This window comes from Scylla paramamosain, chromosome 18 (genome assembly GCF_035594125.1).
Source record: "Scylla paramamosain isolate STU-SP2022 chromosome 18, ASM3559412v1, whole genome shotgun sequence".
Classification (NCBI taxonomy): Eukaryota; Metazoa; Arthropoda; class Malacostraca; order Decapoda; family Portunidae; genus Scylla; species Scylla paramamosain.
Genome location: NC_087168.1, coordinates 21,556,788 through 21,628,876, shown reverse-complemented (window position 1 = coordinate 21,628,876; position 72,089 = coordinate 21,556,788). Strand labels below are relative to the sequence as shown.

At 43.3% G+C, this 72,089-nt stretch overlaps 1 protein-coding gene and 1 long non-coding RNA gene across 3 annotated transcripts in view; both read left to right on the top strand.

Annotated features, from left to right (window-relative positions):
- Positions 1-29,772, top strand: part of LOC135109274 (nephrin-like) — a 123,206-nt gene extending 93,434 nt beyond the window's left edge. Inside the window, exons 7-16 of one of the 2 annotated variants that reach the window (XM_064020558.1) lie at positions 287-438; positions 4,294-4,435; positions 13,837-13,967; positions 15,875-16,034; positions 25,496-25,789; positions 26,851-27,029; positions 27,394-27,526; positions 27,758-28,182; positions 28,371-28,514; positions 28,765-29,772. In XM_064020558.1, the coding sequence (XP_063876628.1) occupies positions 287-438; positions 4,294-4,435; positions 13,837-13,967; positions 15,875-16,034; positions 25,496-25,789; positions 26,851-27,029; positions 27,394-27,526; positions 27,758-28,182; positions 28,371-28,514; positions 28,765-29,097 (2,093 nt within the window). In that variant the 3' untranslated portion in view covers positions 29,098-29,772. Of the gene's footprint in view, positions 1-286; positions 439-4,293; positions 4,436-13,836; positions 13,968-15,874; positions 16,035-25,495; positions 25,790-26,850; positions 27,030-27,393; positions 27,527-27,757; positions 28,183-28,370; positions 28,515-28,747 lie in introns of both variants that reach the window. The other variant, XM_064020559.1, reaches the window with a different exon arrangement.
- Positions 29,773-50,205: 20,433 nt separating this feature from the next.
- On the top strand, positions 50,206-52,066 carry LOC135109412 (uncharacterized). The gene is made up of 4 exons (XR_010272699.1): positions 50,206-50,391; positions 50,531-50,797; positions 50,890-51,037; positions 51,865-52,066. It is a non-coding gene; the product is annotated as an uncharacterized LOC135109412 (long non-coding RNA).
- Positions 52,067-72,089: the final 20,023 nt, after the last annotated feature.

Here is a 72,089-nt window from a genome sequence, read left to right as displayed (position 1 = left end):
AGACACAGACACACACACATGCACAAACGTCACCACATCCCCGTGACAGCTAGACAAACACACACGTCCACATTCCACACATACCTGACCCCTAACCATCCACATCTTACTATCCCCTCACATCTGACCCCAACCATGCCTAACACCCACACACCTGACTCCAAACCACTTCTCACTCTACACACAGACCCCCACCATGTCTCCCACCCCAAACACCTGACACTCAAAACACCTCCCCTCTGAACACACCTGATCCCCACCATGTCTCACTCCTGTCCCCCTCCAGTCCCAGCATTGTCCGTGGAGGTGACGGGCCCGGAGCAGCCGCTGATGGCCGGCAGGGAGTACCGCGTGGTGTGTGAGGTGAGGGGGTCCCGCCCACCGCCCACTATCATCTGGTACCTCAACAACACAAGACTGCTCACTGCTACTGATGCGGTAAGTGATCCTGGGAAGATAGAGATGCCAGAAGATGACAGACACAGGGGATGGGAACGTGTACAAGGTAGGACATGAAGTTTAGGGCATTATCCAGTAAGGGACACAGGATGGGAACATGGGCAGGGTAGGGCATGAAGTTTAGGGCATTATCCACTAAAGGACACAGGATGGGAACACGGGCAGGGTAGGACATGAAGTTTAGGGCATTATCCACTAAGGGACACAGGATGGGAACATGGGCAGGGTAGGACATGAAGTTTAGGGCACTAGAAACAATAAGGGACACAGAGGATGGGAACATGGGTAGGGTAGGACACGAAGCTCAGGGCATTAAACACTAAGGTAATGAGACACTAAGAGAATGGTGACAGATTGCAAGGGCCTAGAGATTACAAGGGACTGAGGGCAAGGATTACAAAGGATTAAGGGCAGAGTAACTGGGACTAGTGACACTGAGTACTGGGAACAAGGGACAAGAAGTACAAGGGGCTAGAGACAAGAAATGCAAGTGACTAAGAACACTGTACGGCTAAAGACAAGAAGTAAAAGGGACTAGGAACAAGAAGTACAAGGGGATGGAGACAAGGAATACAAGGATCTGGAGACACAAAGCACAAAGGAACAAGGAGCTGGAAACAAGAAATACAAGACCTAGAAACACAAAGTACACGGGAGAAGGAACACAGATTACGAGACAAAAAAAGAAAAAAAAAGAAGAGAAAAAAGTGGCGGTACAAGATTAAAAAAAAAAAACAGCAGACTACAAGAGACAGAAAGGTAAAAAAAAAGAAAAAAGAAGCGGTAAAAGATAGAAAAAAAACACAGACTACAAGACAAAAAAAATAAATAAAAAAGAACAGAAAAAAACAGCGGTACATGACAAGAAAAAAATACAGAACACTGAAGACACTCACTGCCTACAAGGGACACAAACAGTACAAAGGGAACAAGGACACACGAGAGTACAAGTGACAGCAGAGGGGGGGAAGGAGAAGGGACACTTTTACAGCAATGACACAACTTTGCATTCCCGAGGGCCAAGTTTCATCCGGGCGGAGACTTACTTCCGTCCTCGAGAGTCGCCAAGTTTAATCCCCGACACAAAATTCGCACGTAAAAAAGCGCAGAAGCTGAGCGGAAACGTGCCGGAGATTAGCCCGTAAACTCCGTACGTTAGCTTGTGGAAGAGAAGAAGCAGGGACGGTGGCGGTGGTGGTGAAGGCTGACGCGGTGGCGGTGGCGGTGGCGGCGGTGGTGGTGGTAGTGGTCGAGGCTATAAGGTCCAAAAAGCAAGTGGTACAAGTAGAATCACACCAGTCCAGTCCAGTAATGTTGGTGGGATCAGCCTCTGCAACGGGTCCCACTGTTCTGTCTTTGCTGTTGCCTGTGGTCTTGTTGCTCTACCGTGTTTCCGCTACACTTGTTAGGGAAAATATACAGCGCGTTTCCTTAGGTTAGTGTGTAGAGAAGACGTGGTGACGGCGGTGGTAGAAGAAACAGTAGTATTTTAGTTCGAGAGCAAGCAGTGCAAGTAGAATCGGACACTTTAATCTTAATGTACAGCGTGTTTCCTTAAGTTAGTGTGTAGACAAAGTGACATGGAGATGCAGAAATAACAGCAGCATTTATATTCGAGAGCTAAAATCGTAACAAACAGCGTGGTTACTTAAGTTCTAGACGAAACGAAGTGGAGCCAGTGGTGACAGCAATAGTAGCGTCTAGATACATGATACACAGTACTAACACCCACACTTCATCAGGAGTATCACAGGATTGAGATTCACCACTCAGTACTGGATAGACAGAGGCTCACACACACGAGTCAAGATCCACTCCAGACAAGCGTGCAGCTCCAGCCTCCCCTCAGTAATACCTGCCTAGCTCTGGATTCACGCTGTATTATCTTCACACATAGGGATCTCAGTAACGTGTTTTCTCTTTATCTCTCTGACCTCTATGGTTTCTCAAGGTTACTAAAAGGATCTGCTGCAAATTAACACTAGTTTCGAGATGCCACCTAGACCAAAGGGAGTGACTGACTAGTTGTTACCTTTCAGTCGTAAAATAAGAGCCATTAAAAGTCTTTAGTAGCTGATGAGGTAGTATGCACATGCTCACGAGAAACTTAATTGAAAAAAAAAACGTCTTAACATCCATATTAGAAAGTCATTGCTTTATATTGAATGAAAGATGTGTCTGTCGTATAACCCAACGACAGTTATTAGTGGCAGTAGAGTTAACCTTATAAATACTCACAAGAAACTTCAAAAAAAAAAAAAAAAAAGAGCGCCTTAACATCCAGGAAAGAACAGTTCCCCATATCTAAAAAAAAAAAAAAATCTTTACACCATTTTCTATGTGGAGACGAGACTGGTTTAGGGCAACAAAAAGCTGTAAAAAGACTTATCGAAGGTGCCAGTCCCCAGAAAGTGTAGTCAAAACAGTTATCCAAAATCTGAAAATGTCTTGAAACCTTTACACCAGAATTTATACCAGAAAAAGGTTACAATGCTCCATATGCATTTCAGAACACTGCAAAAGAACAGGTACTATCTCTATACCAGAATCTATACCAGGGAAGGTTACAATGCTCCATACGGCTATACCACGAAAGGTTACAATACTCTACACATATTTCACAACACTTCCCAGGAACACATGTTTTAGCCACTGAAACCCGCGTCCACCACACACTGCAAGCCCATCACGACCATTGCCGTCCCATCTCGGTATTCGGTAATAGATGAATCAATACTGCCCACACATTTAGTCTATTGATGGAAGGACACGCCGGGGAGGTGGGATACTGTATGCAACAAGGGTCAGAATGTAGACAGACCACAAAGCATCAGAAGACCGAGAGAAATAGACAGGGTAACATATAGATCTTAAGATGGACAGCTCTATACACCCCTACCCAACACTGACAAGTAAACAGACAGGATCAAACAGCACCAAGAGAGAGAGAGAGAGAGAGAAAGGAAGGTCCCTACACTGACATACACAGCAAAGAGACAGACACAGCACAAACAGCCGTACATAACACCACATACTCAGACAAACAGCCCCACTCAACAATGACAAGTAAATAAAGAACATCAAACAACACCAAAAGAACAAAATGTACACCACAAAGCACAAAGACGGACACAGCAAAGCCAACCCTGCATGACACCACACTCGAGTCACGAAACACACAAAGTTAGCACCGGGTCGTGAATGCGTGGTGCTGGAGACCCGGAAACTCCCTCGAGAGAACCAGCAACACACTTCATGGCGCAAGGAGGTTCTGAATGAGCGCTAAATACATGAGTCTGATTGCTTGACGGTCGTGAGGGGCGCCTAAACGACTAGTTGGGGCCGTCACGCGCAACGATGCAGCGAGGAGGAAGGCGAGGCAACAAGATCACATTCACACCTTCACGGTCGATTACGTTGAGAGAGAGAGAGAGAGAGAGAGAGAGAGAGAGAGAGAGAGAGAGAGAGAGAGAGAGAGAGAGAGAACCATTTAATATCTTCCCCCTTACTTCCTTCCTCTAGCAGCCTCTCCCTATATATATTTGTCCTGTACATGAACCTTCTCTTCCCCTCTCTCTCTCTCTTTCTCTCTGTCACTGGACATCTCCCTTTCTCCTCCCTTCCCTTCCCTTCTCTTCTTCTCACCCCCACTCTCTTCCCTTCCTCTTCTCATCCCTTGCCTTTCTCACTCCTTTCCATTCCCGTCTCTTCTTTTCCTCTTTCCCCATATCCCTTCTCTTCCTCATTCCCTTTCTTTCATATCCCCCTTCCCTTCCTTTTCCCTTTACACATATTCTACTTTTCCTCACACGCTTCTTCTTCCCGCTATTGCAGACCTCAGGAGACGGGAATGTCACCACCAGCAGCTTAGTCTTCACGCCACAGCCGGAGCACGATGACGCAATGCTGAGGTGCCTGGCAGAGACTCACGCCGATCTCTCAGCGTTGGAGGACAGTGTTAACCTCACCGTGCATTGTAAGTACCGTGGGTTAGGTTAAGGTTAGGTTAGGTTACGTTAGGGAGTAGCAAATGTTGTGGGTCTTGTAGTGGTAGACATTGACACGCTCCAGTAATGCTCAGTCGTCAATTAACTGATGATTGCTGGTGTAAACTCGTGCTCCTGACAACTGTGCGACAAGGAATCACCCGGCCAGACATGCCATGGTCCCGCGGATAACAAGCTCCCAGTGAAATGCGAGAAGGGGACAGTTTAGTATCTTCTATATGTGAGGGAAGCTGACTAAGGGTATAAAAACGAGAGAGAGGGAAAGAGAGAGACAGAAAAATAATAAAGCCTGCTAATTTGTCGTTTCCCTCAAAAGTTACATTTCAAAAACGGATAAATTTTGTTTCCGGGATGTCCTGATTGCACTCTTTTGCAGTAGTTGAAGTCACAAGAAAGGGAAAATATCAGAAACAGGCAGGCAGACTTTAACCAGTGAAAGGGATGAAAGAGTGAAGGTTACAGGTTACCTTGCATTAGTGAGAAGGACAGCACAGGAGTGGGGGGGGGGTTGAGGAGATACAGACTCGTATTCAGAAACGCCTTCCTCTCTCTGATCACGGCTATTTTCAAAGGCCGCAGAGATAATTAGCAGGGTTTCCAAGAGCGTTTCTCCTGTTAATAACGAAGAAATCTTGTTCATCTCTCGCTAAAACCTTAAAAATTACAGTCTATTGAAAGTAGTCGAGGTACGGGAGGATGAGTCTTAGAACGTGATTCTTACTACTTACTCTTCATCTGCACACACACACACACACACACACACACACACACACACACACACACACACACACACACACACACGCTCACACACACGTGCAAAACAAGATCACACTGACATATACATCCAATTTAACATTCACATCCGGTTCCGCGGCAAGAAATCTACGTATTTTATGAAACCGCAAAACCAATACAATTCACATAACCTTGAAGCGAGACAAAAAATACAACACTTTTCAGCCACGGGCGGCGACAGGGTTTCCGTAGCGACAAGCCTTGAATAATTACAGTCATATATGGCCTCCAGATACGTTTTTATAAGTGAATCAAGTAAAAAGGGAGAAATATGTGTGTGGTAATTCCGGGGAAACCTTTGTGGGGCTTATTGAAGGGAAAAGAAAAAAAAACAAAAAAAACAGAAGTCAATTTCCGAGCAGTCGTGATGCGAGAAAGCGACAGGTGTCATTCGGAGCCTCGTGAAGGTTGTCTCCAGCCGCTGATAGTAAACAGGTGCGCTGCTGGAAACATTATTCGCTGTCACACACACACACACACACACACACAGATGGGTGTATAGATGGATAGTTAGATAAGAAGATAGATAGATAGACAGATAGATAGATAGACAGAGAAAATGATAGATGAATAGATAGATACACAGGCAGACACAGATTTTACTGACCAAAAAATTACAAAAGACTAATAAGTCATAACGACCACAACTTAAATACACACACACACACACACACACACACACACACACACACACACACACACGTATATGCTAGTTCACCCCAAACGCTTTGAAATCAAGGACACAAAAACATATACCAAAAAAAAAAAAAAGAAGAAGGAAGTAAAGAATGACAAAGCGTAAATCAACCCTTTCCTTCCTTCCCTGCCTCATGACAAAATGACTCGAGTAAGTTTCAGTCTCAAAATTCTCCGTGATCCGATTTGAGCGAGCTCCGCCGTAAAATGTATATCCGACACGCAATAAAAGGCGAAGAGGACAGCTGGAGATTTCAATATTAAAAATTCACTATTGAAAAGTTGGCGAATGACTAAAATCTGGTGAACAATATGATGGTTGCTCTGTCATCGTTACATCATTTATCCTTTATTTCTCTTCTTCTTTAATCCTTTCACTTCGATACTAAAAATAACAACACCAGAAATATTGCATGAAATCTTTATAAGCATCTAAAAAGAAAATAGGATAAAAAAGAATAGATTTTTATTTTTTACGCCGTTCAAAGACTGGAGGGGGTATAGAACAATTAAAGACGTCTCAGAGTGATTAGTAGTTAGGAAAAGATGTACCAAATAACAATCAGAAAGTTAAGTATAGTGTAGTTCATTAGTTTCGGAAGGGATAATAGACATGCTGGTGTTTGTCCCTTCTTGATGAGTATAACAGCATATGAGGAACAATACTGTGGTTCCTCTTTGTTATAATTCTTTGCCATTTATCCTTTGCTCTATCACGTCTCTTTACTTTAATGTACTGCAGCTCATCAGCGTCTCATAATGACCCATAAATATGCTGGTGCTTGTTCTTTCTTTGCGTTCCTTCGGGTTCCTTCATATCCTGTACTGTCAACGGAGGCGCTTATGAAACCTTGAATCGTATTTCTTAAAAGCTCTATTTCCTCTAAAGGACTATTTTTCAGACGCAATAGAGATAATTATTTGAGTCTTCCGTAACGTTTTTCCCTTTGAAGATGCAGCTTCCTCGTTAAACTGATACCGGAACCCTGAAAACACTCTTCAAAACACCCGTAAAAACTTCCACCGGAGGCTGTTAAGAGTGGAGATAAGACGTGGTGAGGTCTGGGAATTTAGATCCTGGCTCGTGGCGCGGAAAAGTCAAGGAAAATGAAAACTCTGCTCGTAAATAAAGGAAGAAAGCCCAGTAATGCCTCACACCACGAAAAAATATCGACAGAAGCCCACGTACAGCAAGTCCATTAAAGTTCTGAGCGTGGCTTGATCGTCTTACTTAAAAGTGTTCAAGTCATTTGCTGCTGCAGGAGTAATTAGGAAGCAGTCCCTTTTTTTTTATATAATACCCAAGGAAAGATGAATGGTGAGATATACGCACACCTCAATTCTAGCTTTTAAATGAAGCGTAATTAGAATGATATAAGAATGCTGTCTCCTCGTTAACATGTTAGTAAAAGACTGATGGAAGAATGAATGTAATGTACTTCTGAATTGTTACTTGTTTAGAGGAAGCACAATTGGAATGATGTTAGAATGTGATCCCCGTGATTAATGTACTTTACTTCTAAATTATCAGTTTATGAAAAAAAAAAAAAAAGACAATTATAATCATGTCAGAATGAAGTCAATTATGTACAGTCTTTTTCATAACATACGAGTAAAATGAGTAGGATGAAATACAGATACTCTCCAATATCATTATTTCTGGAGAAGACAAAATTAAAATAATATAACAATGCGGTCTTTCCAATAACAAGCCATTGAAATAAAACACGCGAATGAGCACATTTCTCAACACTCACTTTAAAGATGCAGGAACAGAAGGCACAACACACAGCAGAAGTAGCAAGCTTTATATACCGAGGCCGCGTGAACGAGGGGAACGAAGCAGTGAAGGCAACAGCAGCAGCAGCAGGAGTAGATGGGGGCACATTGAGCAAGTTTAGTGGAATAATATGCGCGGTGATAACGATTGATGGGAGCAAGGGACGCAGCATCACGGCGGATGGTAAAAGATTAGAGAGAGACAATGAAAGGGAGAGAGATGTGATGAACAGCCTGCAACTTTGGAGAGAGCGGAACACACCCATTCATGGAAAATGCGCGTCATAAAGGTGTGAACGAGGCAGCAACACACGGTCACAGCGAGGGAGGGAAGAGGTGACGTGCAGCACTGCCAAACACGCTTAGCTTCAACACAAGCGATTTACTAGACGAGTGGAACTGAAAGGTTTTTTTTTTGTAAAGAAGAGTCCAACGATGCTCAGAGAGAGAGGGACTGTAGTTAAGTGTCATTTGTTATCTAGGAGCAAGTAATGGCTATGTGTAAGAGAGAGAGCGTATGTGTGTGTGTGTGTGTGTGTGTGTGTGTGTGTGTGTGTAAAGGAGAGGAAAGGAATGTTTAGAGTGAGAGGGAAAATAAAAGTATGCCGTTTATTATCAAGGGAAAGGCGGTGATTGCGTGAGGGACTGTCCGAGGATGCTCAGGGTACGAGGGAAGGTATCTGAGTCACTTGTTACCTAGGAAAGTGTGCTTATGTGAGAGACTTACGTGTATGTAAAGGGTGTTTAGAATGAAAGGGGAGAGGTGTTTATTATCAAGGACCAAAAAAAAAAGCCTTATTAATGAAAACTTCCCTTGTTGAAGAGACAATGTGCTTAAATCTAACCCCATTGCAAACATGTGCTTGATGAAAACGTCGACTCTGTTTAAAATGAAAGGCAGAGATAAGTAAATGGAATATTTTTTTTCTGGCCAATACGAGAGAAATTTACAAAGAATGAGTTTATTTCAGGGTCAAGGAAAATAACGTAGTTTTTTTTTTCTTTTTAGGATAACACGAAGATTCCATGAAGGTCAACAGGTTTTTCCTTTTTTTTTTTTTGTGGGGGAGTGAAGAAGAAAATAAAGTCTTTTTCAATAACATCAATAATCAGATTGAGGAAGATGAGGAAAAACTGCAGCTTCGTCTCCTACTGAAGTTTAAGCAAGCATCTGATGGAAAAAAAATGCCTTCGGTAAACAACGTCTGGAAGGAAGGACGGGAAGACAAAGGAAAACAAAAGATAAGATGCTTCAAAAGATGAAGGATTTCTGAGGTCATGAGATATATCCTGCTTCAAGGAATTTAAACGTTTATTAATGCTGGGACCTTTGCGGTGAAAATAAGACTGCGGCTCTGCTTCGTACATCAATATAAATAAATGTTTAGCCATCTTCAGGATCCAATGCTTTAAAATTATAAAAAATCCAGGTCATTCTTGGTCTCGCTTGCTGAGTGCATACCATCTAATATTCACCACAACAGCCAGTATGCTTAAACATTTCGCTGTATTCTCTGAACTTATTTTAACGGGCTCCACTGGAAATTATTGGGGTTTTAAAGTTTGCCGTGGTGCAGTGATACCACGCGCGCTTTGGGGGCTGAAGCTTAGACCCAAGGGTTCGAATCCTGACCACGGTCCGAGGGTAGGAAGGGCATCCACTCGGGGTTACGGTTCCTAAATGCCAAAACCAAAGGCCTTCGTTGCCAAACATCGTCCCAGCCCTGATACACTAAAGAAAACGGACGTAAACCTGAAAAGAAAAAAAAAATCGTATAATCAAACTTTTCGCTGTATTCTCCGAACTTGAAAATACCCTTGAGAATACCGTAGAGAGATCATATAGCTTTCACCAGAGCGTGTTAGAAGCAGATGAGATAAGGCATTGCAATATCAAAGAATGTGAAAGAGGATGTGCGCAAAACTGACACCATGCACGCTGCTTCAACAAAATGACACTCGTTATTTGAGTGACTTTAATATTTGCCGAACAAAACTAAATGTACAGGTGCCGAAAGATCTTAACCCTTTGACTACCACTTGGCACACCTTTCCCTTAATTACCAATCACTATGAGACATCTTTACTTGTTCTCCAGACACATCCAATCTTTGAACACGGAAGAAATAGCAAAATGCATTCTTTTTCATCTCTAACTTGCTTGTGAATGCTTATAAAGACTTCACGCATTGCTTCTGAAGCTGCTAATTGTTTCCTGTCGCAGTGAAAGGGTTAAGTGTCCCATCATACCCTTTGCTCTCATTTGTGTATTTCAGATCCTCACTAAACTTACCCCAGACAATTTTACTAAGGCCCAGGAAAAACCACAGCAGCCTAAGGGTTCGCGCCTAGCAACGTCACTCGAGCCAACAACACCACCCTTAAAATTATTACGCCAGTGTCACATGACGGCTCCCTGAAATATGGCGGGGATGATTTCGCAGAAGCCTGGCTCCCTCCAACTGGCAGGACAGAAAAGAGAGGCGAGTCAGGGGAAATAAGACTGCGGCTGAAAAGAGAAGCTGAGTATAATAAGTGACAGGCTGCAGGACAGAAATGGAGAATGTTGGGTCGGCGCGCCACCAGCTGCCATGACGCGCCCCAAACAGAAAGTGAAGATTGCTCGCAAATTAAATACGGGGAAATTATGATATGACCAAAGCGGACGAGAGAACACCGGAATTACCTTGTGCGAGGATCTAAGGCGGAAGGAATGGGGAGGGAGCCATACTATGAACTAGGACAGGAACCTTAAAGTGCATATAATTTAAATCTTTTTCACTGCAATGTGCAACAATTCACAGCAGTAAAGAGACGGCAGAAAATCTTCACAAGCACGTACAAGCAAGGAAAAAGGGATTAGAGAATAGATTTTCCAGTTTCTAGCCAGTATATAGGATAAAAATAAATGTCACCAGAATGTTCACCTCCACTACTTTCAAGAGGCTCTAGTTAAGGTCAGAATATGCAACGAAGATAATTTTGAGACACGAGCTGTTAAAGATTCGTGTGCCAGTACTCCCACTTACCATCAGTTAATGACCTGCACTGTGACCATAAGGATATAATTTCCCACAATTTTTATTAAGTTTGATTGCACTTTTTTTTTCTGACTACTTTTAAAGGCTCTGTAGTTGAAGTTACACGGTTTTTAAGTGTTTTTACAGTGATGATGACAGATTAACAAGGTTTCTACATTATCAGCGGGAGAAACACTTTCGAGAACACGACCAATCACCTCCGTGGCCTTTGAAAACCGTTGTGAGAGGGCAAAGCGTTTCTGAATACGGAAAATGAAGTCCACGGGGAGGAACGTCATACCATTCTTTGTGTTGGTGAATAGAACATCGAAAAAAATAAGAGAAACAATGCAAATATGTAAATAACAAAGCATCACCTTCCTTTACCATTCATTTATTTACTGAGGTGGACGGATCTATACTAAAGTTAATTCCACGTAAATCTATCCATCATGAACTGTACCGTGACTCATGCAAGGAGAGTGTATGGCGTATATACGAGCACATAGAAAATAGAAGCTTCGTCTTGGAGGGGTGCGGTGAAATACGGTACGATTGTGGCAGCGCAAGGACACCAGCGAAGGAAGGACGGATCGTTACACAAGCTGCCGGTGGAAGAATGAATGGATGCAGGTGTTTCAGCTGTCCCTGGCCCCAGACCGCCACTCCTCGCAGTATTTTTCACCCGTTCCCTAGACATCTGTTACCTCCTCTTTCTTCTCTTCTTCCGTCTATTGCTTCTCTTCTTCTTTATCTCCTATTCTCTCCTACTTCTCCTGTTCTTACACATCCTATTCCTTCTTGCAGTCCTCCTCCTACTCCTCTTCTCTCACATCCTATTTCCCTTCTTTCACCTCCTATTCCTTTTCGCATTCCTCATCCTCCTTATCTTCTATCTCTTTTTTTTTCTTTTTTCTTCCTCCTATTCCTTCTTGCATTCCTTCTCCTCCTCCTTCTCTTATACCTCCTACTCCATCTCTTCTTCCTATTTCTTCTTACACTCCTCTTCCTCTTCTTCCACTTCCTATTTCTTCCTGCACTCCTCTTCCTCCTCCAAGTCCTATTACTTTTCACACTCCTCCGCTTCTTCCACCTCTCGCGCTCCTCTTGTTCTTCCTCCAACTACCTATTCCTTCCAGAATTTTTCCCCATTATTGTAAACGCGGCACGTCTTACAGGAATTAACATCCATCAAGGTCCGTGTCGCCGAAGCCATCAGTGTCAATGTGTCGCCTTGCCCTGCCCTGCTCTGCCCTGCCTTGACTAATATGCTCACATTTGCAAAAGAGAAAAAGTTACGGAGACAAAGTTGCAGGGACGAGTATTGCTTCCTACATTAAGTCAGCGAGGTCTCCTGATTCTACAACCTTTGGAAAGCATCGCCGTCCATCAGCCTAAGAGAATTCCAAAGACATAACCCTGTTGCTCATTCAAGGTCGCGTCTGGCTTTGGAGGGACAGACAGAAAGATGGATGCTCGTATTCAGAAACGCTTTGCTCTCTCACCACGTCTGTGTTCAAGGGCAACAGAGATGATAATCCGGGTTCTCACGAGTGTTTCTCCTTTTGATAACGTAGAAATCTTGTTAATCTGCCATTGGAATCATAGGGACACTCTTAAAACGTAAGTTCAAGAAGAGTCTTTTGAAAGTCATGAGGATGCTGCGCAGAACTGTTTGAGGATACGGACTTGAGACAGACAGACAGATCGAGAGCGAGAGAGAGAGGGAGAGGGATCGTTCAGGACTGACTGTCGTTTATATTCATGGAAACGAAGTCAACGATTCGATTGATATTTTACTCACTTCCGCGCACTCGATGGAAAATGTTATCGGTAGAATATTTATTGGTCATTATTCCGCCTCGGGGCTGCCGGTACTTAATCCTTCCCTATTACCGCGTGTCATGTTATTACGAGTCACTCCGGGGCTGTTTGCTTCAAGCGGCCTCTCCTTGGTACGAGTCTTCAGTGTTAGGGAGTGTTAGCTTCAATCCACACAAGTCTTAGCTTCAGTCTACTCCAGTTTCATACCAACATCCCATAAAGAGGCAAGAATCCACCGGTACACAGGTAAGGTGGACTGGACCGGGAGGCATTTGAGGTACGAAAGCAAAAATTCACCGGTACAGAGCGTGAGATGGAGGTTGGAGCGGACCAAGACGGTGTGGTTGGAAGGTGTGGGAGCGGCAGGCAATCCACGGACCCAGTTTCTTCTCAGCGGTCACTGGCTGTCGATAACGCCGCGGGGGCAGTTTAGGCAATAGTATTTTATGTGGCTCTTTATCAAACGCTTTCTCTAAACAATAAATAGCCGGGAATGAATTTTGTCCCCAATTTGGCTTCTTTCTCCCCGTGACAGGATAAGAATCAGCGGGCGAGCTTTGGTGTTTGATATACAGACGTCCCCGAGTTTTGTTATCACTTGTTGCTTTACGTGTTCTTATTTATATTCCTCCTCCTCCTCCTCCTCCTCCTCCTCCTCCTCTCCCTCGGTGGTGACTGAAGTTTAAGTAAAATTTATGCTAATGTAGTCTTCAAAATTCATTTCCCTATTAAATATTTTATCTCCTCGCGCACTTCCATTTCTTCCCTCCCTCCACACTTGCACTGCCATCTCCTGCCTTTCCGCCAATCCGCCTTGTCATCATGTTCCCTTTCTCCTCCTTTCTCTTCCATTTCTGTCATTCCCTTCCATCCCACGGTGTCATCCTTTCCTTCACCTCCCTTCCTTTCCATCCCACGCTGCCCCTCCATTCCAACATTGCCATCCTTGTCCTCCTGCTGCATTCCTTATATTCCTTCCCCTCACCTGAATCCACTTCCCTCTCTTCCTTTTCCTCCTTATCCCACATCTCCATCGCTTTCCTTTCCTTGCGTCCTTTTCCCTCCCCTACTCCTCCTTTTTCTTCCACCCACACATCCACATTCTCCCGTCCCAGCTATCGCCCCCACAACCTTTCAACCACCAATGCAATACTCTCTTTTTCTCCCAGTTTCTTTTCCCATCCTCCATTTTCAGTCCCCATCTTTCACAGTTTTTATCTCGTCCGCCCTGAGTCCTTCGTTCCTATTCTCCGCAGACCTGCCCACCGCCACGGCCAGGTTCGGTTCCTCACTGGACGCCACAAATATCAAGGAAGGAGATGACGTGTACTTCGAGTGTTCCGTCCACGCCAACCCACCTGTTTTGCACGTCACCTGGCGCCACAATGTGAGTACTGGGGGAAAATTGATTGACTGACTGGCTGAGTGGGTGACTTGATTCAGGGAGGCACAAGGATCAGATTAATTAACTGATTGATTGACTAAGTGACTAATTTGACCCTTTAACTTCCACCTGGTACATCTTCCCTTAATTACCAATTACTCTGAGGTATCTTTACTTGTTCTACACCAGCACTTAATCTTTAAACTACGTAAAAATTGCGAAACCTATTCTTTTCATCCATAACTTTCTTGTAGATGCCTAAAAGATTTTATAATTGTTTCATAACAAAGTGAAAGGGTTAAGAAGCCACAGGGAGGGGATTAGCTGACTGACTGGCTGGGTGAGTGACGGAGCCACGACAACAGGGTCATATATCGCCAGGGTCATATATCGCCATGAGAGGCGCCACAATGTGTGTACTGGGAGAGATACTGATTAACTGATTGATTGACTGAGTGACTGATTCAAGGAGCCACAACAGTCATATATCACTAGGGAGAAGAAGGGGTGTTTCAGAAGGGCCTGTGGGAGTCCAAAGATGCATGATAGGCAAGGAAATGTAAAGAGATCAATGTGAACAGGAAGAAGAGAAATATAAGAGTGTTTTGAAGACTATCAGGGAATAGGACGAGTTTTTTTTTTTTTTTTTTTTTTTTTTCGTGAGATTGATAAGTGAATGATTGAGAATATGAAAGAAGTAAATGCAATGAGGGTACGACTGATTGAACGCGATGCCAGTAATGTGAACCGAGAGGAAAACATGAAGGTGATGTGAAGAAAGACAAGGACCAGGGCGAGATTGACGAAGAAAGGTAATGAAAGTATGACTGAAGTGAATGTAATGGAAACAATATGAACCGGGAGAAGAAGAAGCAAAAAAAAAAAAAAACACGAGAACTCTGAACAAAGACGAGGACCAGAACGAAACTTTGTCTCGTCTTAATGAACAAGTCTGAATCTGCCCGTGTCCTCGTCAACTCTCCCATCATAACATGCAACGTCACCAACTGTATGATGTCTACCACTCCACATACCTCCACGCCCCCACACTGCACGCACTCCCTCCATCCTGAAATACTCCTACATACACGCTGCCAGTGAATGCATGAGTCCCTTCGTCTGCTGCATTACTAGGGCGAGGATAAAGCATTTTTTTTTTTTTTATGTTATTTATCCTCACTGAGCTAATCGGCTTAGGGACGGTTCGTATTAATTTAGTTTTGCATAAATTCCTCCACTCTTTTGGTTCCCTTATCACGCACGTAAGGGAAAGGAATAATAGTAATGAATAAGCATTGGTGTTTTCTATATTTTCTACGTGCATTTCTTTAATCGGCTTAAGCATGCTTTCTGTTAATTTACCTTTTATTTTCTTTTTCTTATTTTTTATTTTTTTTGGGGGGGCATAAATTCTCATGGGCTTTGCTTATCGTATCACGCATGTAGGTAGTATTAGTACTGGTATTGGTGGTGGTGGTGGTAGTAGTAGTAGTAGTAGTAGTAGTAGTAGTAGTAGTAGTAGTAGTAGTAGTAGTAGTAGTAGTAATAGTAGTAGTAGTTTCATCTCTACCATTTCCCCTCCTTCCACCCTTTCCCTCCCTTTCCTATTTCCATCCTTCTCTTTCTCTACCTTTACCCCTTTCCTTGTCTTCCCTTTTCTTTATACTACCTGTCCCTTTCTCCTCCCTCCCTTTCCTTTCTCTTCCTTTCCCTTTCCTTCCTTTCCTTTTCCTAAATCCCTCCCACAACCTTCACGTCCCTCAACAAGTCCTCCCCGCTCAATCTAACACTTCCCTAACCCTCCTTTCCCTTCTCTTCCCTTCCCCTCCATTCCCACCAGTAAACCCTTGAAATCCCTCCCAAAGCAGCAGTAACCACAAGCACTTCTCTCTCTCTCTCTCTCCCGGCAGAACGTGGCGCTGCATCACGAGGTAGAGGTGGGCGTTATCGTAAGCAACATGAGCCTCGTGCTGCAGGGCGTGAGGCGGGAGCAGGCGGGGCGCTACTCCTGCCACGCCCATAATGAGGTGGGGGACGCTGGCTCGCCCCCACTTAGACTCGACGTGAAGTGTGAGTACGTGGCTATTGGGGTATTAAGGGGCAGATCGGAGGGTGAGTAAGGGACGTACTGTTGGGGGAAACTGTAACCTGGTACAAGAAATGCATGAAAAAGGAAAAAAAAAGGGGCAAATTGGTGGACTTTTTTTTTTTTTTTTTGACAACACAGGAGCATAAAAGCATCGAAATGTGTTAATGCTCAGGTAAAAACTACATACACACACACACACACACACACACACACACACACACACACACACAACACACACACACACACACACACACATATACCAAGTTAGCCTTTTCTCAATAGTATCTCGTAGGTAGGTGACGAAGGAAAGGTGTGTGTGTGTGTGTGTGTGTGTGTGTGTGTGTGTGTGTGTGTGTGGATAAGAGTGTTGTGGAGGGGGAAAGTGGATGATGGGAAAGAGAGAGAGAGAGAGAGAGAGAGAGAGAGAGAGAGAGAGAGAGAGAGAGAGAGAGAGAGAGAGAGAGAGAGAGAGAGAGAGAGAGAGAGAGAGAGAGAGAGAGAGAGAATATGTGGGGAGATGGAAGGAGAAACTGAAAGTGCATAAACTGAAAGCAAAGTGAAAGGGAAAAAAAAAGAAAATTAGATATGAAAATGAGAAAAAAAAAACAAAGTTGGTAATAAAAATAAAGAAACGTCCAGTAACAATTAATACGAGAACAACAACAACAACACACACACACACACACACACACACACACACACATACACACACACACACACACACACACACACACACACACACACACACACACACACACAACCTCTCCATTTCACACCTTCATACATCTACAGGTTAACCCTTTTATTGGAAAATGCCAAAGTTAATATGCAAGTTAATTCCTTCCTGAATTCTGAAGAGATTACTGCTATCGCGAGCCTCTTACGCCATCTTGAGAAGAGAAGGGAAGGGAAGGGAAGGGAAGGTGACTGGAAGACTGGGAGAGAAAAGGAAACGAAAAGAAAGGGAAGGAAAAGGAAGCAAGGAAGGAGAAGGGGACTGGAAAACGAAAGGGAAAGAAGGAAAGGAAAGGAAGAAAAGAGAGGAGATTGGAAGAGGGAAGAAGGGAAGAAAAGGGAACTTGGAGGAGGACTGGAAGGAGGAAAAGAAAAGAAGGAAACAAAAGGGAAGACAAGCGAAGGAGAGAGGTAAGAAAGAAATGGGAGAAAATGGGATGAAAAGAATGTGAAGGGAAAGGAAGAGAAGACAACAAAAGGGAAGAGTAGACTGAAAAAGAGAAAAAGGGAAAGAAGGGAAGGGAAAGAGGAGAAAGGAGATGAAATGGAGGGTAAATACTAGTGAGTTGATAGAAAACAGGAAAACATGAAGGGGGGAATGAATGAAATGGATGATGGAAGGGGGAATAGGGGAAGCAGGGGAAGGGGATCCACTAAATACCACTTAATATAAACACTGAGATGGAAGGGAAGAGGGGAAAGACAAAGAAAAAGAGGAGTAAAGATGGAGGGAAAGGGAGAGAATGAAAAGAGGGAAAAGAGAGAGAGAGAGAGAGGAAGGGGAGAGTAAACGAGAAATAGAATGGGGAGAGGTAGAGGAGAATAAGGAAGAAATGAAAACAAGAGGCAGAACACCATTCCATCTATTTCTCCCTTCACTCTCCCCTTCTGCCTGTCTCTGATAACACCTCCCTCTCCCTCTCCCTCTCCCTCCCTCCCTCTCTCTCTCTCTCTCTCTCTCTCTCTCTCTCTCTCTCTCTCTGGCGCATGCACAAATCTACATAGAAATATTCGTATGAGAAGCTTTGCATAATATAATAGAGACAAAATTAACCATCACCTCTCTCTCTCTCTCTCTCCCTCTCCCTCTCCCTCTCTCTCTCTCTCTCTGGACCCGTAGAAATGTATATATAGCGGGAAAATTTTAGAACATACAAGTGATAATTGTCAGTAGCGAGTTTAGCGGGGAGAGCGAGAGTGAGAGGGAGAGGGAGGGAGTGGGAGAGAGGGAGAGGTAGAAAACTGAATGCTACTGTACAATGAAACTTTTTTGTATTTTTATTGTTATATCAGATTTTATTTTATAACTAACTGACTGTTGTACTCTCTCTCTCTCTCTCTCTCTCTCTCTCTCTCTCTCTCTCTCTCTCTCTCTCTCTCTCTCTCTCTCTCTCTCTCTCTCTCTCTCTCTCTACGTCGGTCTACACTTTACTCATCACTGTTATCTATTTGTACACACACACACACACACACACACACACACACACACACACACACACACACACACACACACACACACACACACACACACACACACACAAACAAACAAACAAACACACACACACACACACACGAGGGGTGGAAAAGGATGAGGGGATGAAACATGTGCTGAGTAACGATGGAATGGAAGTGAAGAGAAGGGGAAATGATGGAAAAAGAACGGGAAAGGAAGGGAAGAGATGGGAAGGAAAGGAAAGGAAAGGAAAGGGAAGGAGGAGAGGGAAAGAAAAGGAGATGGAAAAAAAACAGGAGGAGGAGGAGGAGGAGGAGAAGAAAAAAAAATAAAGGAAAAGTTAGTGAGAGAGGAAAAATGAAAGAAACAAATTGAAATAAAGGAAATAAGAGAAAAGAAAAAAAAGAAACCTTAAAATAACGAAAGCGAGGAGAGAGAAACTAGGAATAGGAATAAGAGGAAGAAGAGGAGGAGGAGGAGGAAGAAGAGGAGGGAAAACATGCAAAAAATAAGGAGCGAAACTCGTGGAAACTGAATGAATAAATCTGAGAGAGGAAACAAAGAAGGAAAGACGAAGAGAAGTAAAAGAGAGACGGAGAAAAGGAAGAGGAAAAAGGAGAAGGACAACAACAACAACAAGAAAAGGAGGAAGATAGCAACAAGGAAAGAAAATGGAGGAGAGGAAGAGAGAAGAGGAATGAGGAGTGAGAATAACACGAGGAAGGAACGAGAGGGAAAAATAGAAGAAGAGAAAAGAAGAAGAGGCAGAAGTGGGAAACGAGAAGTGAAGAGAAGAAAAAGAGAAGTGGGGAAGGAGGAATGAAGTAAGGAAGTAAGAAAAATAAGGAGGATGGAGGAGGGAAGGAAGAGGAAGTTTTGGATGAGGAGGAGGAAGGAAGGAAGGAAGGAAGGAAGGAAGGAAAGGAGAACAAGGAGGGAAGGAGGAAAGGAAGATAAGAAGGTAGGAGAAAGGAGAGAAGGGGGAAAACACCTTTAGAAGAAGTAGAGTAGAGGAAGGAAGGAAGCAAGGAAGGAAGGAGAAAAGTTAAGGAAGGGAAAAAGAAAGAAAAGCGAAAAAGGATGAGAACCACTTCGGAGTAAAAAGAAGAACTGAAGAGACAGGAAGAGGAGGAAGAGAAAACTGGAGTAAGGAGCGAACGAAGGAAAAAGGGCGGAGGCACAGGAGGAGGAGGAGGAGGAGGAAAACTGTTTTGGACACCTGACGTCTCACGCAAGCCGAAACGAATGGGAGAAAAAAACAAAGAAAGGATGGATAAGTAAATAGAGAGAGAGAGAGAGAGAGAGAGAGAGAGAGAGAGAGAGAGAGAGAGAGAGAGAGAGAGAGAGAGAGAGAGAGAGAGAGAGAGAGAGAGAGAGAAAGAGAGAGAGATACATAGACAGACAGACAGACAGACAAAATAAATATAAATAAACAAGTAGACATACAGACACACAGACGAACATAGACAAAATTATGAAACAGACACATCAATTCGTGACCAGCTAAACAGACAGGCAGACAGACAGATGAACAATACAGACAGATGGCAATATTATCAAACACGGTGCAAATTAAAAGCAGAAAAAAGGGCTACCATAGCACGGCACAGCGACATGAAAGGACGCAACAATACGGAGGCATCAATAACATTCAGTAAAATAATGTATAACAGTCGGACCTCCAAAACGAGCAGCACTTCCATATGTGTGGGTGGGTGGGTGGGTGGGTGGGTGGGTGTGGGTAGGGTGGGTGAGGTGGGCGAGTGAAAGCAAGACCATACAAGTTAATACGAAGCAATAATTACCGTAGTGTTAAATGAAATAGTGAACCATGAACTAATGAATCTTTTGCATGTTGCTCCACCTCTGAAATTACTGTGAGGGTGTACAAACAAACGTAAAGGATAATAATAATAATAATAATCATAAAAGCAAACTGCAAGAGATGACAAAACAATAATTACGGAAGTGTTAGATGAAATAGTGAACCATGAACTGACTGACTATCTTTGCATGCCCCGCCGCTTGTAAAATCATAGAGCTAGTGTCCAAAACCAGAAAAAAAAAAAAACAAAGCAATTATTATAGCAGCGTTAAGCCAAATAATGCACCATGAACTCACTCTATTAAACACGCAACTCCACTTGTGAAATCACGCCGCGAGTGTCTAGACGCTTAAAAAATTTAGCAATGATAGTAATAATAATGGCAATGTGTTAATTATGTGCAGTTCCCCAGAGTAATAATTTCTTGTGCCCTCATCAGACAGGTAGTGTTGCCTCCGCGCTGCATAAGTCTTTTCAAGTGTTTCTTTTTTCTTTTTCCTTAATAAGACAGCTTAAATACATTTCCAGTAATTCTCTAGCCAGTTCCTCTCCTCCTCCACGTGCAGCTGCTACAAGTTATGATTTCACAAAGTCTAGTGAATGTCGTGTCTATAAATTGAGTGAAAATTGATATATAGACTAATGAATGCTTTATACTAGGTCTTTTGAAAAATAAACCGAGAACTGGGAATATAATGGATGGGAATAGTTGCTAAATTTGCCGTCTGAAACATGTAGAACGTAATAAATAACTGAAAAAAAGTAAATAAATAAATAAAAACAAGAGAATAAGAAATTAAAGCAAGAACTGGAGATGGAAGAGGTGGGAATAATTACAGAACAATACTTACTCGTCTGGAAGAGGTGGGAATAATTACAAAACAATACTTACTCGTCTGAGACAATTCATAACCTCAAAAAATAACGTAAAAAAAAAAATACGAGAACCTAAAAACAAGAAGCTGAAAGGGCCTACATGTGGCAGCCTCTCTACATCACCACCACTTTCAGCCAACATACAAGAGGAATCCAAGCTGCACTTCCTGTTCCTGAGATAGAAACCAAACAAAATTTATTCATAGCTAAGGGAACGTTGCCAGAGTTACCGACGCACACGAGCGGAGGCCACTGAATTAAAAATATGCAAAAGTAAACGTGATCTCGATGGGAACAAGATAGGTCGTCCTCATTATAGAAAAGTCTTCGTGAAACTGAAAAGCGAACTCTTAACCTGTTATCAAAATACGGGAAGTCTCATTATAAACTACATGGATAAGAAAATGGTCGTGTTCTGGTATTTTGGGACCGAATTCAGGGATTTTAAACATGGGAAAGATATCATAGTTGTGTTTACCTTTTCTTTTGTTCATTATTTTTTTTACTTGTTAGTCTGTTTTGCAAGGAAAGATTTATTATATATGACATGGATGAGGAAATGAACGCATGACGGCATTTCAGGACAGAATTTCGAGATTTTAAACATGGGAAAAGAAGTCATAGTTGTGCGTTTGTCTTTTTTATTTATTTATTATTTATTTATTTATTTATTTATTTACTTATTTATTTGTTTTTTGTTTTTTTGCTTCCCAGTCTATTTCTCTCGGTCTATCTACATGTGGCGTCTCTCTCTCTCTCTCTCTCTCTCTCTCTCTCTCTCTCTCTCTCTCTCTCTCTCTCTCTCTCGTATCTGGCTTTTTTTTTTATGACAGGAAACTAAAAACTCAGCCTTATTTCTCATTCAGCACGCAGATGCTTCATATTCCGTGATGTATGCATGAAAACATTGATCTGCACTGTGTTTAGGAGAATACTAAGACAAAATAACCGTGAATTTTTAGTGTGTGTGTGTGTGTGTGTGTGTGTGTGTGTGTGTGTGTGTGTGTGTGTGTGTGTGTGTGTGTATGTATGTGAGGAGGGCAACCACAACTATCTCCACTTCTTTTCTTCCTCTCTCCCACATCACACAGCTCTTTTTTTTTTCTCTCTCTCTCTCTCTTCTTTTTCCTTCTTTTGTTCTTTGTTTTATTGTAACGTTACATGACACAGATTGATTACCCGTTATACGTATTCTGACTATTGCCTCTCTCTCTCTCTCTCTCTCTCTCTCTCTCTCTCTCTCTCTCTCTCTCTCTCTCTCTCTCTCTCTCTCTCTCTCTCTCTCTCTCTCTCTGCACATTGAATCGTTTCTTTGTTGCTTTCTTTAACTTAAATACTTTAGGATAGATCTTGAACAAATCATTTTCTGAACATTCTCTCCTCACATTACACATTTTTTTCTTCAGCTAATGTCCAGTATTTTTTCTAAACATTATCTTTTCACCTTCCTCACATCACATAACTTTTTCTTTTTCCTCTTTCCTTTTAAAATCCAGATTCTGAGCTCACTTTTAACAAGTTTCTCTCTTCTTCCACACCACAAAATATTATGCTATTTTCCTTTCCTTTCCCTTTTTTTTTTTAACTGTGACGGCACCACATGATATTTGTCTCTGTTTTCTTTCTTTTCCCTTTTTAAAAACGGTCTATCAACTCATCTCCAGGCATTTCTAAGTATTCAGACACATCTTCCACCTGCCACGAAGACTGTCCTAATGGGATGCACAGACGAGCAGACCTATCTTAAATTTGCTCAGTTTCCCCGGGCCAGCGGCGCGGCACAACTCGTTTTCTATTCCTTCTTTGGAGCGGAACTGATCAGGTATGCCGGCATCAGTGACACCGTCCGTGGAATGATCCTCTCGCCGTCAACAATTACATTACTAGCACATTCTCCCTTGTGACCCAAAGTTCTCATGTACAGCTTTTCTTTGCCCCTGAATCTCGTTCCCACTTGCTCTTCTTTCCTAACCTCCAAAGTTTACATGTTATCTGTAACGTTCTTTTCCCAATGTTATCAAATTCTTCGGGAGCTGTTGTTTCTAAGCCTCCAGTTTCCATGTCACTTGTAACGTTCCCTACCCAATGTTTCTGCAGTCTTCAGGAGGCGTAGGTATTTTGTAACTTCACAGAACTTCTACCTTGTTACCCTTTCTTAGCCTTCAAAGTTTCCATCTCATTTGTTACGTTCTCTACCCGATGTTACCAAATTCTTCAGAAGCTCCAAGTGTTCTGTAACTTCACTATCCTTTCTTATGCTTGCCCGCCCTTCATCCTCGTCTCCCAGCAATGAGTGTTCTGCCCCTCTATCGATGCCAGTGTTTCAAAAGCTGTGTTCTTATGTATTTCTCAAGCTAAAGCAACTGCCACGTGCCGGGATCGAACTCACAACCTTTCGCCAACGAGTTTCCTTTAAATCTTGCACACGCCAACAATCCCAGGAGTCCGAGCGCCGCAGATGTCGTTGTGTTGCCTCGTGTGAGAGACGAATCACTCAGAGTGAGGTATATATTGATGTAGCAATTTCTCCAGCCGTCCTTGTCAGTGGTGTGCTTCACGGAAGTTCACGAAAAAAAATAATCTTGCGGATAAAGCGGAAACACTATTGAAGTTTCCATTAAAATGCAAACGTATTTCGGTGCCAAAGCGGAGTACAGTTATTTCAAAGGAGAATGAGTGAAATGATCTTGTCTGATAGTGTACTGCTCGTGAAGGTTAATTTTTCTTATCTTTCCCCGATCAGTGTTGCACAATGACTCAAAGCCTTCAGACAAAAAAAAAAAAAAGACCAATATCATTCAAACGTTTCTGACACAAAACAGCAGTATTTAACACACCCAAAAATCCACGAACATCTACCACATCATCTTCTCATGAGCATCGCGTGAAAAATTAATCATCTTATTGATCAATACACAAATTTCTGTCCGACTTAAAGACACGAAATTCACTGGACTTCTAAACAGGACTATCACTACTTAGGCAACTGCGCCACTCATTCAGCTCACAATCACGCCCTGAACCACAATATTCCCACAGTGACTTGCCTTATTCATGTTCCTGTTTATTCATACATCTACCTTCCTTCCTGCCTACATAGCAACTCCCATCCCTCCCCTCTCTCTCTCTCTCTCTCTCTCTCTCTCTCTCTCTCTCTCTCTCTCTCTCTCTCTCTCTCTCTCTCTCTCTCGTATTACTAAACATATCAACGTTTCATCCTTTTTAGCTGGTTTTAGTGGAAGTTACTCGGGTTTTGAATGTGTTTTAATGATTCCAGTGATAAGTTAATAGGAATTCTGCATTTTTATTGGGGGAAAATATCCATTCGAGCCAAAATAACTACCTTATAATTTATGTGGTATTTCAAAACATTCCTGATGAAATGATGAGAAAAGTGTTTAAGAATACTCTCTCTCTCTCTCTCTCTCTCTCTCTCTCTCTCTCTCTCTCTCTCTGTGTGTGTGTGTGTGTGTACTCACTCTCTCTGTACTCCCTTGAATATCTAATAAATCAATCAAGGAAACACTGCAGGACAGCACTTCCATAACCAACAAAAAGGCAACACACGGGGAAACCTCACAAGCTACACAACTCTGAGAGAATGTGAAGTCAGCTGAATAATTTATAACCTTTGCCTCGCTATCAAAAAAAAAAAAAAGAATATATCACACTAAAGGTCAAATGGAGCAACGCGTTTTTTTTCATCTTTGTTTTCACATCTATAGAAAAAAAAAATCTGTGTTCGTTTGGAGAGTGTATGGCGATAACTTTGAAAAATAGGAAATCGCTAGTATTCACGTAAATCTTCCCGTTTTTTAGCGTGTCTATTAATTCTGTGCTGGTTAAAGGGCGGAACTCAAGGTGACTTTCTCTCAGTCACAGCACGAGCAGTATACCACTGAAGCTACGCAGCGGAACGTACCTAACAAAATTATTATTCTTACTCTCAGGATTGCTTTTGATCCCCACTGCCAGGGTAGAATTCTTGCTGAACTACCATTAAGATCATGAAAATACCATTGAAAAACTCCAGTAACGGATAATATTGAAGTAACATTAGTTTATTTTCCATTCAAGGGCTGTGTCTAGGTTAGGCTTATATTCATTCAGTTTATTTATTTCACTCCTGGTTTTCTCATCATGTAGATCACGATTTTAAGAAAAAAAAAAATCATCAAATTTTGCTGGGAAATGAATAGCCAGTGTTTCGAAGTTGGTAAGCTAAGGTTACTTTCATAATCCCTCCAGCAAGTCCCTGTCTAAAGTTGAGACAAGACGCTGAAAAGTTTAAAAGTACTGACGCTTATTTCTTCATCCATCTCTCCGTGCCTGTTCTGCTTCCTCTTAACGTCTTGAGTACCGACGCTATCTCTCTGCCTACCCTACTTTCTCTTACCACCTCGAGTACTGATATATTTCTCCATCTAACTCTCTATCTGTTGTACTCTACCGCCAAGAGTACGAATGTTTATTTCTTCATCTATCTCTGTGTCTGCTTTCCTTTCCCTTACCGCTTCTAATTCACTAACTTTAGGTCTCATTCCCCGCGCAGACGCCCCAGTGTGCGCCCCGGGGCAGGTGACTCGATACGCCGTGAGCCGCAACGAGGATGCCGAGGTGACGTGCTCGGTACAGGCAAACCCTCTGCAGGCCACCTTCCACTGGACCTTCAACAACACGGCGGACATGATTGACGTGCCTCAGGGCAGCTTCACCTCCTCCAGCAGCCACAGCGTCATCACCTACACGCCCATTGCCACCCTGGACTACGGCACGCTGCTCTGCTGGGCCTCCAACAACATCGGCAGCCAGCAGAAGCCTTGCATCTTCCACATCGTGCCTGCCGGTGAGGGAAGAACGACCGGCATACACCAGAACACACCAGCACACACCAAACAAATGACCACACTTCCGTCGCCACTAAAACAGCAGCGATAAGAACTACGACTTAGCTACACACACACACACACACACACACACACACACACACACACACACCAAGACAAGGTATCTGCGAATCTCTGCACACCAAACTAAGACAAATAATTCAACAATACAAAGCCTTGAGGGAGCATCTAGTGTTTCCTTGCATTCTCTCTCTCTCTCTCTCTCTCTCTCTCTCTCTCTCTCTCTCTCTCTCTCTCTCTCTCTCTCTCTCTCTCTCTCTCTCTCTCTCTTGCGGTAAACACAATGATGACAACAGACAAACGCGGGTTCCCTTGTCGCTGGCCGGCTCGCGTGGGTCAGATACGTGTCTTTATGAGTACAATATAAAGTGGCTCCCTGACAGCATTATTTCCTGCCCCGTCGACCTCACATCCGTCAGTCGAGGAATAATCGTAATGCAGAAGCCGCCGCCGCCGCCCCTCCAGGAGATGAAATCCCGCAATGGAACCACCCAGCTCCCACTTAGTTCCCCACAGACTAATGCCAGAATTTGTCCCCGCATTCACAGAGACGTTAGCCATAAGTCATATAGGCGACAATCATTTTTTTAAGGCCTCTTTGCACTTCTGTCACTTATGAATGCCTTGTGAAAGCAATATATAGAAGGTAATGCGTCATGAGCCATTACATACGGTACTAAGATCAATAGTCAAGTAATGTGTAACACTATCATGCTGAGCGACGTTTTCAGTATTGTAGAGACTGTAAACACATCAGACGACTCAAGATTTAACAGTGCTGGGTCTTGATCAATAGTCAAGAAACGAGCCACACTCACGTCCACTGTGTTTAGCGTCATTGTTACGTATTATAGAGACCGTAAAGACTGTAAACAAGTCAGAGGACCCAAGATTGCGGAAACACGCTAAACGCAGTGGAAGAGAGCGCGACAAGACTATTGACCATAACTGTGTCTTCGCCCGACCTCCCTCACCACTCCTCTCTCGCTCCCTCCTCCAGGCAAACCCGAGCCGCCCCAAAACTGCACGGCGGGACAGCGGACTCGTACCTCCGTCAGAGTGCGCTGTGCAGCCGGGGACAGCGGTGGTCTGCCGCAACATTTTCTCCTTCAGGCCTCGCTGGAAGACGGAGGCACCCCCCACTCCTTCAACCTCACCTCCTCCAGCCCCACCTTCTTCGTGAGTCATCGCCATGCCCACCCTCCCTCTCCTCTATTTACCATCAATCTCATATTAAATTTCCTGGAGTAGAATAAGTGTTGCCAAAAAAAAAAAAACCTGCTCCAAGTTCAGCCAAAAGTTAAAAGTTTTCGATACTCTATCACCTGATTTATAAACTTCCCCGTACTTTCTGCCGTGAGTTATGCATCGGAGGGATCACATCTTTATTTCTTAATTTACCTTGACATACGAGTTTGTTATTGTGACTCCCTCTCTCCCCGTGACCTACACTCTCCCCGCTGCTCATTATTCTTGACTGCCTTCACAAAGCAGCAATAATTCACACCTGTCATATATATCTGTGCCCGCGTCACGCCTGCAGGTGGAGGGGTTGCGCTCTGGGGGTCGCTATCGCCTCACGGTCTCCGCTCACAACCAGAAAGGCTCCAGCAGACCTGTCCGCCTCACCCTGACAGGAGCACCGCGCTCCTCCGGCTCCTCCTTCCAGGCCCGAGGTCAGTGTGTGTGTGTGTGTGTGTGTGTGTGTGTGTGTGTGTGTGTGTGTGTGTGTGTGTCAGAGAGGACATGAATTACGTGGGGATGCAGTATATTAGTAGCGTAATAAACGCTGCACGACTTGAATAAACGCTATGCATACATGAATTTCAACCTGAACATACTGCACACGCAAATCTCTCCAGTGACACATGCCTCCTGAGACCCGCGCTTCTCTTCCCTCCCCACAGACGGCCCATCGGAGGCAGAGGTCCGCGATGGCAAGAACGGAGCGGGCGGCAACGGCAGCGGTATTGGTGAGGGGGTCATCAGCGGCAATGGCAGTAACAGCAACGGTCGTAAGAAGTACCTCGGGGTGCTGTCCATGCCCTCCCTCATCCCCGCTGCTTTGGGCATAGGCGCCGGTCTTGTCTTCATTATCATCGTCCTCATCCTGCTCATCACTTTCCGCACTCGCCGTCCCGCGCAGCGCCGCCACTCCCGCCACGAGGACTCCCCAGGCAAGGACTCCGACGCCGGGGACACTGCCACCACCACGCCTTCCACCGCCCCCGCGCATCACCACCACCACCACCACCAACTCCTCGCCGCTGCCGGGCACCACTCACCCACTGCCATCACCCATCACACCACATGCCTCGAAAGGGAGACCCAGGTGAGAGGTAAAGCTGTGAAACGTATCAGTACCACTCTTAGTTCCAAAGGTATACCCACCAGTACAATACACTTGCATCCCCACACTCACAACACACCTATCCTCCCACACTAATATAGCAACAACCCTCCCCCCACCCCCCCAACACTCAATCCCCTTCTACGTTTTCTTTCTTCTCCGCCTCTCAGGTTGAGTCTGAAAGTGACGCCGAGCCAGACGTGATCCCACTACAGGAGGGATGCCGCCCCCCCGACCTGGAGCCGCCTCCCGCCACCCTCCTGCCGCCCAACCGCTACCAGTACGGACCCGTGCCCGCCCACACCCCGCCCACAGTAAGGACCATAGATCAATTGAGATAGATTATGCAAACACCAGTATAGTCAGGTGTCCAGACTGTCTGTGTCTGTGTCTGTGTCTGTGTCTGTGTGTGTGTGTGTGTGTGTGTGTGTGTGTGTGTGTGTGTGTGTGTGTGTGTGTGTGTGTGTGTGTGTGTGTGTGTTTCATCATTCCTGACTAGGATGAAATTGTTAGTTCTACTATTAGAAAGTTTTAACCTTCCCCCAAGACTCCTTCCCCCCCCAGGCAAGCCCCAGCAGCAATCAGAGCGCCGCACCCACCTTGAGGGACCCTGCGTGCGCTCTTCACGTGGCCTACGACATCCCACCACTGCCCTGCCCCCAACCGTCCCAGCGCCCCACCACCCTGCCCCGACACCCACCCAGGCCCCCCGCCAAGGCAAGGCCTCCTGCAGTCCCAGCCGGCCCCGCCTTGCCCCTCTGCTCTGAGTTGGAGGATGGTCTTCCCCCGCCGCCTCTAGAATACCAGAGCTCCAGAGAGAAGGAGGAGGTCTTAGCAGGACAGAGCCAAGAAGCGCCCGCGTCACCGCAACACACGAAACGAGAGAGTTCAGTATGATAAAGTGCCGCGGCTGTGTGTGTGTGTGTGTGTGTGTGTGTGCGGAGGGGTGAACACACGAGACACGGAGGCTGTCAGATACAAGCACCTCTGTATGAAATATTCAGTACAAACTTTACGAGAGGAGACAATTCTTTTTTTTTTTTTTTTTCCTGATAGACTCCTATACAAATATCTACTCGCAAGTGAATGTGCGTGCTGTACAAGCCACAGGTACGTAACCGGGAAACACATACGTACGTTCACATACAGAGACTGATCAAGCACGGCAGGAACATGAAGAGACTTGTTTCAGAGTAAGAAAAGAAAGACATGACAGCAAGCAACACTCACCAGTGATGTGTTCGTGAGTTACTGACGGGACAGGAAGGGGCAAGATGAGACAGGCACGAAACTGGGCTGGAAACAGAAAAAAAAAAAAAAAAAAACAGCGGTATAGTCAGACTAAAGTCCCTGTGTCTGTGTGTGTGTGTGTGTGTGTGTGTGTGTGTGTGTGTGTGTGTGTGTGTGTGTGTGTGTGTGTGTGTGTGTGTGTGTGTGTGTGTGTGTGTGTGTGTAAGCGCCCACACATGCCGTTCAGGTGTAAGCAAGACAAGACGTGTGTGCGTGATGGACATGACCAAAATTTTACCTGTGATATAACACAAAATAAAGTAATTAAATGTGTAAAACCTACTGCATTATTATTTCCCCACGACTCTGGACTCCTGAGAAACGATCCACCACCACCACCACCATCACTACTACTACTACTACTACTACTACCACCACCACTCCTGCTGCGTGAATACAGTACGAATTTAAACAGAAAGGCTGTCTGGGAGTTGAGAAGGAAGCTCTTGGCAGTAAACACAACTCGTAATTAAAACATTCTTCGCATTGTAAACACACACACAGACACACACACACACACACACACACACACACACGAGGAATGACCTAGTATATACCTTTTCCAAGACGTTGTGAAATGTTTCTGAAAGCGAGTAAAATCACCAAGGTTTCCGCCTCCGTATAATGAGAAACAAACACGTGTCCTGAGAAAACAAGAGAGACGTGCTAATCTTCCGGGCAAAGTTAGAATATTTTCACTCATTGCACCAACACACGAGCGGCGAGCAAATGAAGGCACCGCGTAGTCTGCCCGTCATGGTATTACCTGAATATTTAAACATGATGTACGTGCCCAGAAGGAGAGGAAGTGGCTAGCCGGCAGGACAACGCCCAACATGCAATACTGGGATAAATGTAATAAATGTACTGTTTCTTTGGCTTCACTGGACTGTAATGCTTTGAAACTGACAGGCAGATGGAGGTGTATGTATGAGATGGCTGGTATGCCTCCTAGACCCCTTCATATTATATAAAACCATGATATTTGTTGTAAACTTCGCTCCGCCACACTCTGTCATCCCCCCCTCCAACACACTCACGTCATACATATCCACATGAATCATAAAATAAATCCAGGATTCGCAAACTCTGTGCCTCGGGCTTATGCTTACAAGCCAGTTACTTTTCAACTTTTGTTTCAGTTCAGTTTTTTTTTTTTTTTTTTTTTGTTTCCGCGGATGTGTTTATCGCTTTGCTTTTTGCCGATATTTCCACCCGCCCATGCTGCAAGTGGCTTCTTGTTTCCCTGTGTTAACGTGAAGTAGTTCCCACGTGTGCTGTGTTCGGCTGGGTTTGGCTTAGTTTGAGTTGGGTTAGGTTGCGTTGTGAGGTGTCGTTTTGTGTTGTTTTGTGATGCTTCAGTTTAGTTTCGTTGTGCTGTGTTATGCTAACTTTTGTTTTACTGTGCTGTGTGTGTGTTTATGCAAAGGAGCTCTAGCCAAGGACAACAAAACTGCAAAGAAAAGAAAGAAAACCTAAAAATAAAGTCTTACTGATGATACCCGTCCCTTGAGAAGACAACCCAAAAATCAAGTCCAAGATTACATTGCGAGGTTTCTTGAGGCAGTGTTGTGTTGCATTGCGATGAGTTGTGTTGCGCTATGCTTTGTCAGCTTTACTTGTGTTAGACTGCGTTGTGTTGTTTTGTATTTATGGCGTTGTGTTCGTGTGTTAAACTGGCTGACGTTTGTTGTATTGTGTTGTTTGTTGCGTTGAGTTGCGATTGTTGTGTTGCGCTGTATTCCGTTTGGTGCATTTCCGCTGCGTTGCACTGCGTTGTTGTGTTGCGTTCTGTCGTATTCCGTCTGTATTGCGTTGCGTTGACTTGCTTTCAGTTGCGATGTGGGAGTCTTGTCTTTATAGCAGCACTTTCTGATGCCTGTTTTAGTTCCTCTATTTCTGCACACAATGGTACTATGAAGGGCTTCCATTTTGCCTCCCAGATTTACTTCCTCTTCATTTCAGTCTCCTGTTGTGGAAAATTTTTGAGTGATTCGAATTCTCTCAGCGGTGGTATCGACCCTAATGGGATTTCCTTCCTGCGAAAAATGACACCTCTCGGATTTTTAAAGTTCGCTGCAATTTGTAACTCCTTCACTCCTTTTTTTTTTTTTTTTTCCATGATCACCAGTAATATTTTTAGACGCATATTTCGGTACGGCAGTCTTTTCAATAGATTTCCAGCCTAAAAACAAAAAAATCCTAGGCTCCAACACACCAGCAACTTTCAATTTCGTTTTACAATCAGAACATAAAAAAAAAAAAAAAGACGAGAAGCTACAAAAAGTCATCAGACACACACGTATAAATGCACAGTTACCTGTTTCACCTGCCATTTTAAATACTAACGAAAGGACGACCATGGCTGTACAAAAGTTACAATACAACACACTTTTCTGCAAATCGGGACTGTCAATGCAAAACCTTCCCTGCAGCGATAAGTGTCCAGTTTTGCTACGCGATTCATTCCTAACACCTCCCAATCCCCCTTCACAGTCTCTCTCATTCCCTAGCCCTCTTATTCTTCAGGTCCCGCCTCCCTGTAAGTCTCTCAAGTGAATCAGTGTCAGGATTTTCGTAAGAGAACTCAAAAGAGGTGTTCAATTTTTGCCTGCCGTTGATGGTTTTCGGGAAGTGTTTCTCGAGAGAGGCGTATCAAGGCACGTTCGGAATTAAACTGGCTAACTTTTGAAGGGATCTTGTATTTAATTTTCTTGGGAGTGGCATATTGAGCGAGCCGTGTGTGTGTGTGTGTGTGTGTGTGTGTGTGTGTGTGTCCTTGGCCAGACTCCATGACAAGGAAAGACCATAACCATATTTCTCCCGCGGTAAGAAGAGTGAATGTTGCTTTCCTCGTTCTCCAGTACGACTAACTAAAAAACAACCCAAAGCGCTTTGAGTCTGTTGGAGTCACGGATTCCTGACTTTCGCTCCGCCATGCATTTGTTTTTTCCTCTCCGTCCGTGATAAAGCAGCGATGAATCCGTGAATCCTTGACGAGCTGCTGCATTCTGGTGATGAAGTGAACGCCTCTGTCTGTCTTTAATGGCAATGCTGGCGATGCATCATGGAGCGTCCAGCAATGATCCAAATCATTCATTATGATTTACATGTTCATCGCGACTCACTCCCCGCCTGGTGACATGATGCTTTTATAGTGATTTGAAAGTTGGGTGACGAGAAACAGATGGAGGGTTTTCAGCACCATACATATATACCAAGTAAAGGCTCACTTTTGTCATGTTTAGATAAGTTAGTTGAGCAGGGGCGCCGCTCTCTTAATTATACAGTGCAGTAGTTTCTCTCACCGTTGTATTAGTAATCTGGTCTCAGTTGATTTTTGACAGTTCCTGAGTGTTTGAGGAGGGAAACCTCGTCAATCTATCACTAGACCCGTAAAAACACCCTTCAAAACCCGTGTCACTTCATTTATAGCCCATTGAAAGCAATCCAGGTGCTGCCAGAAATGTTTTAGTCAGAAGGAGGAGCTGACGGTGAGCGGCGCCTGTCTGTGGCTCTCCCGCTCTCTTTCCCCAGGCCATCTCGCGCCGTCACGTGGAAACAAGCGTGAACCTAATGAGATAGGTCAGTTGTGTTGCCCTGGGAAATATCAAGGGAAAATAATAATCCTCTTTTCCCTATCGCCTTTATCTCCTTGCTCTGGTTTTCCCTTGCTCTGGTTTTCCCTTCCCCTGCGAGCTCTCTCTCTCTCTCTCTCTCTCTCTCTCTCTCTCTCTCTCTCTCTCTCTCTCTCTCTCTCTCTCTCTCTCTCTCTCTCTCTCTCTCATATATATATATATATATATATATAGATTAAGTAAAGATAAAGGCTCATTATTTTCTTGTTTGTGTTCATGAACGTCACTACCTACATATATTTATTCTTTTTCCAAGTAAAAGTTCAAATATAACCTGACGTTACCTGGATTCTCTGCCCACACACACACACACACACACATACACACACACACACACACACACACACACCCACGCATTCTAAGTCCATCCCACTCACTTGATGCGCCATTCAGATTAAATAACAAACCTGATTTTTTTTCTTTTTACCATCAATTATTTTACTGTTAAGGACGAGACAGATAACGGTCTTTTTTTTCTTTTTATTATGAATTCGTTCTTAGTGCAACGCGGATCTGGCTACACTGTAATAAGGTAGGTGAGGAAGAAGTAGAGGAGGAGGTGATCAATATTCTCCTGTGCTTATCATGATGCAGAATAGACGTTTTAACAGCATCACTGAATAGCTTTATTGATTTAACTTGCCTAAATGCCTTGAAATGGGTACCGATCAGCTAGACTCCGATAGCACAGGCGGAGAAAAAGAGACTGGCCACCTTACTCCATATACTGAGGCTTAGAACGAGTAGCACTGTGAGAGCTGCGGCACAATCCCTCTCATACATGCATTGGATGAACACTGATCAGGTGATGCGTCTCTACAGAACATGGGGAATCTTATGAATTTCAACGGTAGACTGAATCAAAGAGAGAGAGAGGAGAGATTTTGTACACGAATATAATACCTCCCACATGCTTCCCTGTTGATGCGAATAGATAAACAAATCATGGAAAATTCATCGCACTCATATGAATCCTTATGCTAAAAACACCGTATAGAATTGTAAAGCCAAATAAATAGCATAATAAATAGTACAGATATTCATTATACAACCTTAACAAATTACTACTACGCTTCTCTGAAACATTCTCTTCGGGACAGGTCTGGAACTCTCATCAATACTACACCCGAACATTTGAAATTCATACCAGGAAAACTAAAATAACACGTTGTTTATTCTGTACATCCTTATTCGACCTTTCAAACAATACAGGCTTCCATTCAGACATAGGAGGGAGAAAATCCTGATCCCTCTTAGCACTAAACCTTACGAATGCTTGACTGTCCCAGATAAACGCTGCATCAGACTGCGTATTTTGTTACTGGCGAAGCATTACGGAGGTCTAAAAGGATATTAAATAGAGTTCCGGATGAGGATGATAGTGGCAATGGTTAGATGAAAGAAAAGGAAAAGCAAGAGAATTATGAACCTATGAACGCAAAAATAACAAAGAAAGAAGAAAAGCGAGGTAAATTGAACAGTCAGACGAGGAAAGAGATGAGAGGAAAGGGAGAGTAAGAGTGTAGAGGTTTGCTTCATTTAAGAACTGCCACTTGTAGACCTGATGGCTTCCTGCAGCTTCCCTTATATTCTTATGTTCTTACAGAGACCGACGGAATAAAGATACAAAGCTCACAAACAAAATGGCTGGTCAATTAGTACCGGACTGTAATCGAACCATCGGCACTCTAGCTTGGGATCATTTAATTGGCACGTATTAGTATTACCGGCTTAGCTACTGTGGCTCAATTGTTGATACGGGCACATGGATCAGCAGGATGGAGGCAATGCTATCACAGTTTGGATCCCGTGTGTTTGTCACTTTTCTTGTTCTGTTCACACCAGCAAACCTGGACTTTTCTTCGTGTCAGCAAACATATACTGTGTTTATTTTTGTCCTTTTTCTTCAGTCAGCAAACATGTACTGCGTCTCTTTTACAGCTTTTCTTCACGTCAGCAAACCAGTCCTGTACTATGTTTCTTTTCCTTTCCCTCTTTTTCTTCACCTCAGCAAACCTATGTGTCTTTTCCTGCAGCTCCCACGGATGTATAAAATCAATATCGCTTTGGAAATCTCAGTAATCTTCAACTGCAGCCCTTCCAGTTGTCAAAGTAAGGCGCTGAAAGACTTGAGAATGGTATCCTAAGACGCATGAAGAGTTGGAGAAGCAGTGTGTCTGTGTCGCTTGAAAATCCCAATACCTTGAACAATAGCCTGTTAAAAGTTGTCAAGATGAGGCACTGAATGGCTTGGGAATGCAGCCCTAGGAGATACAAGAAGCATTAACTAAGCTTTGTGCGTGTCGCTTGGAAATCCCAATAAGTTTACCTATAGGCCTTGAAAAGTCGTCCAGATGAGGTACTGAAAGGCTTGAGAATGCAGTCCTAGGAGATACAAGAAGCGTTAACTAAGCTTTGTGTATGTCGCTTGGAAATCCCAGTAACTTTACCTATAGGCCTTGAAAAGTCGTCGAGATGAGGCACTGAAAGGCTTGAGAATGCAGTCCTAAAAGCCCTGAAGAGCGTGGACCATTCAGTGTATCATTGTGTTAGTAAGGCGGGGCCAAGCAGTGTACCAGTGTGTTGGTCAGGAACCCCTCCTGTTGTATGCATTAATTTTGTACCAGCTTGCCACCCACTACTGGTTTTCTTGCCACAGCGCAGCCTGGCCACCACACCACCAAGGCCGCCTCCGCACAACATTTTCAATTTTACATTTGCGTTAGGTTTTTATTGTGGCTTTTCTCTTCTTTCCTTTTATTTGTGGGAAACACCAATACCAGTTGAGGTGTGCCGCATCTTTATTCGTATTTCGGCTTTTGTTTCTCTTGTTTTTCATATCAGATGTGTCTTCTCTACAAAAAAAAATAAATAAAATAAAATGAAATTTCACCAGGAAACATGAAAATTCTCGAAACAAACATATATACAAGAATTCAAGTGCTCCAGTAACGCTCAGCTAGATTCCGAATGCATAAGCGAAGGAAGAGACTGGCCAGCATACTAAAGAATAGCGGCGCCACCAGCTTTGAAACTAATACCGCTCAGTTAGATTCCAAACGTATAAGGCGGAGAGAGAGAGAGAGAGAGAGACAGAGAGAGAGAGAGAGAGAGACTGGCCACCCTACTCCATATACTGGTGCCTACAAAGAACAGCGCTATCTGACCTATACCAACGCTTACGATTCAATATGTCACCCTTTTTAATCTTTCTCACAAACACGTGCGGTATCAGAGAGGCGTAGTAGTGATGATGTTCATATACTGCATATCTCCAAGTCAATGTTTCCGGGGGTTTCATTAGGAAGAACTGAAGGAAGATTTATATCCTATCACTTCAGCTTGGCATAATGAGACAGCCTGCGTGAATCTTCCCTCGCTGCATTCACTTACTCTTCATTACAGGAGTCGTGACTGCGTGTGTGTGTGTGTGTGTGTGTGTGTGTGTGTGTGTGTGTGTGTGTGTGTGTGTGTGTGTGTGTGTGTGTGTGTGTGTATGTGTGTGTGTGTGTGTGTGTGTGTGTGTGTGTGTGTGTGTGTGTGTGTGTGTGTGTGTGTGGTTATTAATGGTTTTTGAGAGAGAGAGAGAGAGAGAGAGAGAGAGAGAGAGAGAGAGAGAGAGAGAGAGAGAGAGATTTTGTACACGAACGAATATAATACCTCCCACATGCTTCCCTGTTGATGCGAATAGATAAACAAATAAACGAGTAAATGAACAAATCAAGAAATACACAGATGAATAAACAATCCCATGTTACAAGTTTCTGCAAAGTGACTGGAAAAAGAAGCCATATTTTCCAAACAAAACGACTGAAGGGAGCTTGGGAACACACTAGTGCCTGAGACGCCTGGAGTGTATGCTGATCCCTCCCTCGCATGACGGTAACTAATGGTAAGTGGACCGAGCCTTGAGTGTGCGCTGCCCTGAGTACGCAATATAGACATTTGCTAGTGAGTGGGTGCTTGGAGGGACAGCGCCACATTCTATCACTTGGCGCGGAGACTTGCACAGCTGTCTCTTGTCTTGTTTTCTTTCATGGTTTCCTAGTATGTGGCTGTCTGGAGGGACCACTTTGTAATAATTTGTATTTTATCCACAAGGAAGGAAATCCCAATAGCAAAAAAACTAATTCAGGGAGGGAAATGAAAGACTAAAGAAGATCCAATTCAAATAAACCCATCACTATAAGATTACCTGTCTCCTTGTCCCTATACCAAGGAAACTAGTTGTGTTGATGTACGTGTGGCCACTCAATGACGCCCTCACACCGCCGGTCAGTCATTAAGCCTTTCAGTGCCTCCCGTAAAGCACTTCCCCATCTCTTCTTCAGAGTGTGCAGGTGTGGAGTGATGGGTGGGTGGAGTGTCACGGGCGGGAGTTTCACATCACAAAGTTGCCCCACCAAGACCATTCTCACAAGCCGGGCCAAGGTGACGGCACCACCTGCAAGCTCCCTCACCGCTCCCTGCGCCATCCGTCACATTTCAGCGATCCTCGAGTCTTAAGTCATGCACAGGATAGAATCGCGACACCTGCTCCTCCTTCTCCCCCTCCTCCTCCTCCTCCTCCTCCTCCTTGGCCCTGCACGCCGTCGCGAGGGAATGTAGTAAAGACAACACTCACACCACACCAGGCCATGTCTGCCTGACGCCCACGAAAGGAAAATGCAAGGAAAAACAAACACACACACGCACACACACAACAGGAAAATACATTTGACGTAATGTGACAACTGACGCATTGCCAACGTCCGGCCGCTCTCCCACGCTCTCCCACGCTCTCCCACACTCTCTCTCTCTCTCTCTCTCTCTCTCTCTCTCTCTCTCTCTCTCTCTCTCTCTCTCTCTCTCACGCTCTAGACAAGACGGTTACGAACGCACTCGCAGCTATACGTAACTTCAAACGCCGCGCACTATAAAACCGTAACTTCACAGAGATAAATGGACACAACTGGTAGGCAACATCACATTTTCCCGGCAATTACGCCACAGTTTTTCTCTCTTTATGGAGTCATAATAATGGCGTCGTTTGTGCTACAGTATTTCCCCCTACCAGCATGCAACAAGCTTGAAATTACTCATACTCACCACTCACATAGTAGAGATCACGGCTGCACCATCCACAGGGGAGAGAGAGAGAGAGAGAGAGAGAGAGAGAGAGAGAGAGAGAGAGAGAGAGAGGGGATCCACCGTCACTTCTGCTTGCGGCCATCTGTGAAAACGAGGTACAAATTTTATGCAGTTACTCATTTGCTGTGTTTGTGTCCACTCTTTTTTAATTACGTTCCTAACTCGTGAACTGTTGTTGTTGTGTCAGTGTGCTTCTGTGTCTCGAAGCTCAAAGGGATCTGGTTTACTTGTAGGGAAGGAGGGAAGGGAGGCAAGAAAGGAGGGAGGAAGCGGAGGAAGGAAGGCAGGAATTGAGGAAGGAAGGAAGGAAGGAAGGAAGAAATGAAGGGAATGAATGAATGAAGGAAGGAAAGAAGGAAGGCAAGAATGAATGAATGAATGAAGGAAGGAAGGAAGGAAGGAAGCAGAAAATCAGTAGCTACTTAACTTGAGAAAAGAAAAAAGAAGGAAAGAAAAAAAAAATCAGTAGACGAATTACATTACTTGGAAAGAAAGAAAGACAGGAAACAAGAAAGCAAAGAAGGAAGGAAAACGAGAAAAAAGAAACCAAATATAAAAAAAAAGATAAAGTATAATCAATATCTAAATCATTTCACCACATAAAAACATATTCCTTCCAGTTGCAGTCACTTTACCTCCTCCCTCCTCCCTCCTTCCTTCACCCTCCCTCCTTCACCCACCCTCCCTGCCTCTCCATCCCTTCGTACCAATATAGAAATCCAAGCGAAGAAGTCTGGGTAGGCGAGGCGGGCACAAAGCGACGGCTGATGAGGCTGGCGAGACGCGACAGGAAGGCGGTGAGGGAAAGGAGGACAGAGTGAAATTTGACACGTCAGGCACACTGAACCTGCGCGGAAAATGAGAGTAAGGAAATCACGAGTAAGCAGGAAGGGAAAGCACAATAGAAGATAATGAGGGAAGAAATGATGGTGATGGAAAATGAGGTTATTTATATCAGTGTTAGTATTATCATCATTATTAGTAGTAGTTATTGTAGTAGTAGTGAGGAAACCACGACCAAGCAGAAAGGGTAAGTACAATAGAAAAATGATGAGGGAAAGGAATGATGGTGATGGAAAGTGAGGTTATTAGTCGTATTAGTATTAGTATTATCAGTAGTAGTAGTAGTAGTAGTAGTAGTAGTAGTAGTAGTAGTAGTAGTAGTAGTTGTTGTTGTTGTAGTAGTTTAAGTAGTAGTAGAAATAAATCACGTTTTTTTTCCTCTCTCTCACACACTCAGGTGTTCTGCTAAAGGTCACGTCTACAAAGGTTATTTTCAAAGTATTATTTTTTTTTTTCTGATGACTTTCCTCGCTGTGTACGTACGAGAGCACGCAAAACAAGCCGCAGTTTTATCTGGAAGTTGAGGAATGAGTTCGTTACGGAAATATTAATTACGAACTTCGAACAATACCACCACCACCACCACCACCACCAGAAAACATCACCACCACCACTACCACCACCACAAACAACAACAACAACAACAACAGTCTCTCCCCCTACGCACATAAAAACCACGAACACATTTTATGCAAATTGACACGCAAACACTTTCATCGCGAAGGCAGCGGCGTGGACCTGTTTCCATTTTCTTTCACTATTCTTTTTTTTTTCACAGAGAGGAAGCATTTACGCTGTGCTTGGTGCTGGAGGGACCGAACGTGTGTAAGTATATGAATATAATAATGTTTAGTTCTTTTCTCACTACTACTACTACTCCTACTACTACTACTACTATTACTACTACTGCTACTACTACTACTGCTACTACTAATACTGCTTTGTTGTTCTCTCGCCACGCATTAGAGGCGCGAAGCCATGCACTCTGCGACACATTGCTGCATTGTCCCGGCGCCAGAGTCGTAAGCGTTAACGAAAAACTGCACCCAAAAGGCACAGCGTCAGGAAAGTATGTTATATTTATTTTACTCGGTGTTCCCAAGGTGGGTTCTCTTCTCCCCAGGTGAATATCCCTCCAAGAACACTGCATGCCCGAAATTTTGCCTCATATGATAAGTTATGTTAGAGTAAGGCAAGTTATGATAAGTTAGATTAGCTTAGTGGCATCCCAGTCTCCTTCACGGGGCTATTTATTGCATCGAAAAGTTATAGGTGGAACGTTGCACAGAATCAGAATCAGTGGAGTGTTGGGCAGGATCGAATATTTTATAAGTGCTGGTATGAAGAGGACTGAACCCTTGAACTCTTTATTACTAGTGTTATGGTGGGGTTCGTGACATCGTCTCATTCACGGGTTACTTATTGCATTAAAAAGTTGGCGACTGTGCGAGTGAAAACCACAACGCCACGTATTTAATAAAGTTTTAGGCTTTACATGATTTATTATTCATTTGCTTATGAGAGAAAGTTAAGCCGAAATTCATCAAAATTCATATTCACTCAGCGCACGAAGGTTTTGTTAAATTATATCGTGGTAATTCGGTCTACGGATATTATAGTAGTAGTAGTAGTAGTAGTAGTAGTGGTAGCAGTAGTAGTAGTAGTGGGAGGAGGAGGAGGAGGAGGAGGAGGAGGATTAGGAGGAGAAAAAGAAGAAGAAAGAAGGGAAGGAGGAAGGAAAGTAGTAGTAGTAGTAGTAGTAGTAGTAGTAGTAGTAGTAGTAGTAGTAGTAGTAGTAGTAGTAAAAAGACTGAAACACTGATTACTTTTAGTTTCGTGAGTTTTAATGTGTTTTCCTTTCTTGTTATGCACAGGTGAGGCGAGGGAGACAAACACACACACACACACACACACACACACACACACACACACACACACACACACACACACACATTACTTTTGACCGAATGTAAGTAGTTTTTTTTTTTTTTCTCTCTCAAGTTGACGCCATGCAAAAAGTGAATGACACGAGAGGGAGTGAAAAAAAAAAAAAGAAGAAAAGAAAAAAAATGTAAAGGCATGGAATCGTTGCAGCCAAAGTGGTCTTCAGCATTTGTGTCGCTATTACTGTTTATTTTCTTTTCTTTCTTTTCTTGTTTATTTATTTATTAATTTACTGACTTATTTGTTTATTTACCTTTTATGTGTTTATTTTCATTTAATTTTGTTTATTTATTGATTTATTTTACTTATTTATTCACTTTTTTTCATTTATATACCATTTTTTTTCTTTCTGCTACATCTCTTCATACCGAAACGCGATCTTCATATCCACGAATCAGCTCTCCGCAGAACTCTGGGAAAATACAACAGTTTAGCACCTGAGAACGTGTCATTGCATTGCTACTTCAGCTGATTTGTGAGATGCGGCACAGTCATAACAGTGAGAATACCTGTCCGTGAAACGCTTGGCCGGTACGTTATTCCCGAGCGCTCCTGTACATGAGAGAGTTATGAAACTATCCCTGCTTAACAATGAAATTATCCTTGATTGCTTAAAAAACTGCTAATTAGTCCGCGCTCAGCATCAAACCCAACTTTTCTGATTCTAACCTGGACACTTTCCTGTGTAATATCCCTCAGCAGTGGCGGTGTGCGGGGCGCCTCCCTGGTGACCTCTAGCGGTGGGAGGCGAGCTGGTTAATGGTGTCTGGGCTGCCTGGGTTGATTGCACAGAACAAGAGTCTTTCCCGCTGCCAGTATCTGCTGCCAGACACATTTCGCGGCCACCATGAGACTAGTTATCCTCGCCAGCTTCCCTTAAGGGCACGCGGGACAACCATCACCTGTGGAGGCTGTGGTGTCCTGCACGAGACAATGGGCCATATTCTGAAACACTTCTGCGCCGCACCTTCACTACATTTAAAAGACTCTACGTAGTTGAAGTTACACGGGTTTTTAAGGTTGTTTTTTACGCTTCAAGTGAAAGATTAACAAGATTTCTATATTATTAACAGAAGAATCACTCTTGAAAAGCAGATCGAACATCTCTCTAGCCTTTGAAAATAGTCTTGATAAGAGGGCAGGATTTATAGAACACGAGACAATAGCCAGGAGTGAATGGCCCGCCACCTGGTGAGGGGCCGAGGAAGCGGAGATGAGTGACACTTAACCCTCTCACTGCCTATGACGCAATAACGATTTTTCTTCATTTGAGTAACCATAGACGATTCAACGGTACAAAAACTACAGCTACTGAACAGTTTCAACTATTCCATTTTCCCTTTTTTTGTATGTAACAGGGGCACATGTGTAGGGCAACTAAAAGACGGGAAAAAAAGCCCCACTGAGGTGCCAGTCCCTATGGAAAGGTCAAAAGAATCATTACGTTCAGTATTAGCATAAAATAGTATAAGTTACTTTTTTATGTAAGAAGAGCGCTTGCTAATGGCAATAAAAAGTTCGAAAAGACCCACTTGAGTGCCAGTCCCCACACCAAGGCCAAAAGAATAATCGAAAATTGGAGGAAATGTGTCTTGAAACCTCCCTCTTGAAAGAGTTCAAGTCATAGGAAGGAAGAAATACAGACGCAGGTAGGAAATGTAGACACAACAGCTAGCACTAAACATACATAATTCTTTATGAAACACACCTAACCGCATATCACCCCTATCCTCATTTAATCTTCTTTAAAAGCTCCCTATTCACTCAACAATATTGGAGAGGCAACCAAGAACTATATAACATTTTGGGTTATTATTTACTGGCTGGGAAACACGACAACACTCGTTAGCTTGTTCAAGTAACAAACAAAACGGAATCTAATCAACAAGTGAAGCCAACTAATGAATAAATTGTACGTGAAAAAAAAAAGACCTGAGCAACATCAAAGAAATAAAACATGAAATATTAAAAATCCTATGAATACTAAATAAGACGAAAAAATAAATTAAAAAAAAACTTAAATGTACGAATTAAACTTGATTACACATTCATCTATTCAACCCGCTCTCTTAATATGCATTCATTCCAAACGCTGAGGGAAAACAAGAACACGGCTGATAAATAAATTGATGCACAACAGAATAATACCAAACGACATGGAAAAACGGAGATCGACTTTCACAGCCAGGCAACAACCATGAAGCAAACACTCGAGTAACCTGGATTAATACAAGCCCAGAGTTCAATCTTTGGCGTACGAGTAACAACATTCACCTACGCGCTGTCCATTTAGCAGCAGACTTCCCTGGGCGGCCACACGTCAAGGGGAGCACGCCGGGGCAGCAGCGCGGGTCTCCTACACTGCCATTCCGCCTCCAATACAGGTGTAAAAGTACATAACCTACAAGCGCGCGGGAGGAGAGGCAGGGAACAAATACCGGGATATTGTGAAGGGGTGGAGAGAGCGTTCATTTTTTGACACAACCTCCCCAACATTTCCAGATGCTTGTTTCTCCCATAAAGGACTGTTTCCAAAGGCCACAGAGATGATTAATCGGGTTCTTGTGGACGGTTTGCCTGCTGGTGTCTCAGAATTTTGTTAAACTATGAGAAGAATCGTGTAAACACCCTTGAAGATTCCAGTAACCTCCACTTCTGTTTGTTGAAAGTACACGAGGACAAGACGCAGATATGTTTGAGAGTGCGTTCCCTGTTTTCAGTTTCTGGTTGTATGATTTAGTGAGACAATATCTTATCTTGCCAATGAATGGGTGGCGTCGAAGGGAGCACCCACCATTAACAATTAAATGATACCAGCTGCTCCTCTTAGCTTTACTTCATACCAGCCGGGTTAAACTTCTCATCTCATTCCTAAATCTTGTTTCTATTCAATACCAGACGAATTGAACCTATCATCTCATTCCTCCGTCTAGTTTCTGTTCCATTCTAAGAGTTAAACTTCCTATTTCATTCCTCAGTCAAGTTCTCTATTCAAAATTAACCGAGCTAAAACTTCGTATCTCATTCCCTTCCTCCTCTATTCAATACCAACTAAGCTCAAACTTTTCTCATTCTTCCGTCTAGTTCTCTATTCAACACCAGCAGATTTAAACTTATCCCATTCCTTTGTCAGGTTCTCTATTCAATACCAACAAGCTAAAACTTCCCATCTCATTATTTAGCGTAGTTTCTCTGTTCAACACCAGCCGACTTAAACTTATTTCATTCCCAGTCTGGTTCAAGCGGAAAGGCAACGAAAACCAGGAGTGAGCCGCCCTTGCCCTGCCAACACTCAAGGCACCGTAAAGGACGCCGAGGAGCGACTACCACACGTGAATAATAGAAGGGGACGAGCTGCGGGCGCTTCACAACTGCAGCCATGTTTGCAAGACGACTTGAAAAGAAAACCGTGAAGAAAAGAAGAAAAAGAAAAAGAAAAAGAAAAGAAAAAAAAGAAAAAGGAAAAGAAAAAAAATAGAAGAAAAAGAAAACAGAAGAAAAAGAACAAGAAGAAGAAAAAGAAGAAGCAAACCCATTGTCTTGTTTCCTCATTCGTCTGTTTGTTATCTTCTGTCTTCTTTTTATCACTGACGTTTCTTTTACTTCGTCACAAAACATTTATTACTCGAGTGGTGAACTCAATAGGCTAAGTGAATGATGGCGTCTCATTGAATAATAAACAAATAAATAAATAAATAAGCAAATTCGAGTGAAAGAAAACGGAGTAGTAGTCTCCCGTGACTGAAAGAAAACGACAGCACGTCGTTTAAGGTAACCTGAGAAAAAATTACCGAGGTGTTTGCGTCGCTTTCTCTTTTTCAATTCTTTTTCGCTCTTACACTTTCCACTCGGTGAATATATACGATGTTTCCTTTTTTTTTTACCAGTCTTTTTACTTTTTTCCTGGTAACTGTGTACCCACGTGTGCTAGCCTGTGTGTGTGTGTGTGTGTGTGTGTGTGTGGAGAAGGGAGGCGGAGGAGGGAGAAGAGCAGGAGAGAGGGAGGCAGTTAAAATTTATACCCCTGTGTTTTGTTTTCAGCCAACAAATGTATGTAACTGTCACTTGACCAGCTGCCCAAAACGACCCTTGGACAGTGTCTTGGGTGGAGCAGGACACTATGAGGCTGCTGAGGAATGAACAGGAGGCTACTGAAGGTGCAGGAGGGAGGGAAGGTGAAGAGGGACAAAGGGAGGAGCAGAATTCTGTGAGAGAGAGAGAGAGGTGTGTGTTTGTGAATGTGAGGTGTGTGTGTGTGTGTGTCGACCACAGCTTCATAAAATGCTTCACATAAACACTCATTAATAAGGTGCTCTATTAACTCACTAAAACTACTTGAATTATGGAGAGAGAGAGAGAGAGAGAGAGAGAGAGAGAGAGAGAGAGAGAGAGAGAGAGAGAGAGAGAGAGAGAGAGGTATGGTGGTCATGAAACAATGGAATGTAGAGGGATATTGGATATTATACCTTTTGTAGTACAGCAATAACACTCAATTTGTTACTATTGCTGCTTTGAACACTAGTAGTAGTAGTAGTAGTAGTAGTAGTAGTAGTAGTAGTAGTAGTAGTAGCAGCAGCAGTAGTAATAGTAGTGGTAATGGTAGTAGTGGTGGTTATTAATGATCATTCTTCTTCTCCTAACGCCTTCCTTTCACCATCCATCCACAGTCTCTCTCCCTCCACAACCACCATCTCCCACTACCAACCACTCAAATACCTTTTACCCCTGCACTCCTCAACCAACCATTACCCCACAAACACCACTGCAACCACCTAACTACCCAACCACCCAATCACCTCGCCCTCCACTTCAGCTACCACTTCAAACACCACTACAGACAGATCTAACAAGCCAACCACTCAACCACTTTTTTTTTTTCCATTTCTCGCTAGTTTAATCCCTATTTCAATCCTCATCCACTCTTCCACCACCGTCAGTTATTCAGATCCACTACCCACACTACCACAACCACCACTCATCTTCTACCACTGCAGCTCTACACCACAGTTTAGTTACCCGCCAATTTGCACCAAACGTACAATTATCCTTCATTAAATTTCAGTTCATTATGTTCTTCAAGGAAAGCCAGACCTAAATTTTGCAAGGTGGACATCGACACGCTCACTCGTTCATTCGTGTGCAAACATTAGCGAGTATTACCTGTGCGTTATTACACGTGCAAACTGAGAGACGTACACGAAGATGCCCAGGCTTTGTTACGTTGTGTGTGTGTATGTGTGTGTGTGTGTGAACGGTAATCTCTCACGCACATGTGTAGATTTTGTGTGTGGGTGTGCATGTTCACTGCAATGGACACACACACACACACACTCACATACACACACACACTAGTATATCTTGATGATACAGATTTGTTTCCAACTCCACATGAAAACATTTTGCACTTTCATTTCAGTTTTCTTTCTTTTTCTTTTCTTTTTTTATTTATTTATTTAGCTCACACAACCTGGTACTTGTTTGAATTACGTGGAAATTGTTGTTTTGTTCGACTACAGTACAAATCATTCTCTCTCTCTCTCTCTCTCTCTCTCTCTCTCTCTCTCTCTCTCTCTCTCTCTCTCTCTCTCTCTCTCTCTCTCTCTCATCTTTGCACTCGATAAATAAGACTTTCATAAACCTGAAACAAATGGAGAGAGAGAGAGAGAGAGAGAGAGAGAGAGAGAGAGAGAGAGAGAGAGAGAGAGAGAGAGAGAGAGAGAGAGAGAATGTAATTACCTTTTTAGTATAAACTGGCTACTTCATTTTTTAGTGGTATGAAAGCTTCCAGTTTCATGAAAAAAAAAATGTTTCCTAATCTTTCCTGCTCTCTCTCTCTCTCTCTCTCTCTCTCTCTCTCTCTCTCTCTCTCTCTCTCTCTCTCTGACAATTTGTACCATTTATTTAACAAAGTAAATTCTAACAAATAGCGTAATAATTTTTCCATTGCATGACATTTCTTTCTCTTGGACACATCAAAGAAACATATCATACCAGGCAAAAGATAACAAAACATCATTTTCATTACACTTTGTCAGCCATTTTTTTCCTCCTTTCCGCCTGAGATGTGTTTTTTTTTTCACTCTTATTTTTATTCATTTCCCATTTTCCTGTTTCCTTGTTTACCGTCATTACGTAAGAGTATATTATTTTCCCTCCTTCCTTCCCACTTCGTTATCGATTTTGATTCTTTCGTGGTCCGTTTGTCATGTTTTCCTGTTTCCTCTTTCGGTACCTTATTTTTTTTTATCTATTCTCTATTTTCCTATCTTCGCGAGAACATATTTTCTTTTCTTTCTACCTCATTTATCCATTTTTTAATCTTTTCCCCGTCCGTTTGTCATACTTTCCTCCCTGTTTCCTCATTTTTTTTTCATTTATTTATTCTCTACTCTCCCATTTACGAAAGAGTACATTATTCCCTTTTCTTTCTACCTCGTTATCCCCCTTTTTGCACTTTTTTTCCCGTCCGTTTGTCATACTTTCCTCTTTGTTTCCTCTTTCGCTGCTTCATTTTTGCCTCATTATTTCCCTCCTGGCTGGGCTGCGCCTCGGGCCTCCAACACGCCCTCACAAAATTGTATAACCAAGAACATTGCCTTAATTACCTTCACATTCTTCCTTCCTCTCCTCTCCGTGCCCTCCAACTTATTCCTCGGAGCTGCATGTGAGAGAAGAGAGAGAGACGGGGAGGGGGGTTAGGAGAGAGAGAGAGAGAGAGAGAGAGAGAGAGAGAGAGAGAGAGAGAGAGAGAGAGAGAGAGAGAGAGAGAGAGAGAGAGAGAGGTGAAACGAAATAAGATGAAACTGCAGAAGGCAAGAGGATGAGAGAAGCGAACACGAGAAAGGAAAGGGAAGGAAAAGAAAGGATAGGAGAGGAGAAATGGAGAGAAGAAAGAGGAGAGGAGGAAAAAAGGAAACAACAACAACAACAACAACAACAACAACAACAACAACAACAACGATGACGACGACGAGAGAATAAGGAAGGAAAGAAGAAAAAACGAGAAAAAAGAAAAGAAAAAAGAAAAACAAAAAGGAACGAAGAGGAGAGAAAATCAGAAAAAGAAAAGGAAAGAAAGAAGGAAAGAAGGAAAGGAGGAAGAGGAGGAGCAGGAGGCAGCGGCGGTGAGGTGAAGCAGGAGCGTGATATGGATGTTGCATACACCCGATGCATATTATCATTCTCTAAAATCTTGCTAAGAAAGTTGGGAATGTTCAGAGCACCACTTCTGCAACTATTCGCCAGACGAGGCCAGCAGGGGAACAGCAGCAGCAGCAGCCCTGTCCTTGAGCCCTCGTTACGTTAAAGGGGATGAGGGAAAGGGGAATAGGTAAGTGCTGGATTGTTTTATTACGATAGGAGGGTGAGGTATGAGGTATGAGGTATCGAACCTTATTCAAAAACACTTCTGCGCCGCACCTCCATTACTTTCAGGAGTTTCTACGTTGTTAATTGAAGTGACACGGGTTTTTAAGGGTGTTTTTATGGTTCTCATGACAGATTAAGAAGTTTTCTATATTCTTAATAGATTCAGATTCAGATTCAAAAGTTTATTCCATTATACATTGGTTATTCTTGGCGTACAGTGATTAAATGATATTGCTAACAACAGTAATAATTAAATAATGATAGTAATGACAATAGCAATAAAAATAAATAATTATAATGATAATAATGGAAATAATAACAACAGCAATGATAATAAAAATAATGATAAAATAATAATTTCAATAAAGATAATAGCAATAATTATAGTAGCTTCAATAATGATGATGATAATAATAGTAATAGCAATAATGACTAATAAATAATAATGAAGGAGGGGTAGAAACACTCTCGAGACCCCGGCTAATTTATCTATGTGGCCTTTGAAAATAGTTGTGGTGAGAGAGCACAGCGTTCCTGTATACTGGCAATTACCTACTTGGTTTAAGTTAGGTTAGGTACGTAGGTAGTGAGATTGGGAGGAATTAATAGGAAATACGTATGTGAATAAGCTATATGGCTTCTGACTTTTTTTTTTCTCGTGTGTGTGTGTGTGTGTGTGTGTGTGTGTGTGTGTGCACCCCCTTGCACCGTCCCCACTCACCCAGCCAACAACCTCGACTAACATTACGGCGACAGTACCTACGATTATACTACGAATAATAAATAACATTTGCATTTACTCAGCCGTGAAGACCCATGCTTCGTCAGACATTCATATATATCATATATGGTTTGTAAGAGAGAGAGAGATAGTTGGGGTATACAGCTAGCCTCACACAGGGCCCCTTCCCCACTACCCGTTGCCCGCTGACCACTGAAAACCTAATAACAGTCTCCATATTCTCTTCTAACAGTCTCCATATTCTCTTCCCATAACCAGAAAATTAAATGAGAGACCTGGATATAAGCATTGGGTGTCTTACTTACCCAGCGGTGAGGCCGACTTGGCCTCACCGGCGGTGAGGACTTGGCGGTGAGGCTACACACCCCACTCGTTTCCTCACCTAAGCATTTCTCTTCCTCTACCGTATCCACATCTTTCTCTCACACGTTATCAGACTCCTATGGGTGTGTGTGAATGCCTCTTAATGTTACACCTCGGAAGCTGTAGTGATAAAGAAGTTAGTTAATAATTATGACGAGCGATCACGGGTAGTTTGCAGAGGGGGAATGCGCGGATTCAGACTTAATTTGAATGCTTGAGAAATTTCTTAGGTCACAGTAGCGATTTTTCGTATTGTTTTTAGACTGAATGGCATGGAATTAGATTATAAAAGGGTATCCTCGTTGTATTAGTGGATAAAGAACATGGGATGAAGTCAATGACGAGCATTTGAGGGTTGGTAGAAGGATGGACGTGACTGGGGGGTGGCTGGTGGACGCCGGCGGAGAGTGGAGGCGTTGGGGAGGGAGGGTGGGAGGCACTGGTACTGGGTAAAGGTAGCCGGCAAATTCTGCATGCGAAAGGGATTGTGCGGCTTAATTGACCTTACTTTCCGCGTTGCCTTGCCACGTAGATGCATATCATTGTTCGTAAACTTCAATACCATCGTACTAAGCCTCACTTCATCTCTTGCCGGGATGAGAGACGTGTGGTTAAGGCTCTTGGGTGTGTATGTTGAGGTGCTACTGATGGATTCGAACAGATGCTTGGTGATGACGATCTACCGGGCACTGAGACCACCCATTCGTCAGATGTGGGTGGTGCGAACAGGTGCCATAGGCGTAGCGTAGCGGATGTACTCTCTCTCTCTCTCTCTCGTGTTTGCGGTTATATCTCGTGCGTGTGTTAAGTGTGCGTGTGTATTTGTTATTTTTTCCTCCTCTTCCTTCGATCATTGTCTCAGCGCGTCTAATGGTGAGTTGTGCTCTTGGTCACGTAGCCAGTGATGTACTTAGCGTTACGTAGGATATGAGAAAATAGACATTAATATAGTAAACAAAGTCTCGATGTTTCGGAAGTTGAACTATACTAATGGTCTTTTCTTTCTTTCCAGTAAGTACCCCTAATTGCTCGTCGTGGGACATCGTCGTGGGACATCGTCGCTGGAGCACCCCATCGCCATAGTAAGGAAAAGAATACCGTTTCCTAGGGCGATAGGATGTCATGTCGCTAACCACGCTTGCCTTCCAGGAACACTCATTCCTTTTTGTAGACACTTCCAGAGCAGTGACTTGGATTGTGTGTTTTAGCGGGGACGAGGCGGACACGTGTACTCGCAGTGATGGGGACGCGGCGCCAGTAGAGCTCTGCAATCCTCCTGGTAATTGCACGTTCGTTATGTGATTAGTGTATTTTCCTTGTACTGCGCTGTTCCTTGTGACTTCACTGTTTAATGGAACTTAACTTTTACAGGGTTGTGTGAGATTGGCAGTTAAGATCTTTGAGGTGACGCTGATATCGAAGCACGCGAAGTTGCAAGCTCGAGAATGGCCAAAGTTGCACAGCCGTGAATGTCGAGATGCCAGTAACACGTTCCCACTACAGCAACAATTATTGAAAGGTGAGAATAGCTCTTGTTTGTTGGCTTTTAACCCTTGACTTTGCTTTACAGGTAAATTAATTGCTTGCTTTGCAGGTGGAATTAAGACTGAGGTAAGAGGGTTTTTCTTAGGTCACACTAACGCATTGCCTTGCAGGTGGTATGGTGAAGTTAAGGGTTTTAATAGGTCACTAACGCTTTGCCTTGCAGGTCACACTAACGCATTGCCTTGCAGGTGGTATTATGAAGGTAAAGGTCTTAATAGGTCACTAACGCATTGCCTTGCAGGTCACACTAACGCATTGCCTTGCAGGTGGTATGGTGAAGGTAAAGGTTTTAATAGGTCACTAACGCATTGCCTTGCAGGTCACTAATTACTTTGCAGGTTGTATTGATATGAAGGCAAGATTTCTAATAGGTCACCAACGCGTTGCCTTGCAGGTCACTAACAAATTACTTTGCAGATGGTATTGTTATGAAGGTAAGGATTCTAATAGGTCACTAACGCGTTGCTTGCAGGTCACACTAACGCATTGCCTTGCAGGTCACTAACTTTTTGTTCCACAGGTAACACACCACAGGTAGCACAAGTAACGGTAAAGGCAAGGTCACTAACTTTTGTTCCACAGGTAGCACACAGGTAACAGTAATGTAGGTAATGGGTAAGGCAGGTAAAACTAAAATACAAATCCTTAATACATGCAAAACCAGGCAACAATGAGCAGCTGGCCACTGTGATACCCCCCCCAATCTTGAGGGGCTAATACTCACTGCGGTGAGGGGGACCTGGAGCCTTGCTTGTCCTAATTTCATGCCCATTTTCTTATCTTTTTTTTTTTTTATTTTAGTAAGAACACGAGGCTGTCGGGAAAGATTCGAATGACTGGTTACGGACGGTGGCGGAGGGGATGGTGACTAGCTTGGTGACGAGGACTGCCCTACCACCCTTCCCTCGTCAGTCATCACCGCTCGCCCTGCTGTTCCATTGTTATGTCAAAAGATCAATATAGAAACCATATAATGTCTTTGAAAATAAAAATGTTCAGGACTGATTTTGTGTTAGTTTCCTGTATATTTATGTATTTACCTTTTCTACATTTATCCTCTCTATCCATTCTTTTTCTACTTATTTTCTCTACTTTCCTTCTTCCTATCCATCCTTTATCTACTTAATTTCTCTACCTTCCTTCTTTCTACCTTCCTTTTCTCTCTACCTCCCTTTTCTCTCCCTTTTTTCCTTCTCTCGTCTCCATCTTTTTTTCTCTATCTACCTTCCTCTCCTTTATCTACCCTTTGTCCATCTTCCCTCATCTATCTTTCACACTCTAATTACTTTCTTTAATCTACTTTTCCCATCTACCCATTCGTTTTCTATCAACTTCACCATCTTCTACAGCTCTAATCTATCCATTCCTTGTGTATATACGAGTATGTATCTATTCTGTCCTCGACCTTGTACCACTGTTTACTTGCAAATTTATATCACTGTTTACTTGCAAGTTAACAAACCTAAAATGTAAATTCCCTCATCGTAGGGTAAGTCTGAAGGTGGTGCTAGCTGAGCCTCACACGTTCCCCTGTAGTGTTTCCTCCCTCCGTCTGTCTCCAGTCCCCGCCTCATCACTTGCAGTCCCCGGGCGGAAATATATCGGTCGAGCGCCACCTTCCCTAACTTAAGTTCGAGAGACAAACATTATTTCACAGCAATTTACGACGGAGATTCGAGCAAACTGAAGGTAAAATGTGACCATCTCCGCGACGCCAGGTGAGGGATGCGCCAGGTAAAAGTATCTAAACAGAAATACGTTTAGGCAGCGGCTGGTTTGGCTTCATCCGCGTTAGTTGGTTGGATCAGGTTATGAAGGGTTGGATCAGGTTATGAAGCAAAGTGTTTTCTGACATAATCTGCAAGGAACAGGTGCCGTGTGACCGATAAGTCACATTACTCAAACCCTGTGGCATTTCAGTCAGTCGGTAGAGAAAGATAAAAATTGATTGTTTCATTTGGGATGGCATTTCAATCAGTCAGTCGGTTTTGAGAAAGTAGGTAGATTGATAGGTAGATAGACGGATAAATTTGAGTTAAGGCGTGAGAAAGGGGATGCACAAAGTTATCTACGACAAGATATAAGAGCAGCCGACCTACTAGGGATAATAAATATGGCGAGGAAGTCGATAATGAATAACATATACGAGTAAGTTTCATATTTCAACGCTTTGGTCTTTCATATGAACTAAATATATGACAAATCTGGGCTTCAGTGGAACAGAATTCTTGTTAAACTCTCACTAATATCATAAAACACTTAAAAACCACAACTATTGCTAGAGTCTATTAAAATATAAGAATAAATAAGACACAAACATTTGAAAATACACTCCTTAGTTCTACGCTGTTCCATCTAGTAAGGCTCATGAGGGAGAAGGTTTAATAATTATGAACCCTTGAACGAAACAGGTTCGAAGCTCGGCTGCATACACGAACACGCACAAAAAAACATATCAGAGCTGACCAGCCCTCGCTCGACACACACACACACACACACACACGGTTGCGATGCGGCAGCTAATCCTAAATAATTAATGTAATATATCCATACCAGTGATATTATTCCAAAACTAAACTGAAATGGAAATGATGAAGGGCTATCATACGAGGCTGCATCATTCTGACACGCACGCCCCGCTCATGCCAGCTCGACCCGCGGATTCACGAGTTTCATTTTGGGTTTTCTGTGAAGTCATTGCACGCGAGGTAATTCCGTTTATTCTACCGCATGTCTGCCTGTGGGATGAAGAAACCAAGCTTATTCTCAGATGGGACGTCCAGTGGTTAGCTTATATTTCAAGGCCAGGTGAGGTTTGTGAAGGAAAAGGGTATATGTTAATGTTTTACTGTGAAAAGGAATGATTGGTGAAATACAGGGAAGTTTGACTAGAGTTGCTACACGTAAAATATCCTTGTTTACACTCGTGCTGTCGTTATGCATACATCGTCCGCTATCAAAGGAAATGAAAGATAAAATATATATATGGAGGTCTGACAGCAACTCTACACGTAAAATATCCTTGTTTATATTCGTGCCGTTGAAACATATGCACTGTCTACCTTTAAATTCAGTGACTCTGAACACACACACACACACACACACACAAATAGGGAGCAATGCAGTGTCGTGTCTGGCTGCGTTACTGGGTGGGAGCAAGGCGACACACACTCAAGATAAGGATGTGAATGGAGCCCAGGAAAAGGGAGGAGCTGATGCCGCCTGTCTCGCATCTAAGACCCGTAGTCTGAAATGCTTTGCCCTTTCATGACTATTTCCCAAGGCCACAGAGATGATCAGCCGGATTCCCAAGAGTGGTTCAACTACTAATAATGTAGAAATCTTGTTAATTCGTCCACTGAATCATAAAAATACCCTTAAAAACCCGCGTCAATTCAACTAAAGCCTTTTGAATGTTATGAAGGTGCAGCGCAGAAGTGTTTGCTAAGTAAGAATCGTATCCTGTTTGACACTATACCACGTCATTTCATAGCAACTCTCTTCAGGAGCCAAAGGGATGAGCAGTTAGGTTCTGATAGGTGTTTATCTCACTAATGGCGTACAACCCTTGATAAACTACCACTAGAATCATTAAACCTTGAAAAAATCCCACAATCCTTCAGGTAAGTGCACGGTTGTTATGTCATTAGCCTGTTTTCGTTGTACTACTGTCTGGAACTTCACCGTTAAATGAAACTTTTCTCTTACAGCGTTGCGTGAGATTGGCGGTTAACAAGATCTCTCTGAGGCGACGCTGATACCGAAGCACGCAAAGTTGCAAGCTCAAGGAAATGGCTAAAGTTGCGCAGCCGTGAATGTTGAGATGCATGCACAGGTAGATTCTTGTGTCTACTCCATCCACTAATCTATCTCACCTCAGACTCTCACGCATCACTCTCCCAGAATCCAAAGACCACGTATCCACACATCCAGCCTACAAACTTCCCTCCCCAATCCACTCTGCCTCACGCATATCCACTCTTCCACACACACCAACTTCCCACACCCATCCACACACCATGTATCCACACATCCAGCCTCTATGCTTTCCTAACCCATGCACTCTCATCCAAACTCCACCTGCCTCGCGCGCACACTCTCTTCCACATACACCAACCTCCCACAGCCATCCACACACCACGTATTCGCATATCCAGCCTCTTTGCTTAACTCTCTCATCCACTCTCACCCCACCTCCACCTGCCTCACGCATACCCACTCTTTTTTTTTTTTTTTCCTAATCCTCACTTCCTCTCTCTTTTTCCCGCCACCCCAATCTTTTCTTCATTTTCTAAGCAAAAATTTGTGAGCTCTTTTGTTCTCTTCTGCATGAATTTTGCCCCTTCATTATATCTATTTTTTCATATGATTTTTTTCTTCTTCCTCTTTCCCTTTATTCTCCTCTCTGCCTTCACACATTTTAACTTAACTATCTACGTATAATTTCTTTTTCCTCCTCACATTTTCCACATTTTTTATTTCTCTCTCTTTTCCTGTGGGCCTCTCTTCTCTCTCTCTCTCTCTCTCTCTCTCTCTCTCTCTCTCTCTCTCTCTCTCTCTCTCTCTCTCTCTCTCTCTCTCTCTCTCTCTCTCTCTCTCTCTCTTCCTTCCTGCTTGCTTATGTTTTCCTGTGCACCTCCTTCATGATTTCTTCCTCCTTTTTCTTTCTGTTTCTCTGTGCATCCTTCCTTCATGTTTCTCCTTCCGTGTGTCCTTTCTTTCTGTTTCTCTCTCTTTCCTTGTGATCTCTCTCACATGCCCCATCTTCCAATGTCACCCTTCGGTACCTCCCATCCCACTGCCCCTCTCTTGTTCCCGCCCCTGCCATGTTCTCACACCCTTCTCCCACTGTTTCTTCCCTTTCTTTCATGTTCCTATGCCCTCTCCCATGTCTCCACTATCTCCCATGCCCCGATTCCATGTTCCCACGTCCCCTCCCTTGTTTCCACGCCCCCCCTCCCAGTTAATTAGCGCGCGTGCGACAGGTGGCGGGTAACAGGATTAATGTTGGTAAAACAGCCCCCTGGTGTTATTTTATTAATGAGCACTCGGTGATTATTGAGTGGCGAGCCTCCAGTCAACACGTGGGTAAAAAATTCATGACGTTTCCTGCTTCAGTATTAATTACACTTTGACCCCCCCCCCACCACCCATCCCACTCGTAAGCCTCGCGAGGGTGTTTACTGTTTCACTCGTGTCTTCATTGCCGCGATGCATTATTTACTGGCGCCATGAGTCCGGTGTAAACGTGCAGGGAAGCTTCGGTAATGGTGTACGTACTGGCTGCAACCTCGTGTACTTGCAGCGCTTAGAACCATATTCCTAGCTACTACTGCGCCGCATCGACATCACTTTTAAATGGGTCCGCTATATTTAAAGCTTCACAGGTTCTTGAAGGTGTTTTTACGGTGCTAGAGATAGATTAACAGAGTTTTCGCATTATTAACAGGAGAAACAATCTTGATAACCTGCCTAGTCATCTCTGTGGCCTTTGAAAATAGTCGTGGTGAGAGAACAAAACGTTTCTGAATACGGAGGAAGGTCCTCTCCCTGGCATGAAATCGACGAGTAAACGACAGAGAAACAAGAGAAAAAGTTAGGATTTTTTTTTTTTTTCCTTCTTCTGCAGTAGGCTCGAGGGGTGGTAATGGTGATGAGATATGCAGCAAGGGTGTGCGTGTGTATGCTGCAAGAGAGATGCTGCGGCGCCTTGATTGCCTCGCCACGTGCAACACATAGGTGGGGGGCGGCCGGTGTCTCGCTCAGGTGTTCGGTGCTGCCTCGCTTTACTACCTGAAGCGTGAAGCGTGAAGCGTGAAGCCTTTTATGAGGACACGTCGCGCTTACGAATCAGCGAAGCCATCAAGAGGTGCTCGTAATGACAAACGGGTATTTTGCTACCTCTCTCATCCGCTTCTCCCTCTACCCCCTCTTCGTCCCCTTCTCCCTTCCTCCTTCTTCCCTCCTATCTCCCTTGTCCCCCTCCTCCTTCCCTCCTTTTCTCTCCTACCTCCCTCGTTTTCTCCTCGTCCCCTCCTCCCTCCTTCTCTCCTTCCCTTCCTCGTTCCTCCTACCTCCCTCGTCCCGTCCTTCCCTCATTCCTCCTCCCTCCCTTTATCCTTCCCTCCCTTCCCTCCCGTTCTTCCCTTACCCATTCCTCTCCCACTCCTCCCCCCCTCCTTCCAGTGGACGCGATAACGGCCGTGTCGGGAAAACTGTGGCGCGGGAAAAAGGAAAAACGTGGAGGAAAAAGTGACTGACGATAAAAAAAAAAAAAAAAAAGGGCGGGGGGGGAAATGGTGAGCTCACGATATTCTCAGTGGGCATGCCTCGAGTTAATAAAGGAAGATTAACACTCGACCCGATAATTGAGGGTAATAAAGACGGGAAAGAGAGACAGAGAGAGATACACAGGGACAGAGGGTAGGCGAGTGAGAAGGAAATGGAAAGAGATGAGCCATATAAAGTTTAGCTAAGGTAATTTTAGTCTTGTGGTGAGTCATGATCGTCTAGACTGATCCATCTGTATCCTGTACTAACCTGTCTTACCCTACGTTATCCTAACCCAACTTGATGTAAACTTAACCTTATCTCACCTAACCAATTCTAACTTAACCTAACCTTACCTTATGTGACCTGACCTGACCTAACCTAACCTAACCTTATCTCACTTAACCTGACCTAACCTAACCTAATCTAACCTAAACCTAATCCTACTTGTCCATATTGTATTTTAACATGCTATACTGCCCTAACGTACTTAAATTTAACTTAACCTAACCTAACCTAACCTAACTTAATCTATCAAAATGAAACTGGATAGGTTAAACTAAACTCAACCTAACGTAACCTAACATAACTTAACCTAACCTAACCTAACCTAACCTTAGCTGACCTGACCTAACCTAACCCAACCTAAACTAAACCTAACCCAAATTACCCAAATGAAACTGTAGCGACTGTAACTCACTCACGTCACCCAAGGAAAAAAAAAAAAAAAAAAAAAAAACAAGAAAACACGTGCATGCGAAAAGGGAAAAGAGAAAAAACAGACTGAGTTATTTAAGCAGGCGCACAAAATAAAGAGACAGACATGCTGCAGGAATGGCGGAATGAAGCACGCGGGAGACGAGAATGAAGGAAGGAAGGAAGCAAGGAAGAACACCTGCACGAATGTTACTCACTTGATACGATCTTTAATTGGACAGGTGAGCACAGGTGACCCGAGGCTTGATTACACCTGGAAGTGATATATGAGAGAGAGAGAGAGAGAGAGAGAGAGAGAGAGAGAGAGAGAGAGAGGTTGTTTATTATTGAAGAGAACTAATTGACTCACTTTCCACTCCCCCTCCCTCCTTCCTTCCCTCCCTCCTTCCCTCTCCCTCCATCTCTCTCTCTCTCCCATCAAGCTATCACCCCATAACACTCTCATCACTAAATCACCGGAAATTATAGGGGAAAAAAAAAGCATGTATTTAATCAAACCTAACGGCCTAGAGAGAGAGAGAGAGAGAGAGAGAGAGAGAGAGAGAGAGAGAGAGCGAGCCTAAATTCCTTTCGATTATTGTCAACATAGCTATTGGCAATGAGCAACAGAAAACGTGGAACAAGGTAGAAGCGGTGGACGTTCAAGGGGAGACTTGCACGTTTTTACCTGGCCGCTGTGTCATCATAGAAAACGAAATTGTCATTGAGTTAACGGAGAAGAGAAAAAAAGAAAAAAGCAACCACGACCACGAATTAATGTTTAGGATTTCATAATGTTTGACTTGCAAGTAATTACTGCACGGAGAGGATGCTGAGTGTGGGGAAAACTCATTTACACTCACTCCACCTCGTTGTAACTCACTCTAACTCACTCTAACTCACTCAAACTCACTCGAAACACACCCGAACTTACTCGAAACTCATTTAAACTCACGCAAACCACACTTAAACTCACTCATAACTCATTCAGACTCACTCAAAACTCACTCAAACACACTCGACCCACGCACGCATGTACTAACACTCACTCCACACACACACACACACACACACAGACTGTGGTCGGTTTGAATCAGTGTGATGGATGATTCCTGCCCCCCACAGCCCCAGCATAGCCCCCCACCCCACGCCCTGATCCACGCAGCCTCCCCCTGATGGATGTGACTCCTGGGACGTGGTGGTGGCGGAAGGTCAGGTCTAAAAGTCGATGTCCGGTATTTACTTTCAATGTGTTTAGCGTTTTCTTCTTCTTTTCTTTCTTTTTTTTTTTTTTTACATAAGATCTTAAATGGAAGAAGCAAGGTTTTTTTTCTGATATTTAGTTCTCTTGTGGTATTAGAATCTGGAATTTATCAGGTTTTGTGTAAGATTGTCAGCTGATTGTTGGGGAAGGAGGAGGAAAATTGAGATTGGGGGAAAAACACGAAGCACAGTAACAGTGAGTGCAGAATGTTTGGTTACTCGACTTACGATCTCCATTTGCACAGGGAATAGGGATGTAAGAGCATACAACAACAACAACAACAACAACAACAACAACAACAACAACAACAACAACAACAACAACAACAACAACAACAACAACAACAACAACAACAACAACAACAACAACAACAACAACAACAACAACAACAACAACAACAACAACAACAACAACAACTACTACTACTACTACTACTACTACTACTACTACTACTACTACTACTACTATTGCCACAACGACAACGACAAACAAACACAGACAGACTAATAACATTCACTCGACGCCTCACAGATCACTGGCTGGCAACACGAGCTGCTGCTGCAAACGAAAAGAAAAAAAAATCACCATTCACGGTCAAGTAAGAATTTGTTTGATCGTCACATTTTTACGTTCAGCAGACACTCGCTAGAAAAATATAAAAAAAAAATAGGCGTCTGTTTATATGAAAGAAAATATATTAGCGAATTAGACGCATCTATACTTTATTTTTCCACGTTTTTGAACACTTGATCTTACATGAATGAAATCAAAGTGTTCACTGAGCTAGCTAAATTCTCTATTTCACTCAAGCACTCAAAACTCACACGCAGACATCGAGTTAATATATAAAATACTATATCAAAGTGATCCTGTGGTTCTCTCTCTCTATATATATATACATATATATGTATTCTTTTTTTTTTTTTTACTTTTACGTGTTCTTTTGACTTTAATAGAATAGCCTCGTGTAATATTCTTCAAAAGATCCTGTGGTGTTCTGGAGAGAAAAGAAGGAAGACAGACGCTTAATAGATATAGGATCACAGAGAGCAACAACCTGGCATGTAGACCCTCACACCTCATCCACGTGACTGAAATCAAAGGTGGAGGGACAGACCGCCCAGACCACATGACGCGGGAGTGTCATGAAGCAGACCACATGACGCGGGAGTGTCATGAAGCAGCGTTTCATGTTCATGTTCATGTTTCACGTTCATATTTTCAGGTTTTCATGTTTCATGTTTCCGTGTTTTCATGTTTCACGTTTAAGTTTTCATGTTTCACGTTCAAGTTTAATGTTTCCATTCTTCATGAAAACATTAAACATGAAAACATGAACATGAAACACTGTTTTGAAAGGCAACATTCGTAGCAAGGGAGGTGAGTGAGTAAGACTTGTTGGCCATGTATAGTTTGATTGCTGTTTGATAAAACTGTCCCAGGATTGTTCAAATGGAATTATTGTCAATGTAAGTGAAAGAGTTGAGAAGGAGGACGAGAGGAAATAAGAGATAGGATTCATCATTGCTAGTTTTACCTTTTCACTGATGCGGTCTTCCTTTGCTGACGTTCACTGTAAATAAAAAGATATAAAATTTTTTTTTAAATGTTAGTATGGATAGCGAAAGATTAATTTTTACGGTATGGACGCAAACAGAATAACTGTTACATCGACATTCAAAACAAGAAAAAATGTTGGCATAGACAAATAAAGAAAAAAAATTTGTTACCATGGAGAGAGGAAGATGAAATTGTTTCTGTGGACACGGAAAGAAGAATTATTAGCACGGATACAGAGGATTTTTTTTTTTTTTTTTTTTTCAGCACGAGCAGATGAAAAGAAAATTTGTTAGCGAGGACAGATAAAGGAAAATAAAAAGCTGTTCAGATGGACACAAAGAAAAATTGTGAACGTGGACAAGAAGAAAAAAATGCTAGCATGGATTCAAACAAAAACTATTAGCATGGAAAGAGAAAGAATTGATAGTATGGGCTCACCAAAAAAGAAAAAAAAAAAAAAAGATAGCAATAAACAAGAACATATATAAAAATCTGAAAAATGCTATCATGTACACAGGAAAAATAGAAAAAAAATTAAAGAATGGAAAAAAAAATATAAAGAAAATATTACCACAGAGAAAAAAAATAAAGATCGAAAAGAATGATAATTATATTTCTTAAGTTTACAGAACGATTTGAAATACTTCAAGATAAAAACAAGTGTCTGGAAATCCTTCAAATCCCTCTGTAAAGACAAAAAACTGTCTAGACGTAAAAATGATTAAAAGAACATTAGGAAAAGACAAGAAGACAGCAACCGCTTTACGAGAATCAGGAAGAAAAAGAAAACGAGGAGGAAGAAGAAAAAGAAAAGGAGGAGGAGGAGGTCACGTCATTAAAACAACATCATTCATCATTTTAATAACCGGACAAGAAAATAATATAAACGTGGCTCTCAATCTTGGCCGCAGATGACTTGACATGACTCAGGAGGGGAAGGAATCAAGGCCATGAGGTCAGCCAATCACGGACAGAGGTAAGTGGGAGGGGCTCATCTGTCAAGGCAATCAATGAGGAGTCTTCTGAAGGAGGCGTGAGGTCAACTAGAGAGATGATAGTGGTCGTGGGGAGTTCCTTAGGGTCATGGTAGGTCATAGGTCATAGAAAGAGTTATGCTGGTGATAGGAAGTCATAAGAAGGGGTGTAGTGGTAACAGGAGATAATCAGAGGCTTGTGGTGATAAGAAGTGATAAGATAGGAGGTCATAGGAATGGTTGTGGTGGTAATAGGTCATAGGTAGGGTTGTGGTGTGACTGTAGGGGATGGTAGTGGTGATAATGGGTCCCAGTGAACATGGTATTCATAAGGGTGATTGTGGTGAAATAGTGATAGTCTTGACATGCTGGTGGTGGTGGTGGTGGTGGTGGTGGTGGTGGTCGTAATGGGTCATGAACAGCGAGAATATAATCGGACAATATAAAAACACAAGAAAATAAGGGAAACTATAAGAAGCTGTCAGGCCTACTCGTGGCAGCCCCTGCATGAAATACAAATACCTACAAATATTTCCACGCATCACCGCATCTTACAAAGCACATATTTATCTCACCAGCTCCGTTTGTGCTCGTAAAGTACCGTGCAGACCCTCGTATCCTGTCATTCCCCATTCTCTCATTCCCCCTTCCACTGTCTTAGCTCTTGCCATCTCGTATGGATAATTAGGTTTGTCGTAGCTTCTCTTTGTAACTCTATGTAACTCTATGTAATTCCCATGGCCCATTTCAAACACCTATGTCACTTCCACTCCCCAGGAACTTCCAACCGCGTTCCTATCAGGCTGCGCGTCGGAGGAGGGGAAAGAGGAAGGTGGTGTCGTGGTGTCGTGGTGTGGTGGTGTGGTGGTGTGGTGAAGGACGAAACTATAGAGGAAAGAACAGACGTGAAGGGAAAAGGACAGCCTGCCAACCTTGGGAGAACAGGGAACGTCCGCCTGTTGTCATCTTAAAAGTCTATTGTAGTGGAGACTTGCAAGCGGTGACACTCAAGAGGAGGAGAAAAGGTGGTGAAAATGAAGGGCGCCCTTGCACTCACTTTGCTGCCTGTGTGTGTGTGTGTGTGTGTGTGTGTGTGTGTGGGTGTGTGTGTGTGTGTGTGTGTGTGTGTGGGTGGGTGGGTGGGTGTGTGTGTGGGTGTGCGTGGGTGTGTGTTTTCTCCTTTTTCTTCTTTTTCTTCTTCGTCTTCTTTTTCTTGTGAGCGTCTTTTGTGTTTCTAATGGTTTAGTTGTATTTAATCTGTTCAGTGTAAGAGTTGCGATTTGCTGGGCCACGCTGGTTATTGGAATTATGTTATGTCCTGTAGTTTCTGGTCAACAAAATATTTATAACTCTATCTGCCTTTCGTGTGTGTGTGTGTGTGTGTGTGTGTGTGTGTGTGTGTGTGTGTGTGTGTGTCCCCAGTAAACCAGACATGATAAACAAAAGGAAGAGAGGAATTTTATGCTCATTACACCCTTCTCGAGTCCTCCCTTCACCTCCACTGCTTGTCTCCACGGTCACTGAGCTGAATTAGTTACTGGGAAAGACCGAAGAGGGAAAAAAAGATATAATATTTCCGATGCACGCTCGCTCAGTGACGGGAAAAGATAAAAAAAAAAAAAAAGGTAACTGCCAATTAAGACTCGATAAAAAGTGTATAAATTCTGACGGACCGAACAAAAGTTTATTATAAAAGTTACAGAATATATTTCCTTGATGGGGAGTGAGAAAAAGAATTAAATGTTTATTGTTATGAGTGAATGTAAATCATCTTTGGAATTTGGATCTGCCTTACAATACAGGAGGAAGGAAGATCAGGAAGAGAAGGAAGAGGAAGAGGAGGAGGAGGAGGGAAGAGAAAGTAAAACAGGAGGAAGAGGAAGTGTAGAATGATGAGAAAATATATAAAAGGAGGAAAAGGAGGACGAGAGGTATAGAACGAGGAGAAAATATAGAAAGAGGAAGTAAAGAAAGAACAGGAGGAGGAGGAGGAAGAAGAAGATGACAACGACGATGAACTACAGAAGGAAGAGGAAGAGAAAGTATAAAAGAAAAAGGAAGAACTGCACATAACGAAGAGGAGTAAGACTAGAAGAAGGAAGAGGAAGATGAAATATAAAAGGAGAGGGAGGAAGAAATGAAGAATGGGAAGAGAAAATATAACAAAAGGAGGAGGAGGAGGAGTGAAGAAAATGTAGTACAGGAGGAGAAAGAGGAAGAAATATATCAAGAGCAAGAGGAGGAAATGTTGAAAAGAAGGAGGAGAGCGATGAAGTTTAGAAATATGAAGAGATACAGATCAAGAAAGTGGAAAGGGAGATGGAAGAGGAGAGAAGGAGGAGAAAGAGGAGGAAGAGATAGAGAACAAGGACAAAAGAACGGAGTTAAGAAATAAGAAGAGATGTAAAGAAAATGGAATGAAGGAGGAGAAGGAGGAGGAGGAGAGAAGAGGAGGAGGAGACGATAGAGGAGAAGGAAAAGAAGTGTTTAAGGAGGAGAAAGAGGAGGAGGGGGTGAAGGAAAAGAAGGAGGAGGTATTTAAGAAAGAGGAGAAGGATGTGGAGGAGGTGAAGGAGGAGAGAAGCCATCACGTGTCCCTGGGGTGAGGAGCGCCTGCCTCAGGAGACTTCCGAGGCCCAGACGGCGGAAAACAGTGACGTTAATTGTATTTTAATAAGAAAAGTTTAACAGCTTTTTTTTCTCAGCTAAGAACCTCGTCCGCCTTGGTAAACAGCAGTCGCCTTCCCTTTTACCAATGTTCGTGTTTTTTCTCCCTTTCCTCCTACTTCCTTCTTCTTCGCACTCTCTCTCTCTCTCTCTCTCTCTCTCTCTCTCTCTCTCTCTCTCTCTCTCTCTCTCTCTCTCTCTCTCTCTCTCGCCTTCATTTCAGCTCCTCCTCTTGTTTATTCTTCACTCTTCTATCTCCGTTTTTTTCTTCCTTCACTTTTCGTTGCATTTGTCTTCCTTTTTATTTCGTCATTTTTCTCGCCTCTTGCTCCTTTCTGCGTCTGCATTTCCTCTCATTTTTCTCCATCTCCTTCTCATTTCCCACTCATCTGTTCTCTCTCTCTCTCTCTCTCTCTCTCTCTCTCTCTCTCTCTCTCTCTCTCTCTCTCTCTCTCTCTCTCTCTCTCTCTCTCTCTCTTTGTGTGTGTGTGTGTGTGTGTGTGTGTGTGTGTGTGTGTGTGTGTGCGTCTTTTGTGCTCTCCTCTCGCAGTCTCACGAAGCATGCACAAGATTTAACAAGTTCAAACAAAGCGATGGACAGATATAAAAGAAAAATGACAAGACCAACAGTGTCTGTATATCGATATTGTATTTCTGTTCTCTTCTTTTGGCACGTCACGACAAAGGGGTGGACAGGGAATGGCTTTCACGAACAGGATTTCGACTATTTCAAATTGGTGCATGGCGAGTGTGAGAGACACGCTTGGAAACGAACGACACGGTGGTGGTGGTCGTGATGGTGGCGGGGGAAGAGTGAGGAGAGGAGAGGAGAGGAAGGGAGAGGAAGGGAGAGGAGAGGACAGGCAGGCAGAAGGTATGTGGGAGCAAAGGGGGAGTGGATTTAGTAGTGGGTGTGGTGTCTGCTGTATGCTGCCATGACACACACACACACACACACACACACACACACAGAGAGAGAGAGAGAGAGAGAGAGAGAGAGAGAGAGAGAGAGAGAGAGAGAGAGAGAGAGAGAGAGAGTCAGGCTAGAAGAGAAGCGTTTCCCTCGACTTACTCAGATTTCACTCCTGTCAAGTTTGTGTGTGTGTGTGTGTGTGTGTGTGTGTGTGTGTGTGTGTGTGTACTCCGTCCGTCCACACAAGACGGGGACGCCTCGCACTCCTTCTGCCTCTCAGACTGTGAATGGGTTTCCAATATTATCTTTGGGAGGAGACTGTCCCTTGCTCCAGTCACTGCCTCCCTCGTCGCGGTGATGGTGGCGGTGGTGGTGGTAGTAATGGTGACTGCATGTGTGTGCGTGTGTCTGTGTATGTATTGTGTCCGTCCCAATCCGATACATGCATGCATTCTCTAATACCACGCATACAAATATGGACAGTACGTATATGCATAGATGATAAGTTATTGTGATATTTTTGCATACAGGCGTTACGGCGCGTGAAATGTGAAATGCAGCAATCAACGGCGGACTGTTCCCGTGTTGGCCGCACACCAGAAAGTTAAAACACGAATGATATCACGCCATAATCACACAACCCACCAAATCTATTAAATCGTTTTAATGAACAACAGAAGTATGAGCCGCCATTAGATAAGAACAATGCAACATAAAAATATAAGCCAGTAGGCCTACACGTAGCGGTCCCTGATCATAAACTTACATAGCGTTCCTCTAAAGCTCCCTACTGATTCTGCACCACCAACTGATTACGGAGTCTATTCCAGCCATCCCTCCAATTACCCACCGCTCTGTTTCCAAACCACTCTCCTCCTACCTCCTCCTACCTCCTTTTTAAATTTAACTTCATCGAGTTTGAACCAGTTTTTTTTTTTTCTATTCTGATGGCTAATAGCAGATTCATTCCTTTCACAACATCTTCAATCATTGTGACTTCAGCCAAGATCTAAACTTAGAAAAAGGTTGCCAAGAAGCAGTACGTAAAATTTCCTACAGAGTTAAAGTTTAATACCCAAAATTTTAAACCCTTTGCTCTCTCGTCAGTACTGTTTTTTCAAAGGCTCCAGACATGATTATTCGGATTCTCATGGATGTTTTTAACGTTGATGAGGCAGAGGACTTATCAAGCTGTCACCAGAATCATGGAAACACCTCGTATTCATAAACCCTTTGTTCTTTCACCAGGACTATTGCTCAAAGGGTTCAAATATGATTGATCGAGTTTTCAAGATTTTTTTCCCATTGATGAAGCAGACTCCTTGTTAAAACTGGCACTTGAATGATAGAAACACACTTGAAAACCCTAATAACTTCAAGTAGTCTTTCATAGCAGCCACGTTGAGCCCCTAAACCGTTTTTGAACACGATAACACACCGACACGTTTCAGAACAAAATAAGATGATAATAAATGATGCCGAAATGATTCAGAGCAAGTTAAGACACTGACAAGTTTCAGAATCAGACAAGACCACAAATATGCTTCGGAATAAGACCAAGACACGGATGCCAAAGCGCCAGTCAGTGTTTCCTTCAGTGCCTTGCCGAGTGGGGGCCGTCTGTTCCCGAGAGCCATCCACACCACTTCCCCAATACCTCAATTATTCCTGCTCGCTCCCAGCAGCCAGCGTCATTACCTGTCAGAACTATCTCTGCGAACTCATTAACAGCGAATAATTACTTGGTCTCAGGCACTAATTAAGGAAGAGTTTCATAACCTTTCGGTAGTGGGCTGGTGGGTTCTCTTTCTTTCTCCCTCTCTCTCTCTCTCTCTCTCTCTCTCTCTCTCTCTCTCTCTCTCTCTCTCTCTCTCTCTCTCTCTCTCTCTCTCTCTCTCTCTCTCTATCTATCTATCTATCTATCTATCTATCTATATATCTATCTATCTATCTATCTATCTCAACCTAACAGAACGTAAACAAATACAGCACAACCTAACTTAATCAATCTCTGTCACTTCCTCTCCTCTCCCCTCTCTCTCTCTCTCTCTCTCTCTCTCTCTCTCTCTCTCTCTCTCTCTCTCTCTCTCTCTCTCTCTCTCATACCCCGAAGGCAGGAACTAATAGCAGGAGAATCTAGATAAAAAAAAAAGGAAGCACCTCCGTGAATAAAGGGCATTGAGGCAGGAGATGAGACGGCGGAAAATATGACGAGAATAAACAGTCTGCAAAAGAGATATAATTGGCGAGGAAGGAGGGATAGATGCCCGGATATAGCGGCCCGGACAAGAGGCAGATTACGAAGTGGAATAGGTAAGGAGAAGAAGGAGGAGGAGGAGGAAGGGAAAGGTGGGGGGTAAAGAAGGAAGGGAGGAGGAGGAGGAAGGGTGGAAGGGAATGAAGGAAGGAAGGATGTGATGTGAATGGAAGGAGGATGTGATGGATGGTGATGGGATGATAAGGGTGGCGTAAAGGATGATAAGGGAAATGTAAATAGGCGCGCGTGCACACACACACACACACACACACACACACACACACACAACTGGCTTTTGTCGCTACATTGATTAGGATCTGTTAGTAGTAGTAGTAGTAGTAGTAGTAGTAGTAGTACTATTGGTGGCGGTGGTGGTGGTGGCGGCAGCAGTGGCAGCAGCAGTAATGGCGGAGGTGACGTAACCAGTGCGATTTCAAATAATAATACTAATAATAACAGCAAAGGCTCAGTGCGGGGCGAATGGCGAGGTCTGGGGCGCTGAGCGTGTCTCGCGGGGACGCGCCACCTGAGGTACCAGCTGCCGCCTGTCCGCACAAAGCTGCCGTTGAAAAAATATATATACACACAAAAAGCCACGGCTTGTGGAAGAATAAATTCAGTTTCACTCGCAGAAATGTGCACAGCGGCATAAAACCTCGTTTGTCGACGCGAAAATATGTGGCAGTGTGGATACCGGGGTTACTGCACGGCGGGTCCGCCCTTCTCCCCCCGCCACCCCATCACACCATATACCCGCGTGAAAATAGACATAATTGATTATTTGCAGCATGCAGGTATTCGTACCTCTGTAGACATGCATGCCGCCCTGTGCCCCCTCCCCCGCAAACACACACACACGCACACATTGGAATATTCATACACAGAATATTCCTGTTCATATGCATTCAAATGTACCTTTGAAAAGATTCATGCTTCCTGAATATGCTCAGGCATATTCTTTTTATAAGAGGAGTGAAAGCTGCCCCTGTCTATGGCTGTTATCACCCCTTCCTGCTTGGAACATCGGCGCTGACTCTGCCTCTCGCCGCTGCTCGCCTTGACGAGAAGCGAGGACACCTCAGGCAGCGATACCTGCCAGTCAGACAAGCTTCCTCTCGCCAGTAACTTTATTGGTATTCAATACATACAAGCGACAAATGTGTCAGGACGTCAAGGCAGACTGGCAGACTGGCGGCTTGTGGTGCATGAGGCTCGCCACCAGCCAGGCCAGTGTGGCAGGTCGTGTCACCCTCCACACCGGCCATGTTCTGCTTTGCCTTCCATCAAGTGTCAATATCAGAAAATTTACAAACGTAAATAAAAAAATATGACTGAACCCAATATCGCAGCACTGACAGAAAACTGTGACGTGTGCAAAATAAAAAAGAAAGATCAATGCGAAGACATTACCTGCTGGAGCCGCGGCGCGTGTTCTGCCGGTAAAAACACAACGAATGAAAAAGTAAATAGGTAAATAAATAAACAACTTTGATGAGCCACAAGAGCAGAGTACAACGAGACCTTTGTGTTCGCCGCACTGCCTCGCCCACCGTATCCCCCGGCACTCTGGTTGTGGCAGTTTTAAAGTACTGAACATTTTTAGCCACGTAAAATTTAGCGGCAGAAACACAGATAAGAGCGGGGCTGGACATCACAAAGAGGAGAGTTAACATGTCGGCCGCGCAGTGGAACACGAGGTGATGCAGTCCACGAGCGCCACGAGCATGAACCAGCCTGCCAAACTAGTCCTATTCCCTCCTGCCACTAACATCCACACCTCTATCCAGTGACTCTTTCCTCCACTAACATCCGCATCTCCACCCAGTTACTCTACATCACTGCCTCCATCCAATGTCTCTCTCCACTAACACCGACACCTCTACTCAATGACTTTCCTCCACTCACATCCGCACATCCTTCCAGAGACACCCCTTCCTGTCCCCAATATTAACCCTCTCAGTGCTGAACAAAACTTTCCCTTCAATATCTCCAACCTTTTGACATTATTTTTGTGGTGAACTCTCTTTAATATTTATGTAGCGTGAAAAAGACAAATTTAACCTGCCTTCTCTCTTTTCTCTCCCGTGTCTCCATGTAAACAATCTTCACGGTGCTCGGGAGGTTAGGGAAGCACAACTAAGACAGTGGAAAGGTTAAGCAACATTTCTTAGGGCACCATACGACAAGAATATGAATCGTTGTGCGCCTCTCAAGCATCAATTTTCTCACAAATGTTCGGGGACGCTGCTAAATATGAAATAAAAACAGGAGAAAAAGTAATGTATATTTTTTCATAACCGTTCTGTTTCCACCTCGCTGCCACAGGACTCGCGACACAGTTATGATGGCAAAATGTTTTGTAAATATATTCCCAAACGTTGGACGTATATAAATTTGTGAGCTCTTCTCGGCTGTTATTATTTATTTTTTTCTATTTTTTTTATCTCAAGCACATGACTTTTTTCTCTTGTTTAATTAGCATTGTGTCACCCTCACAAACACTACCCCACCCTCACAAACACTGCATCACCCTCAGAAACACTGCATCACCCACACAAACACTGCATCACCCTCACAAACACTGCATCACCCTCACAAACACTGCCTCACCCTCACAAACACTGCCTCACCCACACAAACACTGCATCACCCTCACAAACACTGCATCACCCTCACAAACACTGCATCACCCTCACAAACACTGCATCACCCTCACAAACACTGCATCACCCTCACAAACACTGCATCACCCTCACAAACACTGCCTCATCCTCACAAACAAACTGCCCAAGTAATTTTTCACTCTTGTTTTTATCTCCATCACGTGGCAGACCTCCCCTAACCTAACCTAACCTAACCGAACTTGACATCACCTTTTTATTGCCTTTGTTCTGCCCAGAGTGTGTGGTCTAAACGCAACCTTACCTTCTATACTTTGATATGCAAATAGAAAAATACATATAGTTTTTCATCTCGATTTCTCTAAAAAGTTGAAAAAAAAAATACATCAACAGTTTATTAATGGTGACGCTTTGATGCATCGTGAGAATCTTTTCGAGTCTGTAAGTGTAATGGCGCAGCATCTGGCGGTAGTGGCCCTGAAGGAGGAGTGGACGAGCCGTGAAAACCAAACTTCTAACATGCGCAGCAAATCACACTTAGCGCAAAGCAATTAAACTTATCAAATATATCCACAACATAACTGTATCTCTTTGGACTTTGCTCGCTAACTTTTATCAATGATGTAACGTGCTCTGAGTCACCCGCCACTACAAACCAACTCGAAATATATATATATACCAAAGTAAACCTCAGTTGCACACATTTAGTTATTGAGGCAGGAACTTAAAAAAAATAATAATGAAAAAAATAATAGAGGGAGGGAGCGAAACTAGCGGGATGTTGTAATCTCCCGCGCCTCGTAGGTACTCCCCTTTTTTTATAATATTTCCGGAGTACATTTGTCAAAAAAGAAAAAAAAACATGGCTATAATATTTTCTGCCTCACGAATTCTGGATTTTCCCGCGGTGTTTACTGTTAACATTCCCCGCCATCAACAACACATGAAACATTTATGGCTTACATTAGCGGCGAGGCAGTGAGCATAGAGCTGAGTGAAGCTTGAGTCACCCCTAAAACCCACGCAATGAAAAACGAGACCTAAGCTTTGGTAGTGACGTTCAGAGACGATATGAAGTTCCACACTTGCAAAAAAAGGTCACAGAAAGAAGGTGAAAGACAGAAGAAAGGAGGTAAACCATAAAACTTACATGAAAAAATAGTGAAAGAGGGTAAGCAGCGAAATGGCATCGTAGACAAAGAAATGTGAGAGGCGAAAGAAGCGTAAGAGAACAGAGGAACCGTAGATCGAGAAGGAAAGATGATATAAAAAAAAGATAGAGAAGATGAAGAAGAGAGGTATTTGAAAAGAATATGTGGAGGAGGAGGAGGAGGAGGAATGAAAAGAGCAGGAAGAGAATGATGATGGAGAAGATAAAACAGAAATGTAAGAGGCGAAACAAATATATGAAAACCAAATTGTGGGGTAAAGAAGAGAAGATAAAAGAATAAGATAAAGCAAAGAAAGGACATGTTTGAGAAGAACCAGAGAAGGAGGAGGAGGGAAAAGGAAAAGATGAAAAGAAGGGAAGACTAAAAATGAAGATAATAAGACAAAAAAAAAAGAAAGGTGAGATATTTGAAAAGAATGAGAGGTGGAATAGGAGAAAGACAAAGAAAAAGACAAAAAAGAAGAGGAGACTAAAAATAAAATTAATAAGGCAAAAAAAAAGAAAGAGATTTTCTAAAAGAACCAGAGGAGGAGAAAGAAGAAAAACACGAAGAAAAAGACGAGAAGCAGCAGGAGGAGGAGGAGGAGGAAAGAAAAAGAAGAAGAGAGGATGGAGACAGAAATGTGAGAGGTG